Genomic DNA, 60,723 nt, shown 5'->3' with positions numbered 1-60,723 from the left:
GTCCTCAGGCGGAAATTTGTATTCAGATATCTTGAATGAGTTGGCATATAACTTATAAAACAGAGGGAAATGCTGAAATCCACCAAAGACAATGATTGTTTTACTTGTCTGTGAATCTAACAACTTGGATGTACGAATTAATGAATGTATTGGTACATAAGACTTCATGATATGGATGTCTTGGGCATATATTGCATTATGGTCAATAAGATTTGTATTCCTGTCGTTGAATCTTAGTCTCTCTCCCTCCCTTCCCTTTCATTCATTATTTCGTTTGCCCCTTTGTCCGTCCGTCCGTGCGTCCGTCTGTCTGTCTGTCTCCGAGTGAGTACTTATTCAGAAGGTAGCACTTACCCACGTTACTTTCAAGCGCATTTCTTGTACATGCGATGGATGGGGAGATCTTCCCTGGTCAGCCTTAAGTTGTCGAGGTAACGCATGTGGTTGGATCTTTCTACTTCTTTTGAAAACCTTCACATAACACACCACCATAATGGCAAGATGAATTCCCCAACAGAAGAGGATAGTACCCCAAATGTAAGTCAAATCAGATACTGTCTTCCCTGACCAGTCTAGGCTACACGATGTTCCAAAGGGTTCGTATGTATATCTGCACCAGCCGAGAAAGGGTGGAACAGTCCAAAGAAGACCATACACCCACACTCCAGCAATGGCGGTAATGGTGTGGCGCTTTGTCAATTTCCATACTGTAAGATATACATGACATCTGAGGTTAGGTCAGTTCATTTGTGCAAAGAGCATGACAAAAAAGTTACTAGAGAAAACAAGAGTATAATTAAAGATTTCAGTTAACAGTAGACAATACATTTGATAATTTATTATTTAAAAGTCTACAACAAAATATCTTGTTTAATTTGTCGTCACTCCACTTTGGGATTTACACTAATACTGGGTTATTCCATTTGGCAAAATAACAACACACACCCAGGAACTACTTTAAAATGTGTTAAGATGTTTTGACTTATCTGACTAAAACTAATTCAATGTTTGAGAACAATATCATGCAAAAACTAAAGTGTCAGGAACAGATTAGGGTAAGTGTTGAACCTTTTCAAAACAATTTCTTTAGGAAACAACACCTCTACTTTTTTAAATCACAATTTGTGATGTGGACACAGATGTCACTGTACCTTTCCAAAGGCAATCAATATACAATAGGCTCATTATATTACTTGAAGTGCGTGTATCTGGGCAGGATTGGCAGGTATGAATGTATGGTATTATTATATATATATATATATATATAATTTCGCCACTCCAAATGGAGTGTCTGATGATCGCACTATGCGTGAAACTCCGAGTTACACCCAAGAAAGAGTTCCAGTACTACCAAAACTATTACGCTCTGCCACTGCGGTATAGAGCACTGTCTTAGCAGATTGATACTCACCGAGTTATATATATATATATATATATATATATATATATATATATATATATATATATATATATATATATATATATATAGTTTTGGTAGTACTGGAACTCTTTCTTGGGTGTAACTCGGAGTTTCACGCATATTGCGATCATCAGACACTGATCTGTCTGATGATCGCAATATGCGTGAAACTCCGAGTTACACCCAAGAAAGAGTTCCAGTACTACCAAAACTATTACGCTCTGCCACTGCGGTATAGAGCACTGTCTTAGCAGATTGATACTCACCGAGTTATATATATATATATATATATATATATATATATATATATATATATATATATATATATATATATATATATATATATATATATATAAACTCAGAATATGTAAATGTCTATGTCGTGGTAAACAGTGCTCAAGATATACAGGAGCCGCTACACAGTGTTTCACACTCTAACTCAGTCTGTTGCAATCATGGTTGAAACAGCGTGAAACACTGTAACGGCTCTTGTGTATCCTGCTTGATACGGATATATATATATATATATATATATATATATATATATATATATATATATATATATATGTGTGTGTGTGTGTGTGTGTGTGTATGTATATATGTGTGTGTGTGTGTGTGTGTGTGTGTGTGTGTGTGTGTGTGTGTGTGTGTGTGTGTGTGTTGACCATGGGTAATGGATAATGGAATACACGGTATATAACAAGTGCGTTTGTCATGCGTATATTTTCACTTACTTAGTTCGGGCCTACAGATCATTATATACCGGTAGAAACTAATGACAACTAATGTCGATATTGTACTCATCGATAGGGTGAAGCAGAAGAAAGCTGAAACTTGGCATCCAATGTCACCAAACATCCATCCATTGGCATAGTTTGATATAGTTGCCGGGGTGTAGCCAAATATAGAGACACCCAAGTCACTGACAGCGACATTGATGAGTAAAAGATTAATGCTTTGTTTTCGTAACACCTTGGACTTGGCAAAGACAACTATTGCAGAGATATTCCCACATGTTGCAATTACACCTGAGAGCAACGAGAATGAACAAAAATATTAACGTAGAAGGCTTACACGCTGTCTAAAATGGTATCATGAGATTTCATTGTGTAAAGGTCAAAAGTATATTTTGTAATACAGTACTAGTAGTTGGGAAGTGTGTCTATCATGTAGACTTATATAAAATTATACAGTTTGTTGAGCACAAAATAATAATCACTTGAATACGCTTGATGCGTTATGTTGTGAAGCACTTCAAAATCATTCTCGCAAGCTAATGAAAGAATGTATTACAATGTATTATGAAACGAAATACTTCTTGACGGTCTTGCGCCTTTAATAGACGATACCGTCAACGAAGCCGTGGTTTACGACAAAGCTTAAAAATAGGTCGCCATTTATCTCCAACGAACCTGCATCTCCCCATTAACAGAATAACGAACATAACAAAAATCCAAAAGTACAAAAAAAAAAATGTAGAGATATACTTTGACCTCAAATCTCAAGTACTAAATGACAGGCGGATTAGGTTTCTTTGCAGGGATTAGACCTGTATTGCAAAAGGAAGAATCCGTGACAATCAATGGATTGGACCCAGTATGTCACGGATTAGGAAGCTATTTAGGAGTTGTTGCAAAGAACATCAAAGAACGTTGCTAACATACTATAATAATAGTAAATATTAATATCATACAAAAGAACATCAAATATAACAAAAACAGATGAATTTAAACAATTAGACACATATAACAAAAGAACACAATACATCAAATATGAATAACATAGTTACTGAACATAAATAACATACAAAGTAACATAGCTAAACATACCGAACATAGCTAAAGTGCCGAAGACAGATAACATACAGCATACAATTGCAAAAAACAAGACTTACATGCACACACCGAACATAGATAACATACCGATAAAAGTGAGATAGATACCAAGGCCGTAGTATTCCCATCTATGTAGATGTATTGGTGGTGGCATTCCAGTTTTTAAGGTGAACTTGATTCAACAATTTCAAACGATTGTCCGAGATGTTGTGTTAGATAGAACACAGCTGACGAACGTGTTTTTCCACAGTCTGTGTATTATACCTGTAAACAAAATGAAACACGCGCTTAGAACTATGAGAAACTAGGCCTCACACCGAAGTCATGCTATATATGCTCGCATGTGTACGCGGGGGTAGGAATGAGATATGCACTTCAAGTGACACTTATTTCTAAGGCACCTACGAAACGAAAGTCCGAAAACTAAAAATGTATGCGTGATATATTTGGCTTACAGAGAATTGAAATTAGATTGCCTTAACAAAAATATGATTTCCTTACCACCTAGAGACAGGATATGGCGACGACAGTACTAGTAATGAAACCCCACGACAGCATAAACTAGGCAGTCGGTTGGTGGTTGACTAAGTCAAGCAAAGTCGACACATACTGTTAAAGAGACCCAAGCTGTGTTTTTAAGCTTTTTACTCAAGAGGAAAGTACCTTGCATTAAATGTTTATGGCGTAAGATTGATGACTGGGTACAAATAATATATTTAGCTAGTTATAGTACACGGACCATGTCCAACATCTAATGTCTAATCTGCTCTTGCGGTAACGGTAACAAAGATGTGTACTAAATTTCGTTACGATCAGCCAATGTGTATCTGAGTTATGATGTATATACCGGAACAGACAAACAAACAAACAAACAGACAGACAGACAGACAGACAGACAGACAGACAGACAGACAGACAGACAAGTAGACAGACAGCCGCAGCTTGATTGATTTTCACTTTAAAGTTAACTTTAAAAAAGCAAATGGCACAATTGACTCACTCACAGATCGGAGGAAACGGAGCTAATTTCCTATTTGTACAGGGTATCAAGGCTGTGGACACATATTATTCTTTAGTTTGTATGTTCGTTGACATTTGAAATTTAAAAAAAAAAATATTCAATAGATAGTCTTGGTTGCTAGGAAACAAGGACACAATCTACCCACACGAGTTGTTAACGTGTCTAAATTATGGTAATCTGCATTGTTCACCAGAGGCTTTGGGAGTCAATTATTGGTTATCAATTCACGTGGACATACTATGGCTTAAGTTATTGAACATGTATAGGCTTTTCACTGTGCTGACTGTGACCTTCATATACATATATATATATATATATATATATATATATATATATATATATATATATATATATATATATATATATATATATATATATATATATATATATATATATATATATATATATATATATATATATATATATATATATATATATATCGTCTTCTCACGACATGTAAAGACGACAGTTATTGACGTCACATCACGGTAAACAGGCTAATAAATGAGCCAGTGCATCAGAAAGTATCAAAATTGTTTTTGTTTTTTACATGAGAATATCTAATACGGTTATCATTACTTAAGTCGTAGTTCTAAAAACTTTATTTCAATGTATTTCAATTTTTAGTTTCGACATTTGCCAAAATATTTACTAAAACCTTTGACAAGTATTCGTAAAAGTTTTATAGGTGCCTCCGCTGAAGGCGTTGCTACTACACTGCCTACAGATAATATTGACCACTAATTAATAGATACAATGTCTTTATATAACTTGATTCCGAAGTAATTGATCGATATCAACTTTTAGTGAAGATATCTTTTGGTAATTTGAACAAAAATTGTATCAGTTGCAGGTAGTGTTGGTTTTTAATGAATGAATGATTGACTAATTTAGTGAATGGGGGTCTACAACTATTGGGACAATTAGAAACCAACCAATTACGGATAGATATTTAAAGAAGACGATGTACAGAAAACTATGTAATTTATTAATACGTATACTAAGAAGCGTTTTCCTCACTTATCAACTATATCACATTGATGAGATATAAATAAAACTCCGTTATATTGAGAGAGAGAGAGAGAGAGAGAGAGACAGAGACAGAGACAGAGAGAGAGAGAGACAGAGAGAGAGAGAGACAGAGACAGAGAGAGAGAGAGAGAGAGAGAGAGAGAGAGAGAGAGAGAGAGAGAGAGAGAGAGAGAGAGAGAGAGAGAGAGAGAGAGAGAGAGAGAGAGAGAGAGAGAGAGAGAGAGAGAGAGAGAGGTGGGCGAGCGCGAGTGGATGGGCAGGCAGACAGGAAAGAGATGGGATATTGTCAAAGAAGTTTCGTTGTCAAGGTGAATTGTCTAGAAATTACATACTTTAAACATGTTTCTTGCACAATTACGCTAGTTTTCTTGTATCTAGACGTTGTAAAACAGTCAATCAGTTATACTCACCCTTTGGTTGAGATATAGAATCGAACCATTCAATACAAGTACAAAATATCATCGAATGAGTTCCTTTGGTGAGCTGATTGAAGGCAAGGAAGATTGTGACGTGTATGGGCAACTGCCAATTTTAAGTCAACGTAATTGTCCTGTAGCGACACGTGACATCTTACACACGGCACATCTTTGCTGACGTCGTTACCCATACAGTATAGCCCCCCCTCCATCTGCTCATTTTGAGACCCCTTTGCAGAAATGACTTATCCCTATTTCAAGTGATGTTTGCCAAAATGACCCCCTCCCCCAACAAAAAACTTCAGCCCATCAAGTTAAAAATAACCGTCTCCTTCACTCTGCTCTTGTTGCTGTGCAATATTTTGTACTGCTAGTGTGAATGTGGTGATGTAGATCTTGTGAATTGCCAGGCATTTTGCCTAATTCAAGGCCATTTTGTCGCTAGTTTTAATTTTGTAATCTTCTGGCTACGTGAACAGTATTTCCTTTTACGTCATTTAGGGATAAACCATTTTGATTTCGGACAGTCATATTTTGCTAAGAGCAACGAGAAAGCAGATTTTTTTTGCCTAGTAAAGTTACAGCTAATTTTGAAAATAATATGCTTTAAAGTTTACCATTGCATTGTATGTCCTCTCGTCGCACCGCGTCTCGCGTAGGAAATTACTGACAACCCTAATCCAGTATGTATCTATTTTTGGATTTGTAGCTAGTTTCCGCACTTACAACACAAATATTTTTTTTAGTTAATACACTGGAGGAATATTTCTTTTTTCTGTCTTGAATTAAATAGTCGGAGGAAATTTTTTCTCCACGTTTGCCCAACAATGATCTCTCTCTCTCTCTCTCTCTCTCTCTCTCTCTCTCTCTCTCTCTCTCTCTCTCTCTCTCTCTCTCTCTCTCTCTCTCTCTCTCTCTCTCTCTCTCTCTCTCTCTCTCTCTCTCTCTCTCTCTCTCTCTCTCTCTCTCTCTCTCTCTCTCTCTCTCTCTCTCTCTCAAAAATCCTCCATCCATTGCAGATATGAAATGGCATGCTCTTTATCATTAACTTTTCACACTTGCAGGAAAAATTAATAGGCCTTGGCATGTTGTTTCTCTCATGAGACATAATGATTATTACACACAGAGACAACTTCAAATGCTAAACGCAACAATGACAGGAGTGTCATGACCAGTGGGAATGTAAAAATAGACGTGTCGACATGTTGATTATCAACTGGACAGTGAACAATCATCAAGTCCATACTCAAAACTCCAAGGGTGAAATGTACACTAATTGTTAACAACAGGGAGTGAAAGATTACACTGTGGTTAATAGAGAAATTTAACTTGCAGCTAGTAGATAGCTGTAGCACAGCTAGCGACAGGCTAAGAGATACAGTTGGTCGAACACTGTTGTATACATTTCATAACGTTGATGCATAGAACCTACACGTGTCGAGCCAATGGTTGAAGTAACCATGTTACATGATCGTGGCATTAGTGGATGGCAAACATTTTCTAGTCCTCCGCCATCAATTATGCCCTGATGCCAAATCATTTTTAATTTGTTAACCTTTAATTTTCCGTTCAATTGTTCTCTGTAAAATCAGAATCCATAGGTATATCACAGGGAGCCCAGGCTTAGCTAGTCATGTTTACCACAAAACAAAAACAAATATATTAAACAAACAAATAGCTAGAAACCCGTGTTATTTTACCCCTTTCACATATTATCAGCCAGATATGTCCATATTTTATTATATTCTGAAACATATCTTGGGTCACAAGTGTCTGTGCTAGAGACATACCCTCATACAGTTTTGTTGTCTTCCTGGTGCACATTTATTAAATGTGAAATCTTTGCCCATTGTTATACCATCTCCTGGAGATTAGACTTTTATTGGGAATACATTCACCTTAATTGTTGTAAATGTATTATTTTATGTCATACTGGTTGGAAATATACACCTTTTCTGTCGAATTATGTATGTCAACCACGTGTAATTGAGGCAACCCGCAGAATTCATATATGTGTGTGTGTGTGGGGCGAGGGGGGGGGGGGTGCTAGGAGAAAATAATTTGGTCATATTTTTTTTTTCACAGACCCCCCTCCCGTTCCCAACAAAATTAAAATTATGACTTCAACAGTCAGGAACGATTACTCACACAGTCTGTAGGTGATATGTTGCTGGGCCTGGGTGACTTGGGGGGGGGGGGGGGGTAGACTATGGACTGACTGGGAAAGTCTTGACAGTTTCACAGCGAGTGTGCAGCACAGCCCTGTCACATAGTGCAAAACCTGAGTGGAGCTCTGTGGAAATGTGTGTATATGTGTGTATGTGTCTGCATCACAAAGTCACTGGGAAAAATTTCCATCACAAAACAAACACACTTAAAGTCAGCACTGTACTACTGATTATGCTTCAGTACAAGCAAGTGATTTACTAGTAACTGTCCTGCAGACAAAATGTCTCAACAATTCACTAAATCTTCCCTTCACAAAAACAACCATACTGCTCCAGAGTTCATACAATATCATTTATTTTTTAATGACATTTCATAATTCTAACAGTACTGTAACAAAAATTGTTGCCATTACATACAAAGCTGCACTACCTGCACCTGGACAATTTCTTGAAACTGTTTTGGTTAGATTTAATGACTTTCTCATATTACTGCAAACCCTGAACATGACTGTGGATAAAATGTATTTGTGTGTAGCCGGACACATACTATGGTACAATAAATCTCGTCAAATTGATTTGTGGGGTTCACACTCTACAATCAGCTCCCCAATGTGATAACACATTCAATCTGTCACTGTACTACTTATGGATACATTCCACCTCCAATAGGGAGCTCGCAATCCAGACTGAGCATGCTCAGATGCAAAGGACTACGGGAATATCTGTGGTTATCGTAATACCTAATCTGGAGCTACCGATAAAATAAACCTCCCACAATGGTCAGGGTAACTATGAATTGATTATTTGTGGTTACAAACAATGTATCAACATTGTTTACGATACTAATTGATTAGTAATTATTATCACATTTCCCATGATGCAACATTCAACATGGCGGGTTTGCAAGTTCCCTATTAACATGTACAATGTCTAATGATCACCACTGTAATAATTTTCCAATGAATATATTCTTGGTTGTCTGTTTGAAAAAGCAATACTCCAGTTTCATCTAGTGCAGCTTTTTATAAGGAAAAGTATGAAGTTTTGATGTATGTCGTTATACCCTTTACAAATACATTGTTTACCTATACATTGAACTCTACGACATTCAAACATTTCTTTCAAGAATACAACAAGCTATTACATAGATTGTCTACCATTGCAGGGCAGAAATGATCCCCTTTTGACACACTACAGGCCAATCTGGAAAGTGAATCACATTGTCACTTATAGTCAGCTTACATTCCAGTGTTTTACAACACTCATCATGATGCCTACATATGTTATTCAAAAGTATTTTGGTGCTTTGTTCATTGTACATAGTGAACATATAAAGCACCGGCAGATGTTAACATTCAAAGTATTTTAGTCTCAAAGTATGCTTGGTGGAATAATTCTCTAATAACAACAGCTGAGCCATTTCTACTATATATATATGATGTACTGACATGTTTTTTAAAACTCAAAAATCTATTGCTGTGTTCACATTGAAAAATTCACATCAAGAACAAATGGTATGTGTTCACACTGGCACAAGTGAATTTGTCTGGGTAAAATCACAACCATTTGTATGACGTGGGCAGGATAACACTTGACACTTTCAGCAGCTTAAAGAACTAAATTCCCTGCTGAGGATAACTCTTGTTTTGGGCCAAATATTGCAAACCAGTGCCATGGTCCTTTCTGGTTGTGATGATCACCTGTCAGTGAACACCTGTTGAATACATGTTACATATAATCCTCAATGCTAATAAATGTTATGTATAACTTAGTTGAGTGTTCTGTGGTCTTGAATACAGTGCTGTTGGTGCTGCTGCTGTGTCCTTGACTCTGTCTGACTGATTGTTACAGTGCTTTAATAGCAAAACTTTCAGTGACTCAGCCCTGAAAATGCTGAAAAACCATCCGACATGTCAACACTGCTAATACGTAATTCTATAATACAAGTAATTTGACGTAAATCCACATACCTGACAAGGTAACTACATGTATATATCAGATGATACAAAATATGTAAAATCTGAACATTGTATAATGAGCAAAACCACGATCTTAACATATTCTAATAGTATGTGCAAGACAATCACACACAGTGTAATAATTGCACACTAAAAGTGAATACCTTTATAAAAAAATAGACTCCTTCCAATAAATGTCTGATTCTGTAATTTGGAGTGATATATTTTATAAAATATATTTTTCAACACAGTATTTTCAATTCCTTTATACCTAATAAATATGATTCTTCAATAGAGTATATCTACTCTAACTGTATTCTAAGTTAGGTTACCAGTTGTAGACACTTGAACAATTTACAGTTTGGTCTGATGTAAGTCAGGGGTGATCATGTCCTAGTCCTGCTTGCAGATAGAGTAAATCGAGACATGATTCTGATATGGTCCCTCTCTTTACTTCTCGGTGTTGAGGGACATAGTCAGTATCACGTCCCATACACCATCTGCAAGCAGGACTAATCATGGCCCTGCTTGCACGGCATGTTGGTAGGTGATTCAATTCTGATGGTTGTCACTTGACATGACACCCCCCCCCCCCCCCGTCCTGCTTGCATGGCATACGAGTCTGTGACTCAATTCTGACTGTTGTCACTTGACCTCTAGACCTGCCTACATGGTGACTGTGTGTCCATGGCTTAATTGATTCTGATTGTCACTTGACCCTCCCTGTGTGGAGTGCAAAGTACACTCCAGCCATGCAAGTAGAAATGTATAAGCTGGGTTATTATCACCTTTTGTAAAGCAATAAATTGTTCATGGTCATCGACAGGACAGGATCAATATCACATCACTCTTGAATCTCCAACTTTGTTATTCAAATATCAAAGTCATTTTTACTGTCTCCTAGTCATAAAACTGCATACCTCTTTACAGCGGCGTGCAGTGCATCACATGGTAAATGTACCTATATGGTCCCATAGCATGCATTCACTGAAACTCTTAGCATAAACTACTTGGGGGAAGTATTCAACTTTTTGAGGAAACCGAACACTAGTCTTAAACTATTGTTTTAGCTAGTTAAACCCACTAGGGGGGCATGCACAGCTGCTAGGTGATATTTTCATCTCACATAACTTTCTCTGAAACTATATATCTACTTCAATAGAATACTAATACATAGAATAATAGAATAGGAGTATGTAGAGAAGTAAATAAGTATAGGTATTTGATAAATAATGTCACAAATATTTACAGAATATAAAACACATTAACTAAAGAGTTTAATAGTAAATAAATGTTGAAAAGTTGCTAAATTTGTGTCTCGTATCAGCTCAACAACCTTGTTGCATTGGAAGATCTGACGAATATTTTCATATCTTGGTTCTGTTTGATATTTAGGTAAAGTCATTGCATTGGGTGTCTAGGGCATCTCTTCACATCTTGGGACTGTTTCATGTTTTAGTTCAAGTCATTGCATTGGACCAGAGAGACTGTGTATTGGGTGTCTATGGAATACCATGTAGTATATGTTCATATCTCTGATCTGTTTCACTTTTTAGTTCAAGCCATTGCAATGAGGATTTATGGAATATTTTCACATTTTGGTGCTGTTTCATGTTGTAGTTCAAACCACTGCATTGTGGGTCTACTGGATTTTGTTAAATCTTGTGTCTTTATCATGTACATTTCTGTCAAGACATTGACAGTGTTCAATATATATGGCGGACATCTATTCCGCTTAAGTTCCAGCAGTTGAATTGAATATCTGTGGCATTTTATATTTAATATCAATGTAACTAATCAGTCCAAATGACTGTGATGACATCTCACCCTTTTGTCACTATGGCATATTGTTATATCCCATATGTTATGTCTTTTCAATACATTTCCCTTATCTTTATCTAACACCCCCCCCCCCCACCCCATGGTCTGTTTACAAATCTTACATCTATTTCACTTTGAATTTAAGCAGTTGCATTGGAGATATATGGCACAGTTTCACATCCAATCATCATTATAAGTACGTTGCGCATTACATTTAATCTCTTACTAGAGATTTGTGACATGTTTTCACAAAAGATATCTATTTCACTGTTCACGTAAAGTCATAACAAATACTCATGAAGTCAAGATGGTCAAATGGTTAGATTGGCCTGCCTGAAATCAGCAATTTACCAGTTAAAACCTTGCTGCTACCATTCGTTTTCGAATTAAAGCTTTAAGTCTGTGGGTAAGATTTGAACCATAAGCTAGTCCCCTTATTATAGACAAAATAATTGAGAAACAGTAATACCGTAGTGAGAAACTTGCATTATAGTTGTCAATATATATTTAGATTGACTCATAAACTCTTGAATGGAGAGTCCACTTCACTAATCAATTCAAGGTGTTGCACTGAAAGATCTGCCAGCTGTTATGTTTTCACAAAATATGGCTACATCACTTAGGGTCAATGATGTAAATGGGAGATCTATGGTGTAACAGATCTCTGATATGAACTATTTGTTGGTTTAAAAGATTTATATGTTCTCTAGTTCATTGATTCAACTGTTGTCTGGTTCATTGATTCAACTGTTGTCTGGTTCATTGATTCAACTGCTGTTTGGTTCATTGATTCAACTGTTGTCTGGTTCATTGATTCAACTGTTGTCTGGTTCATTGATTCAACTGCTGTCTGGTTCATTGATTCAACTATTGTCTGGTTCATTGATTCAACTGCTGTCTGGTTCATTGATTCAACTATTGTCTGGTTCATTGATTCAACTGTTGTCTGGTTCATTGATTCAACTGTTGTTCGGTTCATTGATTCAGCTGCTGTCTGGTTCATTGATTCAACTATTGTCTGGTTCATTGATTCAACTGTTGTCTGGTTCATTGATTAAACTGCTGTCTGGTTCATTGATTCAACTATTGTCTGGTTCATTGATTCAACTGCTATCTGGTTCATTGATTCAACTGCTGTCTGGTTCATTGTTTCAACTGTTGTCTGGTTCATTGATTCAACTGCTGTCTGGTTCATTGATTCAACTATTGTCTGGTTCATTGTTTCAACTGTTGTCTGGTTCATTGATTCAACTGTTGTCTGAATCATTGATTCAGCTGATCTCTCATTCATTGATTTAACATATTCATGCAGGGTCATTGCTTCAGCTAAGCTGTACTTTGATTAAAGTGTTAACTTTCAACCCTGTATCATCACATTAGCATTATCTTATCAATGGAGTCATCCGTATAACACGGCATCATTTTTTTTGTTTGGGACCATTTTTTCTATAGCTTGGTCAAACAACTGTTTTTCATACCCACATTTGAATCCTAACCCAAAGTGGGCCTCTTTATATGATTTAACTAGGTTCAGTGACAAAATCGGTCTATCAGCAAGATTTGACTAGTTCACAGTATTACATCAACTGATCACACTAAGGGTACAAAGATAAACAAAAAAAAAAGATATCAAATGTAATAACCACAGAGCCAACAAATAGAGACTGTTCAAGCATATGGAATTACATCAATACACGACAGTGTGACTGCATCAGTTTGCTTTCAGTGAAACCCATTGAAAAAAAATATTAACTGATGCTTTTTTAAAAATAAAATATTTACATATATCAGGGATGTTATGTTTCAATCTCAAAAGATATTTCATACTATTTGTATATACACATTTTAACCTAGTATACTTTTAAAATCATTTTTCAAAAAATAAACTTTTAAAGTTTTTTGTCTTTGTAGTGCATTTAGATTAGTATTTCTTTAATTTAGACTAATGTAAGCACTGTACCACAATTTAAATAAAATTGTAAAAAAAATTTAAACAATTATAGTATTTCGAATGCAGTATGGACATTGTTACTGAAGAAAAGTGAAGAGAGCATACTTAATTGAAATTGTAGCCAAAGAAGCCATGGGCTGAGTTCATACACTTTTTCATGAAATACTTTCACAAAATATTGACGAAACTTTTCAGAATGTTACATACCTTCAATGACATTAAAAATGACCTGGTATGGTTGGGGGGGGGGGGGGGGGGTATCCTTCACAGTTTTGTATTATGTATATTTAATTATGTAATCACTTTGTTCATGTCTAAGAATGCCTGAATATCAGTTTTTAGTTGTTTTTTCAATAGCAAGTCATGCTTCAGGTACCATTTGCTATGCAGCAAAAAGTCCTGGTGGGAAGGAGTAGTACTCCCATAGAAAGGTATATACTATAGGTGTGTGCTGTCCAAATGGGTCACTTTTTCACAAAAAGTGCCATAAAAACAGGGTTGATTTTTCATCTGAAACTCCCTATAAATCATGGATTGATAACATGGGAAATGTCTGCATGCTTAAGAAATACCTTCACAGCATCAAAGTAGAGGTGATTATACCATACTGAGCTACATAGAACAAAAAATATGGAATGTATACTCTGATCATTCTATGTCACTGGTTTTGCTGGTTTGAAATATGAGTCAAAATGTTCAAAATTGCCGTTACTTTCCCTGATTTTTCTTTCGATGGTGTAATTATGTTATTCTCCAATATCTTTTCTTCATTCAGCTGGAAAATACTCATGACCTAAGGGTTGCCACGACTCGTCTAGCGACTCGTAGTTACAAAGGCCCTTAGCCTGTCACTCATATTTTCCTTGGCTGAACGAAGAAATATATTGGGGAATACCATCTAATTGACCTGATGATTGTGATTGAAAAATCCCTAAAAAATGGATCTGTTTTTGGATTATGGGTAGATATTTTGTTTGAATTTGGGCTCCACATCCCTGTCTCAAAATCTGGGGAGTACCCCTCATCCCCTGGCAAAAGGTTTCCCTAAAAACATAAATTCAGCATAATACAGCCCTTCAAACACACAACTAATCATCCTTGCACATATAACTTCCATTGCACAATCACTAGTGAGAGTGTTATACATCTCACTTCAGTATTCTTTATAAAGTAGTGTTTTTTTTATAAAACACAATGTATTATTCAAGACTGTCAAGTTGAAAGGTCAAAAGGTGAGGTCAACTATCATGACACCTAGGATGAAATGGGTGCATCTTGGGAAGGTTTCACTGTCAGAGTCGGAGCTCTAGGTGGGGATGTTCTTGAAGTTCTTTCAGTAATTCTTCTTCAGTTGGTTCTTTTAACATGTCCCTATGAGAAACAAGAATATATATAGACGTTGGCATATGTTTGTCATCGAAAAGCAACTTTTATGTCAACTTTTAAATCAGGAATGCATTGTACAAATTCCCATTGTGTCTTACCTAAACATAGAATGCACGGTAGTTCGTATCGTTATTTCATCTTCTCGCAGTCCTTCACTTAACTGTTGTTGATGTCTGTCCCATTTGGTGATAAAGTTCTGTAAAGGAAAGGGTAGTCAAGTTTTATTAGGAGTGCCAGCTTCCAACAGTTTCACGTAATGAGCACTCATATGGGCTGAAAACAGCACAATAAAATAGAGAAGCTGGGAAAGGGCTTGTTATCAGGAATCCAATAAAAAGAAGATAGAGAGGAGGAAAAAGAAGAGGCTGAGAAACATGAAGAAGATGATTTTTTACTTTTTTCTTTTTGTAAATCGAAAAAGGAATGAGAAACATAAAAAAAATGGAGTCACTCTAATTAGTGTATACAGCACTCCTGAACTTCACATCATGCTGGATACATGCAATCTATCAACTGCTTGACAGACTGACTGAAACTACGATAACAGTATATCGTTGCCATAGTTACTCACCTCAAGTATAAGGGCTGTGAAAAGGTTTATGCAAATGAGGACTGAAGTGAAGTACCATGCAATGAAGTACAGCTGAGACCATCTGGATCATAATATAGAAGGAATGATGTTAGTATAATATACGATTTATTGTAGTATTCTATTTAAATTTTGTTCCAAACACAACTTGAAAATTTTACCTGAAATTTTTGACTGCACGCTTTAGTCTTTGTCAACAGATTGACCCACTATTCAGTACACGTGACCTTGCAGATATGTGAGCCTAATAAGGGGTCATAGGTGATTGGAAATTTATATCGCCCTCCATCTCTGTTCAACGATGGTTTAATGAAGTGCCAGCATGTAGACAGCTCCCTTTGCTCCCATTCAAAATGTCTAGTTTCAGTGTCTAGGATATTTACGTTGTTTATGTTAACAATTTTTTTTGTACACCAAACACTATATCTGACGACACGTTTCCTTTTTTTCCATTTTCCCACAAAATTAGTTTACAAAATAAAGTAATATGTTGACGTGAACTCTCAAACTTCTTCATAGCATCTGAATTCAACTGGTATTTGTAACAATGTGATCAAGGAGAAGACCCTATTTGCTTTATTTACCATATTTCACATCTACTGTGCTTTGCCTTCACGTTCTCCTTTGTTCATCTGTCAGATGACTGCCTTCTCCCATGAGTTGGCACGGCAAGGAAGGCAGTCACCCAATTCACATACAAACAAGAATATACACACAGGTCAGTGCCAGTGAGTGTCACATTTCTTGAAATACTAAAAATTTTATATATATTAAAAATTGTGGTTCCAATTACGCTCAATCTTAGAATAACCGGGGTAGGTAGATTTTTTATTTTATTTTATTATATTTTTTTTTCGTGTGAGTGTCTAGTTTAGGTTTCCCATTGTTTTCCAAATGGTCTCTGTGTTACCGTAGCCGATGACGACAAATCGGTCTTCTAATTCAAGTGTCGGTCTTCTAATTCAAGTGTCGGTCTTCTAATTCAAGTGTCGGTCTTCTAGTTCAAAAAACCGGTCTTCTAATTCAAGTGTCGGTCTTCTAATTCAAGTGTCGGTCTTCTAGTTCAAAAAATCGGTCTTCTAGTTCAAGTGTCGGTCTTCTAACTCAAGTGTCGATCTTCTAGTTCAAGTGTCGGTCTTCTAATTCAAGTGTCGGTCTTCTAGTTCAAGTGTCGGTCTTCTAACTCAAGTGTCGCGTCCGCCTTCTCATTCAAAAGTTTTCTATACTACAGGCTACACTACACTACACTACACTACACTTTACTATACTATACTATACTATACTATACTATACTATACTATACTATACTATACTATACTATACTAGACCAATGGGATCTCATGTGAGGATGTCCGGCTTTCGAGATATGTCTCACACTTGCACAACATGTATCATCACATCATGGCATCAGATACTACTGTAGTTACTGAAAATTTGATACTAGTCACTTTAGACGTGGTATATATGTACACAAATATGTTGCAGTCTGACGCAATGCAGTCAGTTGTCAAAGCACTTGACTCGCCAGTTACACAAACAATCGACTGTAGCATTCCAAAACCACTACCAGTGTATCTCTTAAAACTATTATGTGATTCTCACGAAAAACACATTTAAATTTAATGGAGAATTCTACACACAAACATGTGTATGTAGCATGGGCTCTTGGACCTCACCCGAAATAGTCGACATAGCATTCCATGAACTGGAAAGTCGCATTATTTAAATCTACACGAATAAAATATCACTCTGGACACGTTTCAGGGATGACGTTTTCGTGATATTTTGTGGCACCAAAGTCGAACTAAATAATCTGAGTGAAAAAATAAACCAAATACATCCAACTTTCAAATTTTCGTTGGAAAGCTCAGATACGGAAGTAACATATCTTTTCAATCCACAAATGTCAACGACACCAATAACACAAAGTATTGGATATCAAAACTCATTCCAATATTTACACAGGCAATCATGCCACCCAGACTCAGTCTTCAAAGGGTCCATTAAGGGTCAAACGATCAGATAGATAGGAACATGTAGTAACGAATAAGAATTTTGAAGAAAGTGAAATTCTTCACCGGGAAACTGGCGAGGAGAGGCTATAATGAAACAGAAATAAATACTAGTAACTTGAGTCCACTATCATAATCCTGACATCTCTATTTGATGAACAACACAAGTAAACTCTGGGCAAACAAATACGGGAATACTATACTATATACTATACTATACTATACTATACTATACTATACTATACTATACTATACTACACTATAGTATAGTATAGTATAGTATAGTATAGTATAGTATAGTATAGTATAGTTCAGTATAGTATAGCATATCATAGTATAGTATAGTATTATAGTATAGTGTATAGTATAGTATAGTACTGTATAGTATATTATAGTATAGTATAGTATAGTATAGTATAGTATAGTTCAGTATAGTATAGCATATCATAGTATAGTATAGTATAGTATAGTATTATAGCTAGAGTATAGTGTATAGTATAGTATAGTATAGTATAGTATAGTATAGTATAGTATAGTATAGAAAACTTTTGAAAGAGAAGATGGACGTGACACTTGAGTTAGAAGACCGACACTTGAATTAGAAGACCGACACTTGAACTAGAAGACCGACACTTGAATTAGAAGACCGACACTTGAATTAGAAGACCGACACTTGAATTAGAAGACCGGTTTTTTGAACTAGAAGACCGACACTTGAATTAGAAGACCGGTTAGTCGTTATCGGCCACGGTACTGTGTTGTTTATTTCTTCCTATCAGATGTACAGCCATTACAGATTGGAAGAACAGTTTTATTTTGTCTTTTTAAGTTGATATCAGTTTCTGCATCTACTATTTCTCATGAGACTTCACATTTTTTGTGATTTTATTATTCTTTTTCTCAATTAAGTAAACAAATGTTCAGGGTCGGCAGTGAAAAGCTAGGTGGGGTCAGGTCACTGGAACCAAACAATTATTTTTGTTTTAGCCCTTATATGAAATTGTCAATGTATCCTTTGGTATTCCATACTCCATTTTGATCAGAATGAGGCATGGATATCACTGTTTGTATAATATTGCATTAGGATTGAAAAATCACGATTCAAAATAGGAACCTTTGGCATTATGTGACGTGACTCCGATGATTGATACTTGAGTCATTACAACCTGTGTGAGATTTGATGAACTATTTAAAAACTACCATGAAGTAGGTTATATTTAACCTTCGACTTCTTGTCAAATTTTGTCCAATTGTTATTTAGGTTTCTCTATCCTACTGGGTAGGTGTGAAGTGCAGCAATGCGTCAAATGCAGTAATGTGTCACTGACAAGTATCTCTTATCACCTGTACATGGAAATTACTGATTGTAATCCTAGTCTTGTGATGAATTCTGTTGTCCGCACGTTGCTCCTAGTCCTGAACCAAAACAAGTTATATATCAAACTGTCCCTCATTTATTGAACTATAATAATTAATTTATTTCTGTGTACAAGCTAGGCCACTGGTCTTTCGGTACAAGAAAATGACAATGTACAAGGTCAAAGGTGTCAAAGAAAAAAAACAAAAAAACAAAAAAACAACAATAACAAGAATTTTATGATGTCGTGAGTCCCCTTCGTTTCAAACTATCAAAAATATACTTTGGACGTCACATGATTACATTTATATTTTGTGTTTGCATTAAAAGTATGAAGTTTTGATATGTAGTATTTGAAGTATAATGTGTTATTTAACTATGTCTTTATATCATAGTACTGACACCCTGTATAATACCAGGCACACAAAACTCATCCCATAATTCACATGCCCCATTTCTTGAGACTTGACACACAAAAGTCACTGACTATTAATTTTTTTTCTAAAGGCCAGACACATACAATTCATTTTGTAATGATGTCCAATTTCATGGTAAAGACACTGTGATTACTACTTATTGCATACATTTCTATTCTGTTAACAAAGATATTTTCACTAATAGAAAATGTTTGAGCTTTTTACAGTCTTCAGCTTGTTCCAAAACACTACCGGTAATTTTAATTAACATACTGGTACAATGTGTTCATGTACAAGGCATTTTAATCACTAGGTACTTTTTCTTTTCGAAATTAAGTCTTTAATTAAGTCTTCCGGCGAAATAAGCGAAAATAAGTCTTTAGCGAAAATGTCCAGGTTTATAGTAAGTGTCCCATTTCATGATACCAGACAAATGTGATTATTGGGATGGAGTGGGGAGTATCCTTTGGATAGTGCCCTCTACCGATAGAATGCATTTATCAGAGGGGTGATACTTCCATGATTAAACTCTGTCATTACATTGTGTCTGTCATCATGAAATCCCAACTCTACTTGACTTTATCACAATTTTTCTTACCCTGTTGTGGCTGTCGAATACACCACCAGGAAAACTTGCCAATTATTAACAACCATTAAATTCCAAAGAACAACCAAGGCAGCCTATAGGTTGGACAAATAATGTGAAAAACAAAGACACGTTTTCAGAAACGTGTGAAGGTTTATACATTTAAAGTATTTCACCAAAGTTGTGAAGAGCTTGTATTTCAATGAAATGTATACAGCTATGCTAGAGATATCTGGGACAGCTCACTATCTTCTATTATTTCTACAAGATGTAACAATGGCAGACAAGTTTTCTACAACCTAGGATAGACAGACACAAATTAAAACTAAACACCAACATTGGTCTTACTTCTTTCCAATTTTTTGCAGGTATGCTATTCAAACTTGTGTCTCCAGTGAGGTGTGTGACTTATCAGCCCAAAGTAGTACACCATGATGATGATGACAAGATGTCCATGAAATTTAATGATCACTCTCAACACTTTTCTGATTTTGAGAGTAGCAATATTTTATATATAATATTAAGATAAGTAGCCCACTTTATATTGTATACTTACTGCAAAGTCGTCAAAGTTGTTTGGCCAGTATTCCAACTCTTCATACGTACCACATGTTGTACACACGGAACTACAGAGATGAAATTGACACAATGACTCTCAGTTTGATTGAATGCTAATGACATGATGAAAGCAAAGAAGATAAGATCATAATATATATCATCATTTTTGTTAAGATTTTGTCATCAATTCACAAAATCCCCTAATGTTTGCTGTTACTTTGTTTAAGAAATCTCAGACCCACTCTAAGTTCAAACTAACAAAAATATTTTTACAAGTTTGTACAAGAGCTTGGGGTGTAATGCAATCACTGCCACTTAGAATACATTTTGTTGCTTCTTAAATGCATTCCATATATTTGTGAAATTACACCTTGTGTATACAAGTGAAAGGGTTAAAAATGATGAACTTTGCATCTACTATCTTTTTATCAACTTACTGATTTAGAGTATTGTTTCCCTGACATTTCTCAAAATCTATGACGTCCTTGAAGAACTCAATCCCAAGTATTGCAAAAAAGTAATACAGCACCTACAAATCAATCCATATATTTGAAATTAAATTCAGAGTTGAGAATAAAGTTACAAACAAAAAAACCTACAAAACACATATTAAATGATAGCATTGAAGTAAAACTGAGTACATGTACTTTATTCCATGGGATTCGCAAACACTTGACATAATATAGCCTCCCATTAAAAAGCCATACGCCAGTTTTATTAGAAAAACAAAAGATCGTACAGTTTGGCCACTAGGAGTGCTGTTTGGAAAGCAGGGTCATGCACAGTAGTTGCGTATTACAGCCTCCTTTAATTTGCGAGAATCCTCATTTTGCAGTCTAAAGCAGTCAAACAGACTACTAACTCCTTGGACATAATTTTAGGAACTAACAGAGCTGTTTTAACCTCAATTTGTTGTTCGATATTAACCCTCACTTTTACACATTTCATGCCCTTTTGTAACATTTTTTTTTTATAGAAATGCCTGCAAGGTGGGTTTCCAAAATATGGTGTATTGTTACTACCTGTGCGCAATTCTGAGTTGACACCATGTCTCATAGTCATTACTGCTCACTTACGCTGACTATATTATATTGTATGACTCATACTTACCACTAGGATACCAGCAAATGCTTTCATGTTTTTGAGAAGGTCAATCAATGTTGTTGTTACCAACCTCATAGACTACAAGAAGAAACAATGGATCTCATGAGCATGATAGTTGATTTTTATAACTTGGAATACAAAATATGGATTCTTCTCTAGTTAAATTATATACATATGGCACTTTTTGTCTCATTCCTTAATAAGTCATTGAAAATAGACTTTCAAGGTTCAACCCTTTCAAATTTCACAAACTTGACCTGCTAAAAGTACAATGACATTTTATTTATCTGCTAAAAATGCTTTCCTTTATCTTGTTTTTTTTTCACCAGCGGTTTTCTTTTTATATGCAGACGAATACAAATCCTTTCAGGTTTGGGACTAATTTGTGTGCTCCATATCACGTCACTGTTGGACAGTCAAGGCTTTCCGAGTCTGTTCACACGTTACGCTGGAGTCACGCCTCCCAGCAAACTTGGTACCTTTGAGCTCCATGTGAGTAATCATCCCTGCCTGTTCAAGTCATTACTCCAGAAGTCCCCCAAAATTTGCTCTCGTCTTATGCTTGAGACAAAATTGATTGAGTGATGCAGCCTGCCTATCGAGTCTGTTGAACAATTACACTGAGTTTGAGTCAGGCACAGTAAAATCCCCTATCTCAGTGGGGTTTGAACCCATGACCTCCTGACTGCTTATATGGAGCTCTAACCACTACACTACAGGGAGCAAGTTTTCATCTTGCTAGTTAACAAAGGTAACAAAATCATTCACTTTCTGACACTTGTTCACACTGTGCAATCTTCGGTAAATAGTACAACAAAAATATTGAGGCCTCTGTGTTTTTTGTTTAAAACAGTAATCAGTGAAAAAATGACTTACCCTAATCTGTGGAATGATTCGAAGTAATCGGAATACAATCAACATATTTACAATTCGTAACAAATCCCACAAAGATATTTGACCTTCCCCCTGATTGGGTTGTTCCCTGTCAAAGAAAGGACACAAACCAGTCATTAGACTGGAGTAGGGCTGCTTCCTGTGAAAGGGACATAGGGTGGCCATACTTAAATAATTCTATGTTTCTCATGACTGAGTGATCAACCATATTGATGCCCTCTATGGCAGGATTAGAAAATCATCACAAAATCCCCGACTGTACAATGGCGACCCTACGAGCACATATCTGAGCGAAACTTGTCGATAACTGCTGAAATTTGGGAACATATAATAAAACAAATGGTTCAAAGATTCCTTCTAACTTAAATTGTCATTTCTCAGTTTTTCAGACTGTTTAGGTATGATTATGACATGAAAAGTATTACGAACATGTACAGATACACTTACTTTTTTATGTTTTTAAAAAAAAATTTAACCAACCAACCCATCATTTTTTTTAAAGGTACAGTGATGAGAAACATAGAATTAAGTATGGATGTCCATACAGTAGATATACAAAATACGTCAGAGAGTGATGATAAACTTTACATTCAGCTGCCAAAAGTGGATAAAATTACATAAAAATAGCAGCAGTTAGAGTAGACTTGAGCTAGGCTGCCCCTTGAGAATGCAATTTACACACAGAAATAGGTTCAATTCATGTAGGTTTGTTTTCATCATGAGACTACATCTAGCCTATATGTAGATGTGTAGGACTAAACACTCAAACACTGTTTCCGCTATCCTAACTGACATTTTTATTTTTTTGAATTTTCACTCTCTCCAACAAGTCTACAATGACAGCTTTGTCACACTGGTCTCAAATGACATTCCTTTACAGACCGTTATTAGTCAAATACACAATTAAGACATATTTAAATCAAGCCATCAGCTCACATGATGAATCCACAATTAGATGTCGTCATGGAAATATACAAATATGGTGGAACTGAAAATTCAACATGCATTGCATGTATCTATTTGATATATGTTGAATAAATTTTGATTTTGGAATCAGTGTCTCTATTTTACCTTTTTAGCAAATCAAATCTAAATAGAAGACTTACCCTGATGGAGAAAATGGAGTTCCATACTGTATACTGTGCCAAATTTCAACAATCTAAACGTTAACAGAAATTTATTTAATTCAATTTTTAGTTGTTAAGTTGATGAGTCAACATAAGATGCATTATGCATTCTTGTAATCAGACAATATATCTAATGGACTAGATCATTTAATAATAGACAAACTGTGAAAGTGAAAATTATGATGTTGTTAATTGTTACCATAGCAATACCTAACGCTACTGTTACAAATGACACAATTACAAAAAATGCTACCATAGCAACACTAACACCTACTGGTTACAGATGATACTATTAAACTCTGCTACCATACCAACACTAATAGCTACTGGTGACAAAACTTACAAAACTAATAGCTAGTACACCACAGTACAAAGTTTGTTGTATATCACTTGTACTGTTTTTAACTTAGTATGATACTGATAGATTAATTTCAGATTAAAGACTGCTGTAGAGTAAAAAAATGTTTACTTGAATTTGAAATAATTTGTATTGAAAAGATTACATATAGTTCAAATAATAACATTGCTATCAACAACCATATAGTTCTGAATGCAAAACACAAACTGGTAAATTTTACAAATGTATGTATGGTAGTACGGCTAGTTTGGGGCACAATGATGTACCAGCACAGTTGAGATTTGTCAGGAAATATAGAATTGCTATCATGGTAACCAACTTACCACTAATGCAATGGTTACCGTAGCATCAAAGATATTACTTTTACTGGATATGTATTTCCGGAATCCAAGTGCCCACAACTTCACAGTCTGAAAATGTAGAAATGTACATGAAAAACTTGAACCATGTCTGTAGCTTTCAATTGAAGCAGTTCACAATGCGTGTCTTTGGGTCTCATGGTGTGAAAACCTAGACAGTAACTAATAGAGGGAGTCTCAAACAAAACTCTGTTTCTGAGACGAAATTTATGTGATTTACGAAATACTCTTTCCCCCAATTGAGTGAACTGTCATGGCAACACGCCTACCCAAATTCCATGTTGCATCACCAACTTCAAAACTTCAGGCCAGTTTTCTAGTAACAAGGCCACTTCAGACCTGAATTTTAATGTGGTTTACAAAAAAATTCTATATACATACATAAATCCATCAATAATCCGTTCTTAGTGTAAAATAATATTAATGTAAACCTTTAGTGGCATTAAAATCATCTCCTGGCATTTTTAGGACAGTAGATGACATACTGGGGTTTCCTTAACATCTACAATATGTATACACTGAGTTGATCATGGACTATATATGAATATAAGGTAGGAGTTCCTTAATCTCAGATTATGTCCCATTATCATAGAAAATATAATTTTTTTTTTGGATTGTGTCAATTTCAACACATGTATTCCCTGAAATCTTATCATATCCTTGAGCCAAACATTAAAACATTATAACGATATATATTATAGGTATAGATCGCAGATCCATATGAAATGAACATACCAGTTCCAGGAGATAGTAGACCACAAAGACAAAGTTAGTGATAGCTAGCTTAGAATCACTGTAACTTAGGGCTTGTTCATACTGTACTGCCAACTCAACCTATCAGTAAAAATAAAAGTTACGTGAATGTAACAAATTGTAATACTGGAAAATTTGAAAACACAATGGAATATATTTATTCATTTGATATGGAATTTTATATCTTAAAATCTAAATCTGCACATCTTGAGTTGTTCCATAAAGAAGACTGTTGCAATGGTGTGGAACTACCTAAATTTATACAATATTTAGCATGTATTACTAGAATATTGCACACACGCTGTTATGGCTGGGATGTTACACTTGTAATCAACTCACCATCATACATGTATTAAAAACAAAATCAAATTGAAAAAGAATGAAATTAACAAGGTGGATATCAATTACAAAGTCCTCCATGCAAATAACTGATGCCATCTCTTAAATCATCCATTCATGCAAAGGAACAAGAAATAAAATGTTGGTTATGTAACCATAGCAACACAATTAATGATATAGCAGGTCCTGTACTCACAATTGAAAATGTAGATTTAATGACATTGTTTATACTCACTGTTATACAGATGACATTAGCTAATGCCACCAGATTACCAAAGTAATTGAAGTATGGGTGGGCAATACAGTACTGAAGTTTCTTCAGGTGTACGTTTTCAATGTATCTCATTTCTGGTTGCTGGAAAGTGTACGGTAAAGGAAAACAAGTTTTGTTGTTGTAATTTAAGGTTGATAAGTAAATAAAATCTATCTGAGTTCCCAAGGTATTTATACTAGGATTCAACTATGAAACCAGGTTTATGAAAATCTATGCAAGTTTAGCATGTTTTGCCCTCTCTTTAACTGGGTTAGCCAAACCTTTGTATCCATGCTGTCCAATAAGTAGAAAGACATAAAAGTGTCTAGTCTAGATGCTATCTGGGAGACTGAATCTCAAGATTTGAGGCCACAGATTACATCTTGACTATAAAGCCTTTCGAAATAGACATGGTTCCAAGCTACCCATGAAAAGACCCATTTAATTTTTTAATTTCTTCATATAACACTTTAGACACTGTTCTAAGCTAGTGACTCTAGTGAGTATTAGCTATCTAGACTTGGGTCAATAAATGAAAATTTTGTGTGTGAATGAATGGAAAAAATCACACTATACACTACAAATGAAAGCAAGTTGATATGCTTGCAGACTGGATCTATTGTATTCTTCAATATCATGACCTGTTCTGTACATGAGTGCTAACTAAGTCTAACATCCAGACAGGCATTTCACCAAATATGCTAACTAAACACTGATGAAACATGACAGTGTACAATCTCAATGGTCTGTCAACTCACTACAAACATCACAATGTACAATCCCAATGGTCTGTCAACTCACTACAAACATCACAATGTACAATCTCAATGGTCTGTCAACTCACTACAAACATCGCAATGTACAATCTCAATGGTCTGTCAACTCACAATGTACAATCTCAATGGTCTGTCAACTCACTACAAACATAACAGTGTACAATCTCAATGGTCTGTCAACTCACTACAAACATCACAATGTACAATCTCAATGGTCTGTCAACTCACAATGTACAATCCCAATGGTCTGTCAACTCACAATGTACAATCTCAATGGTCGGTCAACTCACTACAAACATCACAATGTACAATCTCAATGGTCTGTCAACTCACAATGTACAATCTCAATGGTCTGTCAACTCACAATGTACAATCTCAATGGTCTGTCAACTCACTACAAACATCACAATGTACAATCTCAATGGTCTGTCAACTCACAATGTACAATCTCAATGGTCTGTCAACTCACTACAAACATCACAATGTACAATCTCAATGGTCTGTCAACTCACAATATACAATCCTAATGGTCTGTCAACTCACTACAAACATCGCAATATACAATCTCAATGGTCTGTCAACTCACTACAAACATCGCAATATACAATCTCAATGGTCTGTCAACTCACTACAAACATCAAAATATACAATCTCAATGGTCTGTCAACTCACTACAAACATCGCAATATACAATCTCAATGGTCTGTCAACTCACTACAAACATCGCAATGTACAATCTCAATGGTCTGTCAACTCACAATGTACAATCTCAATGGTCTGTCAACTCACTACAAACATCGCAATGTACAATCTCAATGGTCTGTCAACTCACTACAAACATCGCAATGTACAATCTCAATGGTCTGTCAACTCACTACAAACATCACAATGTACAATCTCAATGGTCTGTCAACTCACTACAAACATCACAATGTGCAATCTCAATGATCTGTCAACTCACTACAAACATCGCAATGTACAATCTCAATGGTCTGTCAACTCACTACAAACATCACAATGTACAATCTCAATGGTCTGTCAATTCACAAAGTACAATCCCAATGGTCTGTCAATTCACTACAAACATCGCAATGTACAATCTCAATGGTCTGTCAACTCACTACAAACATCACAATGTACAATCGCAATGGTCTGTCAACTCACTACAAACATCACAATGTACAATGTCAATGGTCTGTCAACTCACTACAAACATCACAATGTACAATCTCAATGGTCTGTCAACTCACTACAAACATCACAATGTACAATCTCAATGGTCTGTCAACTCACTACAAACATCACAATGTACAATCCTAATGGTCTGTCAACTCACTACAAACATCACAATGTACAATCTCAATGGTCTGTCAACTCACTACAAACATCACAATGTACAATCTCAATGGTCTGTCAATTCACAATGTACAATCCTAATGGTCTGTCAACTCACTACAAACATCACAATGTACAATCTCAATGGACTGTCAACTTACAATGTACAATCCTAATGGTCTGTCAACTCACTACAAACATCACAATGTACAATCTCAATGGTCTGTCAACTCACTACAAATATCACAATGTACAATCTCAATGGTCTGTCAACTCACTACAAATATCACAATGTACAATCTCAATGGTCTGTCAACTCACTACAAACATCACAATGTACAATCTCAATGGTCTGTCAACTCACTACAAATATCACAATGTACAATCTCAATGGACTGTCAACTCACAATGTACAATCCTAATGGTCTGTCAACTCACTACAAACATCGCAATGTACAATCTCAATGGTCTGTCAACTCACTACAAATATCACAATGTACAATCTCAATGGAGTCAACTCACAATGTACAATCCTAATGGTCTGTCAACTCACTACAAACTTTATTCTTACATATTAATTTGACAGAAATGAGCTCCTACCCTTTTCCATGTTGTATCCCTATCCAATTCATCAAACACTTCTTGGAATTGATTTGCATTTAATGTACCTCCAATATCAGTATCCAGTTCCTAAGATGAAGTAAAAAGTACAACAGAGCTGTTGTCAATCAGATTGAATATTACAATCTTGGAATCACAACACACTTTAAAATTTTATCTGGCAGGTCAAAAAAAAGTCATCTGTTGAAGGCTATCATAACATACATTCTTAACTGACAATTTGTGTTGAATTACAATTGAAGCAAGTTGAGGATAAACAAATAGTCATCAGGGCTTGACAAAAATCGTACTACCATTGAGACAGCAGTCATATAGTCTGGCTCAATTAGTAAAATCTTATTAACATTGCTACATTGTATCATTTGGTAGGGCAATATTGAAGTACAATTGCTACAATTTAATCCAATGACATGCCTGAACAAAGTATAAACTGTTACAATGTATATGATTTGGCAAATAGTCTAGATGCTAATGTGGTTATCAAATTATTTCTGAGATCTTGAGATTTGATGCCATGGATAGCAAAAAGACTAATTTGGCAGTAATCTGCTAGAAAGATGATGGTAGATCACACAAAGACAACATAGCAGTTTTGGCAAGACTTTTGTCAACAGAGGATGAAAAGAAGCAGTGAGACTAAGAGGTTTGTTGAAGCCACAAATAGATGATAAAATATAGCCATATCAGTAAGATACATTGTGTAATTGTCAAGCCAACCGACTGTTTGTAATTGGCTGGGTTCAATTATATGCTATTTTCAGTTGTTTATCAAAGTAGAAAAACTGAAGAAAGGTTATTCCCCTTTCTTTACTTTTTATATAATTAAAGTCAACATGTTATGCAATATTCTACTGAGAGGGCAATGACCCTCCTTAAAAGTCCATACCCTGGCTTAGCTCTACATATCATGTTTTAAATAAATTGAGACCCTGCTGGGGTCTTTAAAGGAAGTGACTTATTGGGTTAGCGGGTAATAATTTGAAGCAGCTGCTGGAAATTCCTTCCTGTCATTGTACAGTAGTGAATACATGTGGTGTGGTAACTACTTTAGGCAGACAGAATCAGTACGAGGGTGGACAATGCATTGAGATCAGTAACGGCAATGCTCTGAGATAGATACAAGGTGTATAGTTATCATAGGTATAGAAAGCCATAAGTCGATACAAAGCAGGATGACTTTTCACGCTGACATCAGACAGGTTGTTATGCTTTGTTATGCCATTCTCGTGTTGCTCACAGGAACATACTGCACACAAACAGAAGACTACTCCAGTGAACTTACTAGTAGTGGTGATGTCTGTGAAGAATTCAGCAAAATCTGTGAGAACGAATTCTACTGTGCGTACATGTTTTCTGTACCAAACCCTCAACTTGAGTCGTGCCCAGAACTGAATGAACTGACCTCTGACCTGCGAGGCATGAACCAACAGATTCAGAAACATACCAATAAGTTGGAAGAGGTCGCCATTGAAATTGAAACACAGCAACGTTCAGTAGAAGACCAGTACGACAAAATCCACAATCAACATGAAGAAATATGGACTCACGGTGACCAACTGGACCGTCACTGGCAGTGGATTGAACGATTACAAAAACAGGTCAAGATTACAAACGAAGTAATCAGTGATTGGCAGTTACAAATCGAACAGATGTGGGATCACATCGAAGAACAGAACTGGGTACAGGAGTTAAGATTTCAGATGGAACGCCAGCAAATGATTTTGGAACGTCAGCAGAGACTGATGGAAGAACAACAGGAAGCACTGGATGACCAACAACGTCTCTGGGAAAGAGAACAATCAACTGTATTATCTCAGATGCAGGAATGGATGATGCAGCACCAGAATGACCTGATAGAATCCATTCGACTTGCCCAACAACCTAGCAGTGATGACCCTGTCATTCAACAGCTGTGGAATATCATTCACCAGTTGCAGGCCGAGAACTACAATCAACAGGTCAACTTAGAGAAATATCAACAACAAATCGTATGTCTGGAAGACAGGTACATGGAAATGGAAAGGGAACTAGGAGAACCAAACCAACAAACTCGGGGTAAGAAAAGTCATCAGTTGTTGTCTGCCTGTAATTACAATATAGTGTCCTTGCACTCCTGGGTAGCAAAGCTAAAGCATTTTTGAAATAGATATGGTAGCAACCTAATTACATGATAAATATGCCTTCTCAATCTATGTCTTTGTCAACAGGATGACTCACAATTTCACACCCTATCCAAAGAGTCTAGTAAAATTGCACTGTGATGTTACAAAAACAGGTGATAGTTTTTATAAATCATACTGGAAGAAAAATGTAGGGCAGACAGATAAATACTGGTGACAATGTATATATGAACATTTCCACATGTGATCAGACACTGAAACATCTTGTTACATCAATTCTTTTTATGCCAAAAATTGCCAAAAATTTACATATTATTCAAATTTATTTCTACATTACAACAATGTTATTAGTAATGTATAACTTGAAAATACAGAACAAGCTGTTAATCAATAAATAACTTCTTTTGGTACAAACAATTTTAGCCAGATAACAGTTTGGCATAATTTTATTTTGGTTGATGAAAAAAAGTTGGTTACAGTCTACATGAACTTTTAATATTATTCTATTATCCGTTTTGTCAGTTATAAATGAATAGATTAAATTTCACTCATATGCCTTCAATACCTATAGTTACGCAGACTTTAACCATGAAAGTGATTCCAATTTTAAGCTGTTTTAGCTAAAACTTCTCACAGGAAATAAACTATTTAAATTAGTGTTCAGTCAAATTTAACATATATTTGCAGTATGCAATGATTGTTGAATTCTTACAGGATCACGAAGTCACAGTTAGTGTTAGATTGTGTCATTCAGCCCTAATCAGTCTTCTCACAGATTTGGGTGCTGGCTGATAGAGACAGCGTCTGACAGACTTAAAGTTAGTGTGTGTGTAAATTGGGTACAGCACTGAAACATCTTTTCTCTACTTTGATTTATTTAACAGCTGTTGACCCTGTTATCAGGCCAGCCACATTCTGTACCAACAGGAAGATGAATGGTTACTTCCATCCTTATCATCAGATGCCAGAATTCAACGCAACCCAAGACTCACCGCCAAGGGATGTTGCTCACTTTACAATCCAGGATGTCCACTATATTGTGTATGTTTACGGCAAACAGTGCGAGATCTTTGTTTATAAAAACAAGACATTTACACTTCGTCAAGTCATTCAACTTGAGTCGACTCTCCAGTATGAGTACCTCAATCACTTTATAGAACATTTTGAGATTAATTCTAAGCACTATTTAGTAATCGGACATGCAGATGAATACGGTCATATCATTTATATCTGGGTTAATAATATGTTTATTCAATATCAGTTACTGGAGGCTGAAAAGAAACAAGTTAAAGACTGGACTTTCTTCTCTATAAAGAACAATAATAGAAAACGCTATTTCTTAGCTGTGGCTGTAAACCGTGAGTTACAGGGCAACTATAAATCTGCTGCAAACAGTACAGTATATCGCTGGAACGGTCGACTTTTTGTTCGCTTCCAAGATATCGAAACTGCAGGAGCTCGGACTCTCACCTCCTTCACGATACAAAACGACGTTTACTTGGCTTTCGGGTTTAGTTATTTGCTAGATTCCGATGAACCTTACGATGTTAAGCCAGAAATCTACAAATTTAGCCGCTCCACATCGAAGTTTCAACCTTTTCAAACTCTTTCTATTCCCGGCTGGTCAACACACATGACTACTTTCCAAACACAGGACAACTTCTATTTGATCGATGTTAAATTTATGGATACGACTGGCTCCTATGAAGTGATATCACCACTGTACAACTGGGATCCAAACACCCAGCAATTCCACATCTATCAGAACATCAGCAGCAAGGGATCTACCAAGGCATGTCCATTCAAGACACCGGATGGCGAGCAGTATCTTGTGATTACCAATGCATGGGATGACCAGTCTTCTGCCAATGCCCAGCATGCCATGATTTACCAGGATGACGGTACACGTTTTGCCACCTGGCAGGTTCTTCAACTTGACCTGGTTACAACATGTATTGCATTTGAAGCAGATGGTAAGACCTATTTGGTCTTGAAGAAAAACGTTTATGAATTATTTCCATGAAATCTAGACTCCTGATATATTTTTACAGCTGCATGTTCACAAAATTCTCTAATCACCCCGTTCTCTGGGGTATGATATCAATATGTGATATATATAATGTAGGTAGGGATTACTTTTCAGAGTCTCAAGTTCTTTTGTAATTTGAACATACTTTCTTGTGATATTACTCCAGCATGATCATATTTGATATGCAAAGATAGAAACAAACTAAAACCACTATTGTGACATGTTCACATTCTCCCAATTTGTACTTAAGTTGTGTACAAACAAATACCCCCTGGGAAGAAAGACGATTAATCTACCAATGTATGTTGACATAATTACACCATAGATTTCTCCCCAACATCTATGATTACACTCGCAACAGAATGATTCAAGCTATGGAGAGACTCATGCAGCAGTTTTATTTGTGTAGACATGGGCATTTTTTAGGGACTTTCAGTGGTTGCACTGCCTTGATCACATATGATTATATCTGCTTCATCAAGGTGTCACTATCTCCCAGTTACAAGCTGTATGTAACCTACTGCATGTATGTGCCATGTCAATAGTTCTACTTCATATCTATCTTAGCTTGTTGAAATTTAGGGCATTGTATTCATAACTGAATCAGATATATAAAGATGACATTTATAGTGTCAAAATTAAGACAAGCAATAAATTTTTTTTTGAAACACAACAAATTGTTGGATTGTTCAAATTCCTGCACATCAACACTACATCTGATAAACAGGAAATCCTGTGGTTTGACAACAGGAGTCATACCAACTCTTACATTATCGGTTTAAATATTATGTTTCATAGAAAACCAAAGGGATGTCATGTTGTTCCATCTTGATGAAATTCAAAAAATATTACAAAAAAGATGAAGATTTCTTTATGGATTGATACTTATAATTATATTAAAAACTGTGATATGTTATACAAACTGTGTGATATGTTACACAAACTGTATGATATGTTACACCAAGTGTGTGATATGTTACACAAACTGTGTGATATGTTACACAAACTGTGATATGGTACACAAACTGTGTGATATGTTACACAAACTGTATGATGTTACACAAACTGTATGATATGTTACAGCAAGTGTGTGATATGTTACACAAACTGTGTGATATGTTACACAAACTGTGTGATATGTTACACAAACTGTGTGATATGTTACACAAACTGTGTGATATGTTACACAAACTGTGTGATACGTTACACAAACTTGTAATGATTTGAACTTGGTTATGGAAACCTTTTCAGGGGATTATCAGCTACACAATGATAGCTGTTATTGAGTGTAGCTAAACTTTATTTGTGGCAGTCATTGCTAAGATAAGTTACCGAACCTCTCTCAGATACAAGGTATCGGAATTTGTGATTCAGCTTACTAGATTTCTGAAACCTGAGTAAAATCCTTCAGGCTGTAAAGTTTGTGAAAATGAATGTTCAGGGACTCTGGGTTTTTAGTTACAAATAAACATTTCTACTCAGAGCAAATTTTTTTTTTAGAAGTATTCAAGTAAATCTCAAATTTCACTGACTCCAAATCGGTTCATGTGTCTTGTCTGAAACACGTTTAGACAGCCCGTTGTAGTACATGATGTTGACGAGATGTCAGTGAAAACTTCGGACTGGAATGTATGTTTGTTCACAGTAACTGACTAATGTGTCTTTTCCCATCAAAGGGTTTATGTAGTTCTACAAAACTTAACATTGAACTCTAAACCACAGATATTTAGCCTAGAGTGATGAAAGATGATGTCATTATACAGATGATGGAAACTTTGGACTGAGCTTAATCTCCTACTACACGGGCCAGATACAATATAATGTCCCATGAGTGAAACACCAAGCCTACACCATTTTAGCTATAATATAGATATTTGTAAAGCACTTTGAGCACCCAGACTGGGTGGGAAAGAGCTATATAAAAACCAACATTATTATTATTTATTATTATAAGTGTAGTAACAGATAATATGCTCTGTGCAATGATATCATGGAAATTAAGGCACAGAGATTATTCAAAGAAGGTCTGGAGAGAAAAAATTACAAGCAATTCAGAAAATTTACTGCATTGGAAGATAAACTGAATTTTTATTCTTTCACTAGAGCAAATTATTTGATTAGCAAACTTACCCTTATCATATTTTTCTTGCAAGTCTTCCCCATTTTAGCCTTCATGACAACTGTTCTTGTAACGTCTACTGGTACAATACCCCTGCAGATGAACAAAATGAGAGAATAATTAAATATACACTATTTCCAATATTTGTATTCCTTCAGTCAAGGAAAATACGAGTGACATATACACCATGTATTTTACAGAAAAAATTGGGGAAAATGATGTTGATTTGGGACATTTCAACTCATACTTCAAATACTACAGAACCAGTGATGTACTTGACAATATATATTAGTCATCACAGAAAATAACCAGAAATCAAATCCTGCATGTCTGTTGGAATTCCTACAGCTTGGCTAGCATGTTATCTTATTAGAAGTATATATAGAACACATAACATTATAATTAATATTAAAATCTTGGTATATAACCTAGTAACAATACAAATATTTATCTCCCAAATACTCACCTTCGTCCAGGGTTATAACCCCTTGAACGTGTACTTCTTAATACTTCATATGCAGCACGTACTGCAAGACGTCGCCGGAAAAAGCTAGCTTGCACTGAACTCTGCAAAGGAAATAAGTACAGCTGAGTTTTGACAGAAACATTTTACAATGTTACACAACAAACACTATCTTTCCTAATTTCTGGGGAAAAAATCAGATGAACACTTGGTAACATATCTTTCCTAGTATTATAATATAATTACCACATAAAATAGATGACTAGCTGAAAACCTGTTTCATGTTCACTCGACTCATCACTCTACCTTTCACTATACCAATTCTCCAACTTGGCACCAAACGTAACATATCTTAGTAAACAAATGTAGTTTTTGACTTTAGCTATTTACACAGACATTTCCCAGAACTACAACATTACTGGGTCTTTAATTAAGTTCTGCTTAAAATGGGAGCATTTTAAATTTTAAATTTTCATTGCCGGATCAGTGTCTGAACACTTCCCAGTGTATACCAAGCCAACATATACAGTCCCCAAAACACAACTAATTTAAAAAATACAGTGACAGATTTCTTTCCTGTAATATATTCATAATACTGTACTCAAACATTAGGAGATAAAAGATTTGTAGTACTCTATAAAATGGCAGTTTCATAGATGCTCTAGAAGCTCTGTGAGCATGTTAATACACGGTCAAAGTCATCTTGGGCTAGCATAATGAGCATCGTGTTAATCCAACCCCTATTTACACGAAGAGTAAGCCTTTAAAAGCAAGTGTAATGAAAAAACAGAGCAATATAAGTTAACATGTAAAGTACTACAATCCATAAAATTTTGCATAATTACAAACTTGGGAGAACAATAATGACATGTGCCCATATGACAAAGTTTTACAGTTCAGCACCATCCAATCTGATGCAGATCCAGTCTTTTGTAAAAGGTCTATCAGACACAGAAACTTACAAAAATGTAGTTAGGGTTTATAACACAGAAGTAGTCTACTTGACAAACTTTTATGAATCAGTTTTACGTTTAATACATGTAAGAGAATCCTTACCTGTAAATAACCTCTAAACTGGTTGTAAATGACAGCAGTTAACATGTTCAAGAAAAAATACATCCCTGAAACAGACAAACAAACAACATTTCTATAAATACACAGTTATCTATGGGTGACAGTCAAGTTATGAGGGAGTAAAACCTATACACTGGTAATACTAAATCCTAAAAACTTTCAAATAAGTGTTACTTTGGCCTAATCAAAAAAATATTGTGCGGTTCTGGATACAATCAATTTTAAAATAGGTGGGGTACGTAGATTTGTTATTTTACTTCCGTATATATTTTTTTCTGTGTGAGTGTCTAGTTCAGGTTTGCCATTGTTTTTCCAAATGGTCTCTGTGTTGTTTATTTCTTCATCAGACGCACAACTATTACAGATTGGAAGAACAGTTTTATTTTGTCTCTTTACGTTGATGTCACTTCCACATACACTATTACTAGTGAGAATTCACAATTTTTGCATTTATTATTTTTTTCTCGAATATGTAAAAAAAAGTTTACGCAGGGAAAACTAGGTGGGGGCCGGGTAACCGGAACTAAATTCTTTTTACGGCCTTATCTCTATATGATATAAGGAAATGACCTTGAAAGTGAATACTAAGGATGATCATAATCTGGTTATGAGTGATACACACATTAAAGTCATACTACAAGGTGTTACTACCAGCATTACGTCTAATTTGTACTGTAAACTTGGAAATCTTCGCTAAAGACTTATTTTTAAAATAAGTAGCGACTAAAATGCCTACACAATGTACTAGTCTGGTAGTTAGTAAAAAGAGAACTAGCTGAAGACTGCATAAAAATCGCAAATCTTTCTGGCAGTGAAAATATCTAGGTTTACAATATTCATTATGTATTATGCGTGAATACATGGTTTGGGGTTTGACAATATCAAGTGATAGTTAAATATGCATCAGAAAGTTGAACAATACAAATCAGTTTTCAAATGCAGCAAATTACTCAAAAAAACCTAAAAATTCAGCTTAAGTGGTGACAATAACACTAATACAGTTACAAAAATATAATTGATAACATCTTTTACTGTCCTAGTCATAGAGTTGTATTAAAGTATGCAATAAATTAGGAAATGAGATGAGATGTGAAATACTAAAATGTATACTCACCAATCACAAGGAATATGATAAAATATAAAGCATAGAATCTATTGGCTGTGTATGCAGGAATCATTACTGTAATAAGATAAAAATAAAGATAGTCAAACATCAAAATCATGCCACAATTTACTTCAAATTCTCTAATATTTGTTTTTATTCAGACAAACTGATATATATTATATATGTGCGACATCTACACATTTGCTCTACTATTAAACTATGTAGAGAATTATGTAGGTTTGTATACCACTTACTGTTACTAACCGTACATTAAAAGGTATTGTGTATATATCAAAAGTTTTGCACCAGAATTTGTGTAAATAACACTTCATCTCCAAATAAATTCAAAGTGTTGCTACTTCTCACATCTTTTTAAAATCTTTACCACAATGAAGTAAAAGCCTACAAGTGTGTGAGATTTTGTGTTAATATTGCCTTTGCACACGTAAAGACCAACCCTGATGTTCGCCATGATGTTCATAATGCAATTAACATTCTCTTAGTTTTCCAATTAGTTTCTTACACTGCAAATACTTCTGAATCTATAGTGAGAACATTTGTTAACTTTGTTGATGCAAGAGGAACGCCTCTGGTGTCTTTTTTCATTTTAAAGGATGTGTAATTTAATTCATATTCGATTAATTTCAAATAGTAATATTGATAACTTGTTAAAATACTGTACTGAAAGGACTTACCATCTGGATTATTGGCAGTAGTTAAAAGAACTAACAAACTCATAAACGACGTTGATAAACTGGAAAACATGTGTTCTCCCTCTTCATCAACCTTTTTATGTGACTATAATTAAAACAGAACAATAGAATATTAATTAGCTGATAATAGATAATGCATACACAGAGTACATCAAACAATATTTGCTGTCTTCTGTCTGACTTGGGGTGTCAAAATAACAATGTTGAGGATCTTCAAGACTGTAAAATAGACGTTGGTAGCACTACAATAATCTAAGCCCTACTGTGGTGTGTACGTAATAGGAGCATAGTGCAACCAATGACTGTCTTTTCCATTCTAAAGATTTGACAGAGATTCAGAATTCTGCTATAGGTTATCATGCACAGAAACTTGTAGTTTTAAAGCTTTTTAAAAATATTCATGTAAGTAACTAATAAGTCCATAATTACCATACATGAAGGAAGTACTAGTAATTGAAAGTGTACTGTTATGGTTACACTTTCTGAGTGTTGGTTGGTTGGTTGTCCAGTGCAGACAAACATGGGGAGCACCCTGAGATGTACTTATAAATAAAATTACTAGCAAAACGATCCATAATTAGTTTGGGTCAGCTACTAATAAAACTAAGTTAATTAAAGACACATACACAATGACTTGTATGTAGTCAGCAGTGTCCCCTCTAAGCCAATTTGACACGCCACTGACGCACACAATTTCTAGTGACGCACCAAAATTTGGTGTTCCCCTATCTCTTACTATGTGGTGACTCACAAGAAATGTCAGTTTTTCTCGTTTTGACTCACCAAAATTTGGCTATCATTAGAGGGCAGACTGTTTATCAGTGTGATATACTTACAACATATGAGTTTGGACTGGGAGTTGTTTCATTGCCTGCAGGTCCCAGTGGAGAATCAGCCTGGAGTGAACACAAAACAACGTTGCATAATTAAAATTGTGTACAATAATACATTATATGTACTATCACACCATACAGTAAACCTAGATATTTTCACCACAAGAAAAGTTTGCAATTTTGCAGTCTTCGGCTACTTTCCAAATACTTATTTTTATCAATTTCCAGACTGGTACATTGTGTATCAACATCTCAAAACACACTGCATGGAAAGCTTTACATGTATTACCAGATTTCCTCCCCTGTCATTAAGTTCCCAAATCTTAGTGAAAACACTGTCAATAAACTGGAAGACAGTAATAATTAACAGACAAAATGAACTTTATGATGTGTATTATTATCAATCATAAATTAAATTATTTTCAACACTTACTCCTGGTTTGGGGAACAGCAACATTCCAAATATAGTAAAAATATACATATGTAAGAGTAACAACAATATTACACTGGAAAAGAATCAAGAAAAATATATATTAATAATTGCCAAACTATTACAAGTGTATTAAATACATATTTCAACTCAAAGAGTCAACAAATTTCTTGAAAGTGAATCCAACATTTGACATCTTGTATCATCTGGGGTGTTATCATGTCGAAGAAATTTTTTGACCTGTCTGTGAGTAGAAATTTTCATTTAATACTATGAACCTATGGTCCATGAATATTTGTTCTCACATCACGAATGTCTATCATGCATCGATATAATAATTTAATGTTCATATGTCTCACATACATGTCCTGTGGTAAATGGTGATCATCTAAACTTTGAACCTGCCATAACATAAGGTCAAAGGTCACACACAAGGCCATAGGTCGTAATGTTCTTCCTGAACAAGGTAAAAAGGGGGTGCCAAGCACTCTTGTAATTTGGGGGTTAAGTGAAAATTATACTCCAAACACTTAGCTTCATGCAAAAAATGATATCATAAGTTATAACAGCTATGGATGCCAAGACTCTCCCTTCATGAACAGTCAAATACAGAAGGTTTCATTGATCCCTGTCCCCTTGTGTGAAAATTCTGGAGAGAAGTTCTGAACAATGGGTTGTATATTCTTGCCATTTCCAATATATGCAGCTTTTCAATACCTGAACACTTCTGGTAAAGTTCTTTTGATGCTCCGTACTGTCTTTTTCATCAATGTGGAATTTTGTAGTAAAAAGAATGGACGAAGAAGTCGACGAATCCGTACAAGCTACCACATACAAAAAAAGAAAAGAAGACACATCACAGTCAATCATTCACATAGATGCATTAGTAATTTTCTAATCAACATTCTCAAGTTGAAAAATGTGCTATTTCGCTATATCACAAAATATGGTGAGAATGACACTGTAACAACCACATTCACCATTATTTCAATATTAATTTCATTCAATATTGTCACTATGACTGCAAGGTACTCTCAGTTTATGTTAGTTATTTGTTAACAAAAAGGAACATCACATGAAGTTCAAATCATTTCTAAGTTGTCTAACAAACTAAATGTATTAGCCACGCATTTCATTTTTTTCCCCTAGATTTCAGTATTTCCTTGATATGATAGACACACCTACCTCGTGACAGACAAAAGCCAAGGACACTATTAGATCAATAAATGATATCGATACAATGATAACATACGCCAATAACCATTTACTTCTGACAAACTGAGTTTTACCGATCAGATACCCCTGTATATAATAAATGAAAAATACATACACCACAAAAGTTGACTCATGATAATTGCTATGCTAGGAGCATGTTTATTGCCATGAAAGGAATACATACATGTTGCCATGACAACTGATACTCAAGGAATATATATTATAACAAAATATTTTCTGAAGTTATTGTTCACTTCATACTTCATTTACTTTGATAAAAACATGCTAAATATCATAAGTGACATTACAGTCATTTTCAAAGAAGTATCCCTAGAGGGCACTCCAGATAGGCAAAAATGAGGGCTAGTATAAATAAACATTGCAATATGAAGCAGTCAACAAAATGCACCTAAGTTCTGTCCATCTCAAACGAAATTTGCAATACTCAGATAGACTAGTTGAGAATGCCATAACTTTTTGGTGTGCAACACTGGGAAATATTGATTTTTAAGACTGTTAGAGAATGCCAATGTAATGGTTTTCATTTCTAATCCAAAAGCTGTCATTGAACAGCACTCCTAGTGGCCACACTTTACAATCTTTTGTTTTTCTGATAACCAGCATATGTATGTGTATTGTGTCAATCTCACCTTGACAATAGCATCAAATAGAAAGACCAACAAACAGATAGCTTCTATACATTCTGTCAGTCCACAAGGTGGATTTCGTACATCACCTCTGTAGCGTGGATCAGAACTCCAGCCAGTTGTTACTGATGATGGGTATTCAAAGAATGCTAGTAGGAGAATAATTGATATGGTTCCATAAAGGCACCTACATGATATAAAATGAAAATTTATCAACAGTACATAAATCAGAAATTATGGTCATTAAAAATCTTCTTTGGGGGGGGGGGGGAGAATGGAGCTCACAAAACTTTAACCCAATCAATTCTGGTAACTGCATATTGGTTTGTCACAAGGAAGGAAATTCTCAGTACCTGCAATAGCATTTTACCTAATGTTAGGGTCAAAATAGAACAAGTTGAGTTATTGCTCACACACGCCTATACTAATGCAAGTGAAGAATGTGGAGCGGAATTTATGGTGTCGATTTGTGTCAACCAAAATATTTTATATTTGAATTGTTATTTTTATGATGCTATTTCATGTACCAAGAATTCCTATGGTGTACCTCAACAAACAGAAACATAGGGAGTCTTGCATATAAAATTGGGAGGAAATATCATTCAGATAAAGGCAGATTCAGATATACTTTACACGTACTTAGCAGTGGTTGTATTTGTGGTAGATGTCTAATAAATGTAATCAAAAGATCTTGGTTGTTCTGTTACACATATGGTACATGGTTGGTCATGCTGTTACACACATGTGCATGGTTGGTCATTCTGTTACACACATGGTATTTTACAAAGCATGGAATAACTGTGCCAGGTGCATTTACATGTAAATCATGCCATGAATAATGGTGATAACAGACTGTCAGTACTGGTGATGGTGGTAAAATGCAGTTTGTCTATGATAGTGGTGGTTGGATACTGTTTATAATAATGCTGGAGGCGTAGGCAGTTGTGGTGGTGTTGGTGGATGTAGCTACACATTGGTGGTATTAGAGGTGTATGGTAGTTACAGTAGTGAGTAGTGGTGGTGGTGGTGGAAATGATGGTGAGTAATAGAAAATTATGAAGGGTTACATACCATTGTACTGGTATAGAATAATACCATTGATAAAGTTTAAGGGAGCGACTATCTATTTTATGTTTTATGCTACGATAATTGATAGCATCTTCTACAAAGACAACGGCCTGCTGGACAACTAGTGGATCTGAAATACAAACAAAAAGCAAATTATATAATTACTTGCACCCCTATGTATTGCTTTATTTTCACTTCATATAATAATAATAAAACACACACATACAGACACTAAAAATTACAATAGAGAAGGACTGACAAATAGGCTTGAAATAGCTCAAACAGAGTTAATGAAACGTCATGCCCTGCCACTTGATGAAACATTACCTCAATACAGTTTTAAGTGAATAATATTACATTCAGCAAGAATGTACTGAAAAGCTTAAAAATCTACATATTTTTTATTATTTAGTTTTCTAAGTTATGAGAAATCATTTAGACAAACTAAGAAAGTGATGTATCCAAGATATATGTGGCAAACTTGACAAAGTCAGTGGATATTGTTTGAACAGTCATATGGGGATTATGACAGTGACAGCCTTGACAATGAAATTTTACACTGACAGAGAAAGAAATTAGTCAGATCCGGATATATCCTTAAGAAGTTTGCCCAACAAAAGCTGAGGATGAGAGTAACTTTGTGCACAGATCCAGAGGTATTGGCATTTTGGGCAAGCCCTCAACTGTGACTATGGCACTATGTGACCTGAGGCTGCTTTTAAAGATTAGCAGAAATGAAAGGAAACTGTCATGACTCGGTTGACATGAACAAAATGTAAATGGAGAAGTCAATTGCAAAACGTATGAAAAATTGTGATTTACAGCTACTGCACAATATTTGCTGACTAAGTCTAGACATATCAATGTCCTTGAAAAAATAGCCCCCTGGGGTTTATTACAACTAATAAAATAAAAAAAATCAAGCGCTGTATCTACTCATTTACTGCAAACATTTCCCCATTTTGAAAGTATGCACACGGGTACATGAAGTAGGCTGTCAGATATGAAGTATTGTTAGACCTAAAAAGTGATATCTGAGGGTGGTACAGACATGTCATACCTTCCAGATAAATACAAAAAGTATAATGTGCGCACGCACACACACACACACGCGCACACGCACACACACACGCACACACACACACAAACAAACAAAAGGAACTCATATTTTTTTAATATTATATCTAACATATTAACACTGGGCAGAAGACAGCTCATTTCTCTCATATTATTATCTATATGTATATGTTAAAGTGTACACTCCAGTTGTGCCTAAACTGCCATGCTGTATTTTGTGCTGTCCAAAAAATTGTTAAAAATAAATTACATATATGTATATTGATTGCTGATATTGCTAATTTCATGTTATTTGATAAATCAATGCGTAATTATTGTGTAATAACAAAATGCAATATTTCATAATTCAGCCTTCCAAATAAGATATGTTGTCACTTTATCTGTAATTATATAACAAACAATACACAGGACATGTTATACATGTACAAGGACACAGTCACTCCATAGTGTTTGAAATGAGTCACTGATTAAATATGACAATGTGATCTTTAAAGTCTTTTGTTTACTTACAAACATAATGCATACATTGTTATCAAATACAGTAGCCATTTCGAGTCAATGACCCCTGGGGTAGCAGAAGAAAAGTTTCTGAGGTTTTAGAAAAAGTTTTAAAGTTTACTGAACATAAAACTGTCATCTACATATTGTTTTATATCATAGTGCTCCAGTTTAGGAAATATAGGAAATGTGAGACTTTTTATTTTTTATCTATCCTTGGGGTGATAAAGTTAGGTTAGAATTTGTTATCACATATTATATACTTCCTGATATTATTTATAGACAGAACCTCAGTGTAAAGTTGTATTTATTTTTTTTTTTAAAATACACCCATTAGTAGATTAAAGTATAAATTGTCTAAACAGTATACGTCAAGTCTTTGTAATTATATTTCATTTCATAGAAAAGCTGTCACAGTTTCACAAGAATTCACCACACAACTTCAAGGTTAACAGTTGGCATTGACAGTGCTGTGTGTTAATTATCTGAAAAGGCCTGACAAAAGGAAATATGATTCACTTCAACTTTCAGTACGACTATTACTGGAAACAAACCAGGAAAAACAAGCCCCACGGTTTAAAGTATAGAATCATACAATCACAATTGAAGAAGTTTATCGATTGGTGCGGACCAAAACTTTGCAAACTTAGGAATTACTTTGTTTGAGCTACCCAATTGATTTATACAATGACATTGAGTGGTGCCTATGTACTGGAAGGGGGTGGGTTATTTGTTAGTTGTCATGTGTACCTATGTACTGTCACTTCATACACTATCACCAGTTGTCAGATACATGTACATGTAGGTGTCCCTCCTATCCTCACAAAAAAGTCTCTCTACCTAATCTGGAGTATGACTATTTACTTTACTCCTGTCAATAAATTATTTGAAACAAGAGTATACATTTCAAAATGACTCAAACTACATGTAATTCTCTTTTTGGTTACGCAGAATTTGTTATTTACAAGTTATATTTATAGCTGTTTTGCTTTGCCTGGAAAGATTCACTTTAATTATAGAGTGGAAGGGTACGATATATATATTCGTGTGTGTGTGTGTGTGTGTGTGTGTGTGTGTGTGTGTGTGTGTGTGTGTGTGTGTGTGTGTGTGTGTGTGTGTGTGTGTGTGTGCATGTATGCATGTGTGTAGGGGATATTACAATAGAACACAGACAACTTGGACTTTGTATTTGTTGTCTGAGATAAGATACTAGGCTAGAATCTACTTGTGGAGTCATGATGGGTGAATGGTTTGAGTGGCCGGCTTCGAATCTGCAGATTGCTGGTTCGAGGCCCCTTCACTGCCATTTGCCTCTGAGTGGCTAAAGTCCTTGGGCAAGATTTGAACCAAGACTGTGTCTCAGTAAACCCAGCAGTATAATTGGGGACCTGGTAGGATAGAAGTTGCAATGTGAATGCTTTAATCCTATGTGCATATAAAGGCTGCAATGGACTGTAGTATGCTCCCAGGGAGTTCAGGAAATAAAGGGCTGTTGTGTCGCTATAGATCCATGCTAGGGGTAATAATTGTAAGGTGCTTTGAGCACAGAATGGGAAAGCACTATATAAAAACCAACATTATTATTATTATTATTATTATTATTATTATTATTATTATTATTATTATTATCATCATTATTATTATTATTATTATAAGTGTAGTCCTATTGACAGAACAGATGATTAGTTTTACTGGCCTAATCAGTAACTAAGTTCAATATCCCTCTGGTCTGTGGAAATCACTTCCCCTTTTGTTTCACATTACTATTGTTTTTGTTAACAGCACATGGCAAAGTACACCAGAAACTTTTTCACTGTTATGATTTTCTATCTGTTTTTATAATACTGACGGACTCTGAAATACCTTTGCAGATAAATGACACGGTAATGATACAACAGTTCCACTAAAAACTTAAAAGAAAGATGGAAATGTTTGCAAAAATAATAATCAAAAGCTGACATTTATTGCAGCTATGGCTGTTCAAGCAGTCGTGTGACTAAAATATAGAATTCATCATCGACTTATATTTCATACAATATTTACAAGAAAAAGCTATATTTGGTTACAAATACAATACTGCCAAGTAGAGTGTATTCGGAGACAGTGGAAACATATCCCCACTGTCTATGGTGTAAAGTCTCACAGTCCCATGATTTGTATCTCTAGTACGTATGAACATGGATGGTATGAACTTAGAGACGGTGCACGCGTTTCGGAGACAGAAGGGACGACTTACTCCGTATGCAAGCAGGACTACGTACATACGTGTAGCTCTATTTATGTGGCAGTCATTTTGCAACCTGGTTCTTATGGTTATGTGGGACTACATTCACGCTAGCAGTCTCGTCTACTCTGTAAGCTCAAACTTCTGTGGTTCTTCGAGGCTCAGGCAACCAACGTTACAGTTGTCACACGTAACACTGTGTTTGTAAATGTACAACTTACCACTAGTACCAGCATCACGGTCTCTATCGTGTTCCCAGTTACCAGCAATACGATCAAATCGATTATGTTGACTGGACGCTGTAGAACTACAAGAGTCATCCGTCAGTACATTTGGTTTACCGCGTAATAAAGGGTCCGTTTCCATTCCTTCCATACTTACACTTCACCATGTGTGTTTACGCTTCGAAGACGTTCACATTTGTGTATGTTTTAGTAGAAATCTTGTGACTTCCGCAAATGAACCGGAAACGCTTTCGTTAATTCCATTATGTTATCTGTTGCCACATTTATTGTTCGTCGAAAGTCAAGTAAACACAGCAGATGGTATGTTTGCTTGCGAAAACTCATTTTAATACATTTGCTTTTAAATTGCTGGTATAAAGACCACGTGGTCTCCCAACACCAGCAAACATCTGCATCATAAAACGTATTTTCGAGTGTACACTTTATCGCACCCTCTATTTCACAGCAACCACCCCTAAATTAGAAATGACATGATCGGACAATATCGGCAGTGTCGATATGTCCCACACACATGCATGTGATCGCCGTCACGTTCTGCCAAAGTATACGAGTGACACAAAATATCACGGTTTTAATCCCATCGAATACTTACGACAATAACTATATACATTGTACACTTGTAAATCATCAAATGGATGGAGAAATGGCGTGAAACATTTTATTTTGGTTACAAATGTGTCTACTAGTATACTATTAGTATACTATCTCTATCATACATGTACATTAAAATAAATGATTTATTATGATTGCTCTCTGTAAGCTTATTTCAATATTAAATATTGTATACATATAACATTAGCCTATTTCATTGCAGTGTTCTTTAATATCTTTATTACACCAATATACCCAAAAAGAATTTATTAATCAATTTTCTATACGGTTGTAATAAAGCTATATCTGATCTGATCTGATCTGCATATTAAAGCTTGTTACATGTAACATGTTTAAACACTGAGTTATGCAATATTCAATCACAGACACGGAAGAAATTTCTGTGATTCAATCTATTTCCGCACGAGATATTTTTTTTTCCTTTTGTAGATGGCACGTACGGGATTTCATAATTCCCCCACGTTTTATACAAGAAAAAACAACATATCATCGTAATAGGCCTACGTACGTGCCTCGGAAATAAACATTTAAAACTTGCAATCGTAAGCCCATTCTTCAAGTCGATCTCCCTGGAGATATGCGCTTCTCAGTGGGATATGTCGATCGAAGTTCCCCTTGGAAGTTCTCGAACAGCGCATATTTCTTGAGTTACTGCTATTCAAGGAAAATAGTGGTCACTGGGCAAATGCTTCTCGAATTCTCGGAAATAGGGAGGGGTGAAAATGATATGTGAGTCACTTAAGAATCCAATATACCAGCTGAATACGGTGTTGAGATTGTCGATTTTAACTGAAAACAAAGCGGTAAACGTACATATTTCTTCTAATGACTTAATAGGACCTGGAACAAGTGTTCAGGTGGAAAACACCGTAACTTTAATATATATATTCCACATTTTCGGGATGTTGTAAAAAACCCCAATTGAATTAAAAATTTATGCCAGGCACTTTGAAAAGGGTATACCATACATTTCGAATACGGTGCAAGTAACCCTTATTTTTTCCCAGACTTATACGTTATAGTTATTAATTTGCTTTGCTGAGAATTTTGACCAATGTAGGAATTAGATTTCGGGATATCGTCTACTACTCACACATTTATCATCGCCACCATGACTTTTGTGTAAAATAACGTTTAGTAAAGCGCCACCAACGGTTGCATCACATTCTACTGTGTTAGTGCCTAGGATCGTTCTGCACTAAGCTTAATATCCCGGGGCTATCAGTGTTGCTGCCAGAGGGGTTTTTTGGGTCATTTTTTGGACCTGACACACAATTTTGGAAGTGACGGGTAATAAATGACCCACACTGAAATTGTATGCAAATGTGTTTAGCAACATGACCACGCCTATAGCAACAGCCAAATGATCGCATATATTGCATAGATAACAACAGGGTTGGATAGACAACTGCATAATCATTCAGCAAATTATCTAGCATGGATGAACATGTTGGTAAATATTTAAAAAAAACTATACAATTGTGCTTCAAAGCCATTGCCACTTTTTTTATAATGTCCCAAAAAAATTTATGATGACCCAGAAAAATGAAAGTCTCAGGACACCATGTCCCACTCTTTCAAAAGGCTGGCTGCAACACTGGGCTATACCCAGTGATCTGTGGCTAAAAGCTGTAAAGATTAAAGATTTCATTCGTGGATTGAAAGATCAGCCGTTGTGGGTGCTCTTCTATGACAGAGACGCGGCCCCAGCGACGTTTTCAAGAGTCTTCTCCAACTGGAGCTCACCCAATCTAAAGTAATGACAATTTTGAATGTTTCGACTTATATTTTGAATACAGCAGAACCAGTGACGTAGACATGCATTATCGTGACAAAGAACAACCAGAGTACGAGTATATATTCCATATTTTTTGTTCAGCTTGATAGAAATTTTACTGATTGATTGATAGCCTTATGGGAAGATTGGAAAGTAGCGTCGCTATGGTGACAGTGAGGTGAGATAAACCTGTAAATGGATTGGCATAACAGAGAGGATAACCGTTTTTAGTCTGTCATTTTAGATAAAAATGTTCTAAATGCAATAGCTGATTTGTGAATTACAAAACTCTTGGTAATTTTATCTTTCTTTTTTGTATTTGTTTTGTAAACATTGAATGTATTTTAGTCTTTTCCAATTTCTGAGTGTCTGTAGACAATAAATAACTAAATAAAATATCTAAATAAACTGAATAAATAAACTGTTAACACCTGAAACTGAGTGAAATGTAATACTTACCCAACTTTATCAATAAAATAAATAAAATCCATTAAACCACCCCCCAAAAAAACAAACAACCCCCCCCCCCCCCACACACACACACACACACACCAAAGACAACAGCAGTATATGATTTGACGAGAGTTTTATTGTCCTTCACTTGGGATTGCAAGGAAATACTGACGAGTGACGATTGAAAGGAAATTCTGACGAGTGACGATTGCAAGGAAATTCTGACGAGTGACGATTGCAAGGAAATTCTGACGAGTGACGATTGCAAGGAAATTCTGACGAGTGACGATTGCAAGGAAATTCTGACGAGTGACGATTGCAAGGAAATTCTGACGAGTGACGATTGCAAGGAAATTCTGACAAGTGACGATTGCAAGGAAATTCTGACAAGTGACATTCAAATATCGATTATCAACTACTATTACATTTACACTGAAATGTTTTCAAATTTTTATATGCATATAAAAATTCAATATCATGAAATCTTGCAAGTAGAATCTATCTAATTCATGGTAAAATTATGTCATCAAACACAAGATTAGATGCATTAATATCGATCAATTTATCTAGATTTATTGACTAAATTATCTTCATCCTGAAACGACAAAATCCCTTTTATGATGTGTACTTCACTCAGTTGAAGGAAGGGATAACATTATTCAATTATAAATATGTAATCCCATAAAATCAATGATTAGTTTTACGTCACAATGCTCTAAGTATGATTCCATGGACTAATACAAATCTGAGCCACAGTATTTGTAGTCTGTGGAATCATACGCGGAACATTACGATGTAAAACTTACATTAATTTTGTGGGATTATGAATAATGTCTAATTGTATTAAATGTAAAACTTTCAAATTGAAGAAAAATTAATGGCGCAGAATGATTTCAGGTGTTAGCTTCTGAGGACAGAAGGTGAAAAAAATGAAGAAAAACATTTAGATGATTTGGTTCTTCAATAAAGACAAATTTGTCTGCACACAGAAAAAAGAAATTTTGTGATTTCTATGGTTCCTCCCCTCCAGGAAATACTGGTCTTCTTAGAAGACGATCCAAAATTCTATACTCAGCTGGGCGACATAAAAGTGTGGGTAAATCTAAGTGTGTACCGTCAGTTTTGATAATTCTATGCATACCTGGTGAAGTTCTGTGTTAAACTTCAATAAGTATAAAATCCAAGTCAAGGTCACCAAAAGGAATTCTAGAAAATTAAGTTTCTTGAGCAAATCACAAACTCAATACTTCTGTGATTAACTTTTCATTAGATGTAAGAAATTGTGAATTTGTGCCTGAGTTGATGGCAACGCAGTACAGTCGCAGAGACACTGTACGACCATAGACTTAACTTACACAGTGGGCAGACACTTGGATGGGTGGGTTGACAAGTAGAGATAAACAAACACAACGAATACCTAGAACATCTATGGGTATGCCTACTTTGGGGCTTAATTAAGAAGCTACCATCACACCTGAAATAGCCATGACAGTATGAATTGGATTTGAAAACATGTTATTACCTATTGTGCTGACAAAACGTTGGTGAACATTTGGGGGATTATCCTCAGTAATTTTCTGACTGTGATATAGCAATATTCTTATGTTTAACCAAATCGCATATTTTCTTGGATCCTACATCTTCAAGATTATACAAGAAACTTGCTTCAGATGAAGTGGTATGTGTTGGGGGTATCTAAGTGACGCTACTCTCTGACAACATAAATACATGTCTTTTATTTTTAAAAACAAAACCAATCTGTATTCTGTTGTCTAAATATTAAATAAAAAAGATAACCACAACAAAAGTTGATAAACTGATATACAAAAAGCCATGCAATGTATACAAGTACAACCCTAGTAGTCATCATCATCATCATCATCCCAGTCCATTTTTCTTCTTTCAAACTGAAAAAAAAATTTTTTTTTGAAAAATTTACAATTTTGTATGTACTTGTATGACCTCTAGTCTAGAAAACAACTCTTTCCCTTTCCTAGATTTTCTCCCCCCAATTTTTTTTGGTAACATTTTGACTCATATTTCAAGCACCACTGAATGAATGATGTAAACGTGTATCTTGTTGTGATGTAGAACAACCGGGATATATGTCCCATATTTTTGGTTTGAACCGTTCAACATCGCTTGAGTGGTATAATGGATTATATCAAACTTAGATAAAATTTTGTTGTTCTGCAAGACAATTCCTTTTCCTGTTTATCCACAAACACACACATTTACTTGTATAATTATGCATTATTTTTGAGTATTTATGTTTTATCATTGTGTTACATGAAATTACCTTGACAGTTGTTTTCTTCTGGGTTTGTTGACTAACTCTTTCTAACAAATCTATCAATTCTCCTTCACTGAGCTGCAAACAAGGAATGGCAACAATAAGGAGACTACACATAAAGTGGTCCCAAGTATGTCAAGTCATTTTCCACTATAGATCAAGAGTGAAATCTACTGAAACAACTAACGGATGATCACACAATTTCACACAAGCTCAATAGAAGAACTTATTTGCTTAGGACAAAACCCCCTCCCCACTCTCCCTAAACGGACATTCACAAGTGCGACATTGACACGTTTATATATGATGTAATCCATGATGAAAATAGCTGCGGTCACACTACTACAATCGATGCAATGTAAAAATCATGATGGTAAACACATTAATATACTACCTGAAACCCAGCACTGTATATCAAATCAGAAACTACTAGTATTTAAAAAAATGATGTTGGACAATTCCTACGAATATGTAATAGTAACCAAAGACATGGGATTCTAACATTCGGGTTTGAGCAGGAAATAAATGTCAGTAATGTACCTTTCCCTGAATCTGGCCTCTTTGTGCCATCTGCAGCAACATTGATTCCACCATCTTGGCTTTTTCAGGTTTGACTAAGGCTATACTGTTCACTAGGCATAAGATAAAATCAGATAAAATTAAGCATTGGTAGTGACTATTATCGCTTAAATTGAGCTACAAATGCATGCTTTTGATATATTTGCCACATAAATTCAGAAGTTATAATAGGGAACTTGCAATCCAGACTGAGCATGCTCAGACGCAAAGGACTATGGGATTATCTGTGGTTATTGTAATACCTTATCTGGAGCTACCGATAAAATAAACCTTCCGCAATGATCAGGGTGACTATGAATTGATTATTTGTTGTAACAAACAATGTATCAACATTGTTTACGATACTAATTGATTAGTAATTATTATCACATTTCCCATGATGCAACATTGAACATGGCAGGTTTGCAAGTTCCCTATTGAGTCTATTCCCTATTGCATGGCTTAGATTCAGACAGCTATTCTATGGGATGTACATCTTGGATCTTTCTTTTTGTCAACATTCAGAGGAAGCCATGTCATGTTGAATGCCCTATAAACAGCACTACAATAATACAACAAAAACATAGTCATACAGATATACAACTTACAAACTACTTACATCTTGCCCTTGCAGACTGGCTCAAGACTTGAGACAAAATACTATTTCTAAGTTCTTCTTGCCTGTAATAAAAATACTGTTGGTTAGTATATAGTCATAGCCGAGAAAAAATGACACATTTACTAGTATTCAAAGATACATTAGTTTTTAAAATTCAAGGAGTGCAGAAACTTATTTATTATATACCCTGTATTGCTTCAAATGTTAATTAAGAACGAGTGCATCAAACCTGTGAAATAATTTTCCATACAAGCACATGCCTTTGCACACTCTGCCCAATTATGGTAAGTGGTGCACTCATTCATACTCGTTTGCTCAGTGATTTGGCTTTAATTTTTTCTCAATATCTAAATATGTTTTTGTGCATATGTTTCACTATCAATTTTATTTACATGTAAGTGATTCAAATGATGATTCTGTGTCACTACATAGGGTATATGATAAAACCTGTACAGCCCACATACTGGTTTTGCTGCCCCCAGTAGTATGATTGTCACTTACAGGCCCTTCCACCATACTACATCAGTTCACAAAACTGATATATGACCAAGATTACAAACACAGTATGGACTAGTCCGGATGCCAACACGGTCTCAACGTGATCTCCAACCCGTCTGGTCAAACTGACTCAATCATAACTAAGAGTTGTTCATGCAAATGAGTAAACCCCCAACTCTTGTAATGATGTAAACAGTGTATAAGTAGCATCATGAGCTGACAAGTAGACCATATTCGGAAATTACGTAACTGCCCCCAATAAACACTAATTTACTATTGGTTAGAATTTTGTGATTGATTAACAAAGACATGATGTTAATGACTGTGTGTGTGGTTGTGGTTGAATTTTAAATTGTATCTCATGCATCTCAGGACTCCATATTGAGCTAGACTCAGTGAAAGCGAGATCTGAAAGATTTGATGAAGGTTAGCACTAGACTAAAGATGGACCTGTGTTTGAGGCATATGAGCTAACCATTCGGCCACTGACAAACAGCCATATTTGCAGACTTCACATTATGTTTTTTCAAAGTGACATGTTCTCAACCCTCAGAAATTCACACACTAGTATTTAACACAAAATTAGTCTCTCACCTTGCTGCTTTTTCTGCCTGTTGTTCTTGACCTCCTTCCTGAGGGAGGGAGGGGGGAAAGAAAGAAAGAAGTAAATCATTTTCTTCAGAAATTCAAAAATTTTTACGTAAAAACTTTATACCAGATTCTCATATCACCACAAAGAAAATCTGTGTGAAGGATTGGAGTAAAGGGAAATAAATATGACGCCATTCTTTGTAGTCAACTCAGACATAGAGTGACACCTGATACGGCATGTATGACAGCAAATCACTAGTAATATTATGTTAGCCTGTTTATGTCACTGGATCTGTCATCCTGCAAAATTTGCTACACTTGTTCACGCCTATAGTGAATGGGTGTTAGGGACGATTGCACAATGTTGCATAAGCTCAATACACAAACATCATTTATTATAACAAAACCCCCACTCCCTCCCCCTAAATGAATGTTCACAAGTGTGACATCACATGTTTATATACGACATAAACCATGATGAAAACTGTAGCAGTCACACCACTACGATTAATGCTATGTAAAAACATGATGTTAAACATAAAGTTCCAACCTTATGAACCTGTTTACTGAGATGATGGTAAACACATCAAAATACAACCGCGGAAACCAAGCACTGTATGTCACATTAGAAGTAAATTTTTATCAACTTATGAACGTCGATATCTAACAAGTAAATACAATAGCTTTTATCACTGAAGGTGTTATGTGGAAGTTTTCGAAATTTGGTTAGAAGTGTGAAAATGACTTGAAGTTCAGCAATTGCATTGATACCAGACCCCCTTCCCAATAAACGAATGGAGTTCACTTTTTGAGCTTGTCTGACGTTGTGTAATCGTCCGTTACGACGTAGTGGAAAGACAGATCCAAAAAGTAGCCAGACTAGGCTCTCTACATCACTGGATCTGAGAGTCTGCTACCTCTGCTAAACTTGTTCACTCTTATAGTCTAGTGGAGTGACAGATCCAGCAAGTAGACAGGCTATGCAGACCTCTTAATACTATATTCTAATATCATAAAGCTAACAATTATTACTGAAATAGTTTGTCTAAGAAACTCTAGAACTTTTTTATCAGTTTCATCTATGGACTGTAGACATATGACAATATTATTACAAGTCATGTAACATAACAATTTATATATCCCCATCACTGAAGTCTATGATTCTAATTTGGAGAATTACTTTTTTTTCAGTGTCTCCTGCACATTTCTTATCCTCTGTTATTCAGTATTAATTCATACTCACTCCCCCCATCTGTTGCTGTAACTCCGCCATTCGCTTCTGCCTAATAAGTTCCAGTTCTGGGTCGTCCATATTTACTAGTAAAGTAGTATTGGGTTTCAAAAATGTGGTGTTCAGCAGGTATGCGAGTGTTGACTTAGTTGCAGACCATCGAATGTAAAAGGCAGTTAAATAGTTCTAGACGTTTGATTCGTCACCGTGACTTGGCATTATGCTGGATTATATGTCCATTAAATATAAATTTCAACACCAATAGCCATTTAAAAAAATACTTGATTAACAAAAAACTGTTCATAAACGTGTTTATTAATATATGTTCACAAAGCAGTATTTTCATGAACAGACAGTCTGAAAATGCCCGCCATTTCACAACAACATGGCGACTCTGGTGACCAGCATTGCGAGCGTTGACGAAGCCCTTCGCATGTTCATCGCGAACATACAACTAGTTGTCGACGAACTGAGAGGTAAATACAAATATCATTATTTTGGAAGCACTTGATATTATGGGAAAAAACTTGTGCAAGAATGTAACATTTTTGACGACGATAATGCACTATGTTGTGTCATCGCCGACTGCATTTCCGGGTATGAAACTGTACCACAAATTCACAATTCACATCATGAATGTTGACATACCGTAAACTACAGTGAAATCGCTTCACCTCTTTTTCTCTTTTGACAGAAGGGGAATCACACAGAGAGCCGTCTGTCGATTTTAAGCTTTCAGAGTTTTGGGGGAAACTTGGTGAGTTATATTAATTTACAGTCACGTTGTACAAATGGACACTCCAACTTAGTTACTCGTCCTGCTTGCATGCGGAGTAATCCGGGACTCGATTCTGACAATTGTCCCTCAGAGTCAAGTCAGTAATATAGACTCGTGCACCGTCATGTAAGCAGGACTACTTAGTTACTAGCTAAGCAAGAATATGTACTATTTATTAGTATTACTAGTAAAATCAATGGAAATTACTACTGCCCGTTTATATCATTTGATCAAGACTCATACTAGTCATAGGGATATCCTTTATTACACAAGGAAACTTTTCTGCAATGTTTTGACAAAGCTTTAAGTAATTTGCACGTAAGTCGTTTATTTTAGAACACTACAACTTGTGGTCATAACCTTAGGCTATGTTTTAACTAGTCTAACTGCTAGACTTCAGGCTTTCTTCTGATACATATGAGGGTGGAACACCTGAGTGGGTTATCGCCATCACTAGCGACCTTTGGTCGCCTTCACCATGAGCAGAATAGCCCAAAGGGTCTAGCAGCAAGCCTTTGGTGTAACTAGATACATTGTATTTGGATAGTTTTGTCTTCCTAGGTTCATGATGTGCTGGAATATACCAAGATATCGTGATCATACAAATAATAGGAATTGATATATTTTTTTTGGCCACATTTATATCTATCATGAGAAACAGACTACACATAACAGTTATAGACTACATATAACAGTTATATTAAAACTACACATAACAGTTATACCCCTATGTCATCTTATTTACAGAGAACACATTAAAAGTGATCTCATCTGAAGCTACAAAACTATGTTTAATGATGTCAAAACCACCACTACCAAGTCCTCAAGATTGTCAGGCCATGCTTCAAAAGGTTGAAATGGCATTACTAACACTTTTATCAGTCTACTATGGATTACCCAAACAACAAGGTAACCTCAGAAAGATGCACTCTTTGTCAGATTATACTCAGTCATGTTGTTTATTTGTTGTACATCAGTATTATGTATAAAAGCAGTAACCTCTGGCAGGTTTTCATAAACATAATTATGATTAATAACTTATTTCTCAAGTGTGTTTGCTTTGTGTCGGACTTCTGCATGTAGTTCTCTTAAAATTAGATAAGTTTTTACTTAGTAGTAACGTAGAATGCACCTCAGAAATACAAGAGTGAAAGTTTTGCTCTTTTTTTGTACAAGAAAATTTTCTTAGTTCAAATCAAGAAAAAGTCAGGGGTCACCATTTTTAAAGTAGAAGTCAAAATGATTGTAAAATGAACCATTTTAGAATCTAAAATTGCTACTAAATATTATGTTAATTCTACTGAAAAATAAAAGATTTGTTGATTTCCTTGAAAACAAGATGGTGGATTCCCAAATTTCTTTCAAATCAAAGGAAAGGGATAATGCTTTTATATGGCAAAGTTTGGAGATATATATAATTGTGATTTTCAGGCAGATCTGACTGCCATTTATTCATCCATTAAATTCTCTCCTTTCAGGTCAATTTCTCCGCAAGTATACAAAGGTTGCAGTCATTAATGCAGTGGAAAGTACACAGACATTGGCAAAAAGCCTAACTACACCAGTGGCTGACAAGTAAGTATTAATGATTTTCATGTTTCCAAGTGTTTTGTTCTTGAAAAGGTAAACTGAAATTAGCAAGGATTGGGAACAAAAGAAACAGTTTAAAAAGTAAAACAGATCACAAAATTAGTGAGCCCACAGTTTTGATCAAACTCACAGATGGGAATTGATAAGCACCGAAATAGCTCAATACTATGATAAATAAATCAAGAAAAAATTAGAACTCAGTGGTGATCCTAGAAGTTTGTTTATGAAGTAAGTCAGTTGTATACAAGATTTGATATGTGTGATTTTTTGAGAATGAATAAATATAACAATGACTGTTTTCCTTCCCCTTTGTATGTGTGTAGTCCTAGAGGACATCTTCAATCTACTGGTGCTGTATGGCAGTGCTGTGATAGTTTTCATACTTTGCCTAAGAATAATAAAGAAGCTGTGTTACATGTGATGAATACTGCAACAACACTGGTCAGGGATGTGATGGAAGAACTACAAGAGGTACAAAATATTTAAAATTTTTACTTCATTATAACAGAATACTGTGGCAGGTGAATGCATACTCAGTTTATTTATGTGAGTAATTGCAATGATCTCTGTGGGGCAATGTTATTGAAAGGGCAGTAGAAAATGCTGCAAGCACAAGTGCAAATATGCCACAGACCCAACAGGTACTCACACATGGTGAGCTTCTGTTAATGTTAGTGTGTGGTGTACTTGGGGATATTTACATGAGTGCTTGCAGTGTTCTCAGTTTGCTTATGAAAGTGCAGCAGAAAACAACACATGCATGAGAGCAAATACCCCAAGTAAACCACACAGGCAGATGTATAAATTGAAGACCTGGTAGGGCAGAGGGTCCAGTGTGAATGCTCTAATCATATGTACTTACAGAGAGAGGCTGCAATGGATTCCATACTCCCCCGGGAGTTGAGGACATTATATTGGGGTGTTGTGCTGATATAGGTCTATGTCAGGGCTAATGATTATACAGAGATACAATCTCAATACAGCCATTGTGGAATGCACTTGTAATTAGAACTGCTTAGTCTGACCAGTGACTGAGTGACAGGTTATTATATATAGGGTTGTATAAAGTACATAGATTAAACCAATTTCAAAATTTTTATTTTTTTAAAGGCACAAGAAAGTGGAATGCTTGAAGATTGTTTTGAAGGTTTAGATATTGGAGAAGATGAAGAATCAAATAATGAAGATTCCTGGTCAGAAAAAGATAAAGAACTTATTCTTCCGTGTCTTGGTCTGGCAAAAACATGTAAAGCTTGTTTGAAAAAAATATCAGCTGCTGTGAAAAATAAAGGAGAGTGCAAACACGTTGAACAGATAGCTGACTTGGACGATATTGGTGACTTTGTTGAACAGATCAGTCCTCAGTTAGATGAAGTAGTTTCAGTTCTGTATCCACCAATCAGATACAAGCATGTCACAGCAAATGTAAGTGTCAACCAATCAGATATCATTATATCACAATGAATGTACATTTCAACCAATCAGATGTTATCATGTCACAATGATTGAAAATGTTAGCCAATCAGAATATGAACATGTCATAATGAATCTATGTTTTAACCAATCAAACATCAATGTATTATAATGGGTGTAAGTAACGGCCAATCAGATATAACTCAGTCGTGTTGTAATACATGTAAGAACCAATACGATATGGACATTCCAAGTATTAAAATTAGGTTTCTACAAATAGGAAATGAATATGTTTCAGTGTGAATGTAATTAGTAAGTCACATTTTTGTATATAGATAAAATGAAATTGCTTGAGTATTCAGGAAAATAACAGGAAATGACCATGTTCTTTATTGCAGGCAGAGAAACTGGGAACAGTTCTTCGAAATCTTCTGGAAAGGGTTAAATCGTCACACATGTGTAGTGAAGAAGATTCACCCTGGCTGACGTTTCTTTGTAATGCTGTTGATCACAACGTAGACAAAGTCAGAAACTTAACAAAGAAATTCAGTGATGATGATGACGCTACTTAGCTTTACTTTCTTGAATTTCTCCACAAAATTGTAAATTTTTGTTTTTATATAAAGAATATACTGCAGTTTATGTTATGAGTATGTGTATTATTGGAAAGAGAGAAAAAATGTGTTTTTTTTCCTCATCCTGGCAGGCGGCGAAATGGAAAATAAATAAGCAAATGGTTCGTCTGCCCCATTCCCGGAAATATGTTTAGTCCTTCAAACTACTGGAAAATGAAATGTATTAAATGATGTCATGAAACGTTGAAAAATTCATTTCCATTGGAAAACTAGAATTACAAATCGAGTAAAGCTTTTCATTACTATCATATTTATCCCGATGGGTGGCATAAGCATTCCGTCGATTCCCCGGGTCGATTCTTGTGAACAGCGCCATCTATCGACGTATTTCATCATTTTGCTAACGTTGTGAAATTCTCTTGATGGATGATTCACCCCTCTCAAACTTAAAATTTACATTCTCTTTCCTGAGACTTGGTGTTTTTTATTGCACTGTCAGAAGACATAGATAATTTTACCACAGTCACAGTCAACAAAATTTGGTATTTGTAAAATCTATTTTACGAATCTTATCTCCCAACTTATACAGGAGAAAGAGTATTACATCTCACCTGTCGAAATTACTAGTAAATAAGCTCACATGAAATCGATCATAAATCTAATATAAGTTTTGGTTTAGAAAATGTTCAAAAAGTAAGATGATCGCATGTTACAATTCGCATGGTCAAGGAAACTGAATTTTATAAACGCGCAGTGTCTGTAAAGCTTATTGTATGTGGGTAATTTCTTTTGGAAAAGAAAAAAAGGCACCATATATACGTGTCACGCTATTCTGACATCTTTAATAGACCACCAAGTTTTAGTTACACAACTTTAAATGGGAGTAATTATAGCAAGAACAAAAACTATATGAGAACATTTCAACACGATAGTTCGATAGTTCTCCAACTACACCCCAAGTCACCCCAGTTCTCTGTGTTCGTGATGACCTGACGTGACAACGAGGCTGCATGTGTGGTCCACGTGACACATCATGAATCATACTAACCTTACATCATAAATTGATGACGGGATGACATTCTCGACAGATGAATTACTTTTTAAATGGATTTGCCTTACCCTTATCACTTCGCGTTAGTAGTATTAACGATTTATTCATTACACGTAATATTCTCGATTGTTTCATCCTCGCGCCTAAACCCCCTATCTTTCCAAGTTGATATATGACAAAAAAAAACTATCTTTTGATATATGGCTCAAACATCGTATTCACGTGTTAACACTAACAGCACAGTGTAAGGATCTGTAAAGTATGGTCCACGGTTGTCGTCATTCTTCATCGCTTTTTGATATCACATTTCGCGATTTCCAGGGAGGAAAATAGGAATTTAAAGATTAACAACCGCTGCGACCATTTTTTACAGAGAGTG

At 35.4% G+C, this 60,723-nt stretch overlaps 4 protein-coding genes across 4 annotated transcripts; 2 read left to right on the top strand and 2 right to left on the bottom strand.

Annotated features, from left to right (window-relative positions):
* Positions 1 to 13,908: 13,908 nt before the first annotated feature.
* On the bottom strand, positions 13,909 to 46,456 carry LOC144437964 (two pore channel protein 2-like). The gene is made up of 25 exons (XM_078126997.1): positions 46,282 to 46,456; positions 42,265 to 42,391; positions 41,197 to 41,380; positions 40,517 to 40,633; positions 40,049 to 40,155; positions 39,335 to 39,407; positions 38,905 to 38,964; positions 38,051 to 38,153; positions 37,365 to 37,430; positions 36,233 to 36,297; positions 35,180 to 35,280; positions 34,725 to 34,806; positions 28,425 to 28,514; positions 25,696 to 25,815; positions 25,104 to 25,202; positions 24,333 to 24,419; positions 23,631 to 23,683; positions 22,507 to 22,612; positions 21,637 to 21,708; positions 20,964 to 21,055; positions 20,525 to 20,594; positions 19,981 to 20,063; positions 15,580 to 15,661; positions 15,107 to 15,204; positions 13,909 to 14,993 (listed from the first exon to the last, which is right to left on the bottom strand). The coding sequence occupies exons 1-25, from the start codon at positions 46,433 to 46,435 to the stop codon at positions 14,915 to 14,917; spliced, it is 2,370 nt and encodes a 789-aa protein (XP_077983123.1). The 5' UTR covers positions 46,436 to 46,456; the 3' UTR covers positions 13,909 to 14,914.
* LOC144437674 (uncharacterized) lies at positions 29,473 to 33,235 on the top strand. The gene is made up of 2 exons (XM_078126679.1): positions 29,473 to 30,500; positions 31,450 to 33,235. Exons 1-2 carry the CDS (start codon positions 29,618 to 29,620, stop codon positions 32,586 to 32,588), a joined length of 2,022 nt encoding a protein of 673 aa, XP_077982805.1. The 5' UTR covers positions 29,473 to 29,617; the 3' UTR covers positions 32,589 to 33,235.
* Positions 46,457 to 49,305: 2,849 nt separating the features above from the next.
* On the bottom strand, positions 49,306 to 55,094 carry LOC144437687 (programmed cell death protein 5-like). Its single transcript, XM_078126692.1, has 6 exons — positions 54,950 to 55,094; positions 53,710 to 53,747; positions 52,618 to 52,679; positions 51,981 to 52,072; positions 51,447 to 51,518; positions 49,306 to 51,054 (listed from the first exon to the last, which is right to left on the bottom strand). The coding sequence occupies exons 1-6, from the start codon at positions 55,016 to 55,018 to the stop codon at positions 51,004 to 51,006; spliced, it is 384 nt and encodes a 127-aa protein (XP_077982818.1). The 5' UTR covers positions 55,019 to 55,094; the 3' UTR covers positions 49,306 to 51,003.
* A 213-nt stretch (positions 55,095 to 55,307) lies between these two features.
* LOC144437963 (cyclin-D1-binding protein 1 homolog) lies at positions 55,308 to 59,290 on the top strand. Its single transcript, XM_078126996.1, has 7 exons — positions 55,308 to 55,413; positions 55,632 to 55,694; positions 56,463 to 56,624; positions 57,194 to 57,290; positions 57,629 to 57,776; positions 58,416 to 58,730; positions 59,117 to 59,290. The coding sequence occupies exons 1-7, from the start codon at positions 55,323 to 55,325 to the stop codon at positions 59,288 to 59,290; spliced, it is 1,050 nt and encodes a 349-aa protein (XP_077983122.1). The 5' UTR covers positions 55,308 to 55,322.
* Positions 59,291 to 60,723: the final 1,433 nt, after the last annotated feature.

This window comes from Glandiceps talaboti, chromosome 7, assembly GCF_964340395.1.
Source record: "Glandiceps talaboti chromosome 7, keGlaTala1.1, whole genome shotgun sequence".
Lineage (NCBI taxonomy): Eukaryota > Metazoa > Hemichordata > Enteropneusta > Spengelidae > Glandiceps > Glandiceps talaboti.
Note: the sequence above shows the minus strand (reverse complement) of the source record. Positions and strands in the feature narration are given on the sequence as shown.

Excerpts from the sequence above, each read along its gene's own strand:
- LOC144437964 (XM_078126997.1), bottom strand. The coding sequence starts at position 46,435 with ATGGAAGGAATGGAAACGGACCCTTTATTACGCGGTAAACCAAATGTA. Across the intron at positions 21,056-21,636 it reads CATTTGCTGGTATCCTAGTG|GTGCTGTATTACTTTTTTGC; the intron begins GTAAGTATGAGT and ends ATTGATTTGTAG. Across the intron at positions 15,205-15,579 it reads TCACAGCCCTTATACTTGAG|AACTTTATCACCAAATGGGA; the intron begins GTGAGTAACTAT and ends TTTCCTTTACAG.
- LOC144437674 (XM_078126679.1), top strand. The coding sequence starts at position 29,618 with ATGACTTTTCACGCTGACATCAGACAGGTTGTTATGCTTTGTTATGCC. Across the intron at positions 30,501-31,449 it reads ACCAAACCAACAAACTCGGG|CTGTTGACCCTGTTATCAGG; the intron begins GTAAGAAAAGTC and ends TTTATTTAACAG.
- LOC144437963 (XM_078126996.1), top strand. The coding sequence starts at position 55,323 with ATGGCGACTCTGGTGACCAGCATTGCGAGCGTTGACGAAGCCCTTCGC. Across the intron at positions 55,695-56,462 it reads AGAGTTTTGGGGGAAACTTG|AGAACACATTAAAAGTGATC; the intron begins GTGAGTTATATT and ends TCTTATTTACAG. Across the intron at positions 57,291-57,628 it reads ACTACACCAGTGGCTGACAA|TCCTAGAGGACATCTTCAAT; the intron begins GTAAGTATTAAT and ends GTATGTGTGTAG.
- LOC144437687 (XM_078126692.1), bottom strand. The coding sequence starts at position 55,018 with ATGGACGACCCAGAACTGGAACTTATTAGGCAGAAGCGAATGGCGGAG. Across the intron at positions 53,748-54,949 it reads TACAGCAACAGATGGGGGGA|GAAGGAGGTCAAGAACAACA; the intron begins GTGAGTATGAAT and ends TCCCTCCCTCAG. Across the intron at positions 51,519-51,980 it reads GAGGCCAGATTCAGGGAAAG|CTCAGTGAAGGAGAATTGAT; the intron begins GTACATTACTGA and ends CCTTGTTTGCAG.